Source organism: Onychomys torridus, chromosome 17 (assembly GCF_903995425.1).
Source record: "Onychomys torridus chromosome 17, mOncTor1.1, whole genome shotgun sequence".
Taxonomy (NCBI): Eukaryota; Metazoa; Chordata; class Mammalia; order Rodentia; family Cricetidae; genus Onychomys; species Onychomys torridus.
The window spans coordinates 16686955-16738129 of NC_050459.1; the positions used below are offsets into that span (position 1 = coordinate 16686955).

The 51175-nt window shown below is 43.4% G+C and overlaps 1 protein-coding gene across 3 annotated transcripts; it reads right to left on the minus strand.

The window, feature by feature from the left end:
• Nucleotides 1-463: 463 nt before the first annotated feature.
• Nek5 (NIMA related kinase 5) lies at nt 464-48736 on the minus strand. 3 transcript variants are annotated; one of them, XM_036209157.1, is made up of 20 exons: nt 48569-48736; nt 47192-47330; nt 43107-43191; nt 39324-39421; nt 37137-37220; nt 36990-37060; nt 35118-35204; nt 30824-30878; nt 28773-28973; nt 28614-28696; nt 24736-24802; nt 24028-24144; nt 22321-22407; nt 20075-20167; nt 17126-17194; nt 15213-15339; nt 10218-10343; nt 8187-8321; nt 3827-3932; nt 464-818 (listed from the first exon to the last, which is right to left on the minus strand). In XM_036209157.1, the coding sequence occupies exons 2-20, from the start codon at nt 47306-47308 to the stop codon at nt 665-667; spliced, it is 1962 nt and encodes a 653-aa protein (XP_036065050.1). In that variant the 5' UTR covers nt 47309-47330; nt 48569-48736; the 3' UTR covers nt 464-664. The 3 variants fall into 3 exon arrangements, with proteins under 3 accessions (XP_036065050.1, XP_036065049.1, XP_036065051.1); XM_036209156.1 differs by having other exon boundaries at nt 3827-3935; XM_036209158.1 differs by lacking the exon at nt 10218-10343 and having other exon boundaries at nt 3827-3935.
• Nucleotides 48737-51175: the final 2439 nt, after the last annotated feature.

Here is a 51175-nt window from a genome sequence, read left to right on the forward strand (position 1 = left end):
TTACAGGGTCATCATATAAGCAGAATTCGAATAAGTACCAGTGTTATTGGTGCTTTCAGAATAAATAAATGGGAGTGCATCTGTGTTCATGTCAGTGAATACAATTGAAAAGTTACATCTGTTACATGGCTGTGATAGGAACTTCTGAAATTTTCTACAAGAAAATTGGCCTCTGCAATTCACCTCACTTCTTCCGCTGTCCTTTCTCTTAACTCTCTGCTCACCCCAAAGTGTAAGATCACCCTGTGTTTTGGAACACAACAGTTCCAGGGTTCCATTGCTGTTTATTCCCTTGGACTCTATGTAAGTGTTACAAGTCACGTAGAAGGGAAGTGGAAGGGTTGATACAGTTTTACTACCATTGGAGAAAGGACCAGTGTAATAGCTGCCACACACAGCCAAAGCTGTTTTTTCTAATAAGTTTTATTCTGAAAACAAATGAGATATGAACTAAAAACAGCATTCATCAGAGTTGTCCCTCGAGAGCATCATCAGGGCAAAGTGTATAAAATCAGTAAGAGTGGATTTTTCTTTAAGGACATGAATCCCCGGCAATGAGAAAAGTATCCATGCTTGCACATTTTGACTGGCATTTGATGAACTGTAGCCTTAGCAATACAGATTAGATAGGCCAAAACCAGCTTCCAGACCTTTGCTGGAGTTTTTAGACTGGCAAGTTTATGCTTTCTTTCTCTCCTGGCTTTTCAGCATTCTTAGAGGATCTGGAAGCCTCTTCCCTTTCTTCTGTGGAAGTTGCAAGTTTTTCTAGGGATTCTATTATTTCACTTCTCAACTCATCTTCAGATTCTTCAAAGTTTCTGAAATAATAAGCATTCAAAATCAGTGTTATGAGATAAAAGCCATAATAGAAAAACTAGTTTTCTTTTTCATTCCCTGCTTCCACCTGAGCATTACACAATTTGGATGTTCATCAGATAAAAAATTATTATATCAGTTTGGCCTGGGGAGGGAAGAACATGGGACTGAATGTGTGTGCAGATGTAGGTGCAGGTGCATATATACATTCATGCAGAGGCCAGGGGAGGACATGGGGAGTCCTGCTCTGTCACTCTCCATTATTCCTTCAGTACTGTCCCTCTTTCAACTCAGAACTAGGCTCCAGCTAAGCCAACAATCCTATCTGCTCACAGCACAGGTTACAAGCACACAAAGCCACGCCTGTTTTAGGTGGGTGCTAGACTCCAAGCTCAGGTCCTCATGCTTATACCTACCTAGAAAAAAAAAGGTTACTGTATAACACGTTTACACTGGGCTAGGGATGTGGCTCAGTGGGTAGAGTGCTTGCCTAGCATGTGAAGTCTTAGGCTTGCTACACAGCACTGATTAAAGATGATGGCACATCCCTAGAAACCCAACACACAGGAAGTGGAGACAGAAGATACTCAAGTTCAAGATTGTCCTTGACTACATAGCCAATCTAGGATATCAGAGTCCCTGCCTCAAAAATAGAAACAAACTAACACACACACACACACACACACACACACACACACACACACACACACAAAACAAAAAAAAACAAAAAAAAACAAAAAAAAAAACACTGTTACATGAGGAGCCTGTGTGTAGTGTTTCTTGACTGGCAAAAGGTCATCTGAACCAGGCATAATGATGCACTCATGAGGCAGAGGCAGGTTGAGTTTGAGGCTAGCCTAGTCTATAGAGCATGCTCCAGGACAGCTAGGGCTACACAGAGACACCTTGTCTAGAAAAACAAAAACAAAAGAGGCCATGTGGAGTGACTGACCTACACTGTGTAGGTTTGTGTAAGTGCAAGCTATGAGGTTCACACAAAGATGAAATCACCTAACAGTACATTTCCAAGAGCCAGTCCTCTTATTAAGCAATGTGTGGCTATAATTAACCAAGGGAAGAGGCAGATGAAGACAGAGACATGATGGCTTGCCTTACTAATTCGTGGCAACAGATGACCTTGGAGAAAATAGGTCCCCATTCCTAAGAGTACCAGGCAGAATGGGCCATGATCAAATGGACTGAGAAAGCCATGGGAGACAACAGAGGTGACAAGGGACGAGAAGCTCGTGCTCAGTCCTCCAGGGAGCCCAGCCCTGGAAGACAGTTGAGCATGGTTGTTGTTGTTGTGGTGGTGGTGGTGGTGGTGGTGGTGGTGGTGGTGGTGGTGGTGGTGGTTTGTTTAGCGTGTTGAGATGCTTGAGAGAAAGCAGTACAGATGGGAATCCCTTGTCCAAAACACTGCTGCCCCTACACACTGCAGCTAATTTCTAAACCTATAATAGGAAGATGGAAAATTACGGGGTTCGGAAGTGATTAGGCCAGGAGAGCACAGCTCTAATGGAAAGGACATTGCTTTATAAAGGAGCCTGATGGAGTGTGTTTCCATTCCTCTCAATGAGAACAGAGCTAGACAGTAGTATCTTTGAACCCAGGACTTAGAATCTTTAAGTAAAAACTGTTGCTGTTATCAAATACCGAATTACAATAGGCCCTTAGCATTCGCCAATCTCTCTCTCTCTCTCTCTCTCTCTCTCTCTCTCTCTCTCTCTCTCTCTCTCACACACACACACACACACACACACACACACACACACCCCGCATATTGCAATGCTAGCAGGTATGGCAGCTCATGCCTATAATCCCAGCACTGGAGACACTGAGGCAGGAGGGTTGCAAGTTAAAGGTGAGCCTAAGCTGCACAGTAAGACCCCATTTCAAAAAACAAAATCAGAATCAAACCCAAGTTCTCATACATGTTAAGCAGGCATTCTTCTCCTGACCTATGTTCTCCCTGCCCCAAGTCCCTGTTTTAATTAAATAACTTAAAATACAGTCTTCACAATATAATCATATGAAGTTCTTCATGGCCTAATTCAGCTATTTCATGTGTTTGTAGTCTCTCGTAGTGGATGCTGAGTGACTGCATTTTATTTTGTTTTGAAAGAGGGTCTCATTGGGCTAGATGCTGTTTTCACATTTCAATTATGAACTTGTCTTCGTTTCTCCTGAGAAAATTCAGCACATTATAACTCCTGGATGTTTTATATTTACTTCTTCTGAGATGCTAGGAGTAATAACATCCTTTAATGGTACTCCTACTGCTGGTTTCTCAGCGCAGGGGTTTCCAGGCCACCCACATGCTGTGATTCCAACTCCAAATCTAAGCAAACTCAAGTCTGAGCTTACAAATTTCTTGTGAGGTTTTTTTTTTCCCCAAGCGTGGTAGTTTGAGTGAGAATGGCCCCCATAGGCTCACATACACATGAGCTTTGAGGGGGTTTTGGTTTTTGTTTTTTGAGACAGAGTTTCTCTGCATAACAGCCTGGCTGTCCTGGAACTCATTTTATAAACCAGGCTGGCCTTGAATCCAATAGTGATCTACCTGCTTCCTGAGTGCTGAGATTAAAGGCCTGTGCCACCACCACCCAGCATGTATATATATATATATTTAATATGATGCAATTAATCATTTTGTGAGGGATAGAGTTGAGACACAATGTCATGTAGCCTGTGCTGGCTTTGAATTTGCTTGTAGCTGAAGATGACATTGAATTCTTGATCCTCCTGCCTTCCTTCCTATAACTCTCAAGTGTTGGAATTAGAGATGTGTACACCAGTGTGAAGCAAGCCTATGATTCAACCCTAAGACAGAAAAAAAAAAATATTCTGCTAGACACAGAAACACATGCATCTCTGCACACCCATGCATGCCACAGACAAGGGGAGACAGGGACAGAGCCCAAAGAAGTCTATTTATATTATAAAACTTGGTCTCCTTGGGTAAGTCTCTATGGGCCTCTTCTATCTCACTTGCATATGACCTACTCACATATCACCATCCAATCGTGGTTCCAATTGTTCATCATCCACTACAGTGCCCACAGCTATTTCTGCCTCGTCCTGGTCTTCTTGAGGAAGCTGTGGTTTTACCATTACTACTGAAAGAAATGGTAAAAATTAAAGTCGACTCATCTATGCATTGATGAACAACATGTATCCATAACCCCACAGTGAATGTCATCCATGATAGCAAAACAAGGTACTAGCAGGGATGCCAACAGATGCATGTTGTGGTTTGGATGTGAAATGTCCCCCACCAGGCTCAAGTGTTTGAATACCAGCTTGTGGTGCTATGTAGGGAAGCTGTAGAACCTTTGGAAGTGGTTCCTAGATGGAGAAAGCGGGTTGCTGAGCCAAGAGCCTTGTGTTTTCCAGTCATGCCCTGCTTCCTGATTCACCTCTGCTTCCTGGTGCACTGAGGTGTGTGCAAGCAGCTGCCACATACTCCTGCCACCCCAGAGACAGCTTCTGCCACGCCTTCATGACAATGATGGATAGTGGCTCCTCAAATCACGAACCAAAACAAGTCATGTGTCCCTTAAGTTTCGTCTTGTTGAGTATTTAGTATCAGTGATGAGAAAAGCAATTAATGAAATACTCAGTTATTTGGCAATGTACTAAAAGTAGTGGGCAACACAAGAAGACATAAAAAAAAAAAATGAGTATCATGATGAGGATCAGAGATAAAGAGACAAAATTACCCCATTTGGAGGTTGCATGCATAGAAATTTGAAGAAAAGTAGGAGTATCAAAACTCAAGACTTGCCAAAACTGAACCATCCCTATTCTTCTCCATTTCTGGAAAACCAGTGTACACCTGTGCTTTATGCACATGGTGATGTGGCCTGCAGAGCAAACTGGAAGTACACACATACACACCTTCATCACTGCAGCCAGGTCTTTGTAGTCATTATCGCAAATACTAATCTCGATCTGGGCATGGCAACATCTGCCAGGAGGAATCACAGCACTTGGGAAGCAGAGGCAGGAGGGGAAATGAGTTCGAGGCCAGCCTGGGCTGGACAAGGTCTTTTCTGGTGTCTTAGCTACTTTTCTACTGCCCTGACCAAACACCAAGGTCAGGTGCCTGCTTGGATGGGGTAGGCCCCCTCCTTGCACTGCATTTGAATATGCTTTTATCATTTCTTTTTTAGGAGCAGAAATTCCTTAGGCTTTTTCCCTTCACCGATTGCAGGATGAGCTGAGAAGGGTTCCACCACTCCCTTTGTTCCATTTTTGAATCTAGCCTCTTTTTCCTGGCACAAGCCTCGGCTCCAACATTAAATGTATTTATTTACTTATGTTAAAAACCATCCCTGTATCTCTTTGACGCATCCAACTTGATCATGGTAGATAATCGATTTGATGTGTTCTTGAATGTAGTTTGTAAGTATTTTGTTGAGGATTTTTGCATCTAAGCTGATTAGAAAACTTGGCCAATAATTTTCTTTCTTTCTTGGGGTGTGTGTGTGTGTGTGTGTGTGTGTGTGTGTGTGTGTGTGTGTGTGTGTGTTATTGGTATCTGTCTGGTTTGGGTATCAAGGTGATCCTGGCTTCATAAAAAGAATTTTAAAGTGTTCCTTTTCTAGTTTATGAAATAATTTAAGGAATGTTGTTGTTGGTTCTTCTTTGGAGGTTTGACAGTCTTTGAAAAAATCTATCTGGGTTGAGTATTTTTTAGTTGGGAGAGTTTTATTACTACTTCCATCTTATCGGCTGTTATGTGTCTGTTTAAATTATTTACTTCAATTTGATTTAACTTTGGTAGGTCATATGTATTAAAGAATATATCCATCTTTTTCTTTCTTTCTCTCTTTCTTTTTTATAGATCTCCCAATTTGGTGGAGTATAGAATTTTATGGGACATGGTGATTCTCTGAAATTCCTCAGGGTCTGTTGTAATGCCTCCCCTTTATCTCTGCTTGGATTAACTTGGGTCTTCTTTTTCTGTTTTAGTTATCTGGGTAAAGTATATTGGTCAGTCTTGATCATCTTTTAAGGCAGCAGCTCTTTTCTAAGTTGATGTTTTGTGGACTTCGCTGTTGTTGCTGTTGTCGCTGTTGACTCATTTCAGCCCTGACTGTTAGTATCACTTCCCATCTCCTCCATTTGAGTGTTGTTTGTTCTTCTTTTCCAAGACCCTCGGGTTTAACATTATGTCATTAATGTTCAATCTCTGCAGGCTTTTTTGATGCAAGCATTTAGTGCTATAAACGTTGTACTTATGAATGCTTCATTGTATCCCATAGATTTGGGCATGTTGTGTTTCCTTTTCATTCAGTTCTAGGAAATGTTAAACTTCCTTCATGATCTCTCCATTGGCACAATTTTCATTCAGTAGTATGGTGTTTACTTTCCACGAGTCTGTGTACCTTCTGTTCTTTCTATTGCTATTCTATTTGACTTAACTTTGGTTAATACCCAGTATTGATACAAATAAAGCTGGGTATCAACCCAGCTTTGTTCCTTTGTGGTCAGATACTATGAAGGATGTTATGTCAATTTTCTTCTGTAAATTTGTTGAGATTTGCCTTGTGTCCTCATATGTGGTTGATTTTGCAGACAGTTTCATGGACTACTGAGAATAAATAAAATGTGTTCTGCAGTGTTTGGGTGGAGTGTCCTGTAGATAGATGTCTGTAAGATCTAGCTGATTTATGATGTCATTTAGCCCCACCATTACTCTAGTTTTTGTCTAGACTGATAAGAGTGCTGAAGCTTCCCAATATCACTGTGTCAGAGTCAATCTGTGTCTTTAGATTTAATAGCATTTGTGTTTATGAAAGTGGGTGTCTCTCTGGTGCACACATGCTAAGACTGTAATGTCCTCAGGTTTCCTTCCTTTAAGGAGTGTAAAATGTCCTCTATCTCTTCTGATTAGTTTGGGTTTTAAATTTGTTTTGTCAGGTATCTATCTCTGGTTGTTTCTTTATTTCTTATGTGTTCAGAAGAAAAGTCCATCAGGGCCCCAGCTGTGTGTGCTTGCCTGCTTGGTTGACAGGACTACATACCATTCTACAGAAATAAAACTTTTTGCCCTGCTGAAATACTTTGGATCATGTGGCCATTTTCTTGGAACCCTCAAACCCATTTCTAACACTCAGCCTGTACTTCTGAAGTGCTAGGGCCAAAGGCCTACAGCACCATGCCTGACCTATGCTTGATTTCCCCAGAATGAATTTAGTGTAAACATCCCAGGGAAAAGGTTAAACAATAATATAGATGTAAACATCCTAGGAAAAAGTTAAACTGTAACAGAGAAAATTATATTCTGATTCAGTGGAAAATAAATCACTTAGTAATGAATCTAAGTTTAAACAAAGATGAATTATACAATAGCCATTTTGAGTCAATAAGAAAATCTGTTAATAAAAATATAATATAGATAGTCAGGTGTGCTGGTGGATGCCTTTAATTCTAGCACTCAGGAGGCACAGGCACAGTGTGTGTGTGTGTGTGTGTGTGTGTGTGTGTGTGTGTGTGTGTGTGTGTATCATGTTTTATATTTATATATATAGTTTTATATATAATATATAATGTAGCTGTATTTAATAATGTGTGCATGTCATCCCAGCTACTCAAGAAACAGAAGAATAACTTGCACCTATAAGCTGGATGTTTTCTTGGACAACAAAAGATTCTGACGAGAAAGAGGGGATGGGTATTGCTTTAAAAATGAAGAACACTCAGGAGGCAGAGGCAAATGGGTCTCTGTGAGTTCAAGGCCAACCTGGTCTACATAGCAAAGAGTTCCAGGCCATCCAACCATCCAAAGCTACATAGTGACACAGTCTTTAACAAAACACAGTGGAAACAAAACAAAATGAACTGTTTTGGTTTGCATTCTTACTACCCATAGGAAAATGAAGTCAGCCCACTGTAACCTGTCAGAGCTCCGCAATATTAGATTATCATCCCAGGGTGCCAGTCCTTTTCATCAGTTGTCACCTTCAAATGCCACACAAAATTATGCTTCTGTCCTTGGAAGTTCATGTCACTTGTTTTTTTGTTTGTTTATTTTGTTTTGTTTCTTCGAGACAAGGACTCTCTGTGTAGCTTTGCGCCTTTCCTGGGACTTGCTTTGTAGACCAGGCTGGCCTCGAACTCACAGAGACCCGCCTGCCTCTGCCTCCCGAGTGCTGGGATTACAGGCGTGCACCACCACCACCCCATTCATGTCACTTGTTACACCACTTGGAAACAGCTCGATTAGAGCAAATCAGACAAGGCAAGACATGTTCCCACTTCTCTCTCAAGCCAGATGTATGGTTAGTACCTTTTTGCATTCATAAAGCATTGACATAATTCCTTAGGGATACCAGTAGCTTCATTACAAATGAACTACATACCAGGTTCCCCTCCGCTGGCAGACAATGGGCTACTGCAGGCATGTGCTGCTGTCAAAGCACTCAGGGTCCCTGGCACATCACACCACCACGGCTTCCCATTTTCTGGACCACCTTCCATCACAATAACTTGGCCATCTGAAAAGGATACTGCATTAGCAAAAATTAAGATGCTTCTTTGTTTCAGTTTTTATAAGACCACAGAATGTGAGTTAGAACCATGGATGTAATCACACTCCTCGTTTTATTAATAAAGAGACCAGTATAAAAAAACTTCACTGCCTTTTTGTCACAGGTTGATGAGAAGAGAGTCACATTTTACTTTGTGAACTTTGGTAAGTTTCCACGTGCTTATTTTTAAGTTGAGTTCACCCTCAGATGTCTTACTGAATTATAAATCAGCTCATGCACTTACAATAACTCATTTTAGTGATGCACACTTATCCCTTGGCACCCAAAGCAGAGTAATTACAGGACGTCCAATGGTATAAAAATCTGTGCATGTGGGCCGGAGAGATGGTTCAGCAGTTGAAAGCACTTGCTGCTCTTGCAGAAGATTCAAGTTTGCTTCCCACATGGTCTCTTTCAACTACCTGTAACTCCAGCTTCAGGGAGATGCTATGCCTATGGCCTCCACTGTTCAAACATGGATCTATCCACACACAGACACAAGGATATATAATTTAAAAAATACAAATAAAATATTTTAGGTATGTATATGACTAAAACCTATGTTCACCTTCCCACATACTTTTATAAGGGGTGAGGATGAGACAGTGCCTCATGTAGTTCATGCTAGCTTTGAACAGTCTATGTACTTGAGGATGATCTTGAACTCCTGATACTCCTGGTCTCCATCTCTACATGTTGGGATTACAACATGTACCACCATGCCTAATTACCAGCACACTTTATTCTTTAAGATTTAATTATTATTATTTTTAGTAGTTATGTATATATGTATGAGGTTATAGGTTTACGTGTCTGGTTGCAGTACTTGAAGAGGGTTTGGGTCTCCCCCAACTAGAGTTACATGGGGTTGTGAGCCTCCATATTTGGGTGCTGGGAGCTAAACTGCTGAGCCATCTCTCCAGCCTATTCCATAAGCTTTGAATCAACCTTAAATGATTTGTCCAGCACAGCACAATGCAAACACTGCATACATCATTGTTACACTGCACTACTTAGGGAACAATGACAAGAAAACATCTGTATGTGTTCAGCACAGATTACATCATTGTTACACTGCACTACTTAGGGAATGATGACAAGAAAACATCTGTATGTGTTCAGCACAGATTACATCATTGTTATACTGCACTACTTAGGGAATGATAAGAAAACATCTGTATGTGTTCAGCACAGATGGAAGCTTTTTTTCTGAATATTTTCCATTTGGGAGTAATTGAATCCAAGGACATGGATGGCTGTCCAGTCAACTTATAGCACAGTTTTAAATTTTAACCCATTCTCAGGGTTAAGTAATGACGAGGAACAAGAAAGTGAGCAATAAAAACCTTCCCCGTTTATTAAGATAGCTTCCAAGGGTTTGGGGAATGACTAGGTGAGTAATATCTGCTTGTTGCATAAACATGAACACCTGAGTTTTCTGGAGCTTGAACCCAGGACCTTGTGCATTCTAGACAAGCCCTTGACAGCAGAGTTGTATCCCTAATCCTAAGACCAATTTTATTGCTGAGGGGAAAAAAAATCATCGATGAAATGACAAGGCTATAATTAAGCTGGTGCAGGGAATTAAATAAGTAGACTCCCCTCTTGTTTCCCATCTCTCCCTTCAGGAAAGATAACAGGTGCAATTTTCTTCCTTGACTTTGTATGACCAGAGTCATTGACCACTAGGCTAACTAGCAGAGAAGTCTCAACTTGATACTTGTGAGGCCAAAACAACATCTGTGAAAAATGTTGGTGACTGGGAAGTGACAACTATTCCAATCAGTGTGTGCTGGCAGCACAGCTGTGCCAGGCCCTGGTTTCCCCTTGCTGCTGGTTGACAAGAACTGACCAAAGACTCACCATCAGGCATAGTGGGGCAGGGGGAGGTGATATCTGCTGTTGCCATTATCTGCAGCAGAGTTTGAGGTGCTCTGGCATCCCACTGCCTCCTGTTCTCTACAGCAATGACATCCTGAAAGAGACCCTCTGGGTGTAAGAAAATAACCCATTAGTTCCATCACAGCCAGAGTATAATAGTATCACCGGACAATTCTTAGGGGCTGTCCCAGTTTGCTTTCTATTATGACAAACGCCGTGACTAAAAGCAACTTTTGGAGGAACAGGTTTATCTCATCTTACAGCATACAGTTCATCATGAAGCAAGCAGGGCAGGAACTCCAGGCAGGAAATGAAGCAGAGGCCATGGGAGAGTGTTGCTTACCAGCTTGCCCTCAGGCTCACATTCAGCTCCCTTTCCTCTACCTCCCCAAACCCAGGGATGCCATAATGGGTGGGGTCTTCCTACATCAATCATCAGTCAAGAAAATGCCACACAGGCTGGCCTACAGGCCAACCTAATTGGGGCCATTCCTCAATTGAAACTCACTCTTCCTAGACGACTCCAGTTGACAGAAAAGTAAACAGCACAGGGACCCAAGAGTAGGATGTTCAAGCCACAGAACCCGTGCTTCTAACAGATCCAACATAGAAGGCTGAAACTGCAAACAGCTTTCAAAGGTGTTCCATTTTTATCATTCATGTTTGCTTATCCATTTAACTAAGGCCTAAGGAAATACATGAATGGGCAAATCACTGAGACATCTATGAGAATTCTCATGTGACTGTTTCTACCAATGCAATCTCTATTTCCTTTCAATCTCTCACTCTCCCCAATGTGCCTCCTTTCTTTGTCCCAGACTGGCTTGGAACTCAAGGCAATTTTATCTTTGTACCTCACCTCCCATGTGCTAGGACAGCAAGCAAGAGCCACCATGCCAAGATACATTTTTTATTTTATTATTTATTTGTGTACATGTGTGTGTGCAGGTGGCCAAAAAATGCATCTGATCCCCTGAAGTTGGAGTTTTGTTTAGAACCAACTAGTGTGGTTGCTGAGAACTATATTAAGGTCCTCTAAAAGAAAGCCAAAGGCTTTTAACTGCCAAGTCATCTCTCCAGCCCCAAATCCATTTTCTTTTTTAATTTTGTAATTTTTTTCATTTTTATATGTATGGGTATTTTCCTCCATGTTTTTCTGTGTACCTGGTGCCCACAGAGGTCAGAAACAGGATGGCAGTCAGACCCTGTGGAACTGGAGTTACAGACCATTGTGAACTGTCATGTAGTCTTCTATAATATTAGAGGGACCAGCCTTAATATTATACATCCCAGGGGCTCAGGAGAGAGAAGTACCAACGATGAGGACTGTTTTTGGGAAATAGAATCTCAGCACATCAAGCTCTATAGTCCACTTACTTTAATTCCTTTGGCATAACATCCTCTATACACAGCTTCAGTTCTGTTCTCCTGCCTAGCTCCTTTCTTGTCTGATATCTCTCTGTATTTATCTACTGCTCTAAGTTCTATCTTAATTCTCTCATCTTAATTCTGCTTCAGCTTGTTCTTACCCAGCTAGTACTTCCCCATCTGACTCTTCCTCATCTTCCATCTCATCCAAATGTAAGGGTCAAAACCCTCCTTTTCTCTCCCTGTTCTCTTTCTCTCTGTCCTCTTGTGCCTGGGGAGTCCCAGTATATATACACTTACAAGCAGTAATCCCTTGGCTTCCAGGGTCAAAGGTGGGGGGGTGATAAGAATCACATAGAGGGGCAATAACCATTAATTATCATTTGCAACCCCAAAGGGAAGTGACCGATGGGGAAATGAATTAACTAAAGGCTAAATTTGGGTAATATCTAAGGAGAGGGATCTTATGTGCTCAACTACAATCTTAAACGTCATTGATAGAAAAATGTTAAGAATCTATAAGTTGCACTCCGGAGGCAGAGGCAGGAGGATCTCTGTGAGTTCGAGGCCAGCCTGGGCTAACAGAGTGAGTTCCAGGAAAGGCGCCAAAACTACGCAGAGAAACCCTGTCTCGGGAAAAAAAAAAAAAAAAAAGAATCTATAAATTGCTAGGTCAATGGGAGAAAATAAAACTGCCTTCTTTCGTCCTATGGCTCATATCTGTCCAAACTATCTGCCGTTTTTTCTGTAGGGTGGGGGAAAGTGTGCTCAGTCTCTAGGCAACCTGTGTACAGCTAGATGCCTTTGGAGAGAATTAAAGGGAGATCTGGAACTAGAGGTAAGATTTGGGAAAGGAGGAAGTTAAGCTTAATTGGCACATCTGCCAGGCCTTCTCAAACGGGTAGCCTGGACGCTTAAGTCTGTTCTTAGAGAGTACAGAGGTGTCTCTGATAAGGTACTTTCCTCCATCTGGGGATGGACCTGGCCAGATGCTGCCAATGTTGATAATTACAGGGAGGCTTGAACTGGGGTTCTGGCTGAGCATAGCTGTCAGCACAGAAAGTTATCTACATATTCCTAGAAGTGGTTACATAAGGAGTTAGAGGTCTATAAAGTTAATAAGGCTGTAAGAAGGGAGGGTCCGAGCTAAACTGTGTAAAGCTATTACTTAACGTCCACCTGACGTAGGCGGTGTTTCCTTGTGGAATTTACCTTAAATCAGGAGACTTTCATGTGGACTGTTATTACTGTTAGTCCTTGAAAGTGGCTGAGGAAGATATCTGATTCCAGAGGAAGCCTTTCCTGAGGCTGTTCTGCAAATACCTTAAATGATCAGAGAGTGATCAGTCCATACTGTTAGCCCTTCTAGGGGGAAGTCAATTGGGAAAACTATGAAGGTACACATGATTTTCATAACAGAATACAGCTGATATATAACAAGCCAAGTAACACCAAAAGCTCCTCAGAATTTAGCTTCCTCTGGAGGAATTCCTTAATCCCTCCAGGTAGTGACTTTGCCATAACCAGCTGAGTTCTTATGATACATTCCAGCAATGTAGTGCCTGGAATTGAACCTGGGTTGTCTGTAAGAACGGCCAGAGCTCTTAATTGCTGAGCCATCTCTGTAATCCCAAATCCATCTTCTTAAGTTAAAAAACAGGCCTGTTGAGATGGCTAAGCAGGTAAAGGCACTTGCTGCCAAACCTGACAACCTGAGTTCAAGCCCCAGGACCCACTTGAGAACCAGTGCCTCCAACTTGTCCTCTGAACTCCATGTGGCACATATACAAAGGTAATTGAAAAATTAAGGAATTAAATTATACTATTCATGAAACTTAATACCATACTTTAAAAATATTTTTATTATTAATTTTTGGCCTTTTGATCCTGGATCTTGCTATGTGGCCTCAACTTCTGAACCTCCCACTTCAGCCTCCCAATTACTGGGATTATAGGTGTGAGCCACCATACTCAGCCAAGTTTTCCATTACTAATGCCATATCTATTTCTTTTATTCTGTGATGTTTTCGACATCTTAAAATATTTATTTATTTATTTACTTAGTGATTATTTTTTATTTTGGTTGGTTTTTGAGGTAGTGAACTTGCTGTGCAGTCCATACTGGCCTTAAATTCTTGATCTTTCAGCTTGGTCTCCTGAGTATTGAGATTACAAATGTGTACTGCCACCCCCAGTTTCTTTGTGTTTTGAACAATCAGCTTGTCCCTATTTAAAAAAATATGTATGTATACATACATGTATACATTCTTTTGCTTCATTTTATATATGATTTTTAAACATTTTTGTTTTGTTGTATCATTACTTAGGATCAGATTTCATGCTTTTCCTAATGCCATGCTTAGTTTTAATTGTCTATTTGATATAATGAAGAATCAAGTGTTAAAAAAGAGTCTCACGGAGGGGCTGTCCAGATCTGGGTGGCCTGTGGGCGTGTCTTTGGGAGACTTTCTTCGTCTCCTTAGTTAATGTGGGAGAACTCTGCACACGCTGTGGGCAGCACAGCTCTCTAGGTTGGCCCTTGACTACAGAAACAGGATGGAGAGAATGAACTGATTCGCAGGTCCATCGGCTTCTGAGTGTGGATGTGATGTGACGTCCAGCTGCTTCAGTCTCCGACTGCTCTGACGCTGACTTCTTCCCAAGCCCACATCAGCTGGCTCACAACCTCCTGTAATTCCAGTTCCAGGGGATCTGCCTCTGGCCTCCCCCAGCACCTTCATGCAAGTGTGCACATAAACCCATGTAGGCATACATGCATAAAGGCAATCAGTCAATCCCTTTTCTAATAAGGGAAGATCATTTATCAGGCACTTTGTACATATCATACATCACTCTTCTTGCTACAGCAGCCCTGTGTGGTTATTACTACTGCTATTCCCTATGCCTCAAAGAGGAAAAGGGGGTTCAGAACATGAAAGTAACCTGCAAAAGAAGAAATGCCCCATGACCAGAACCCCCAGTTCCAGCTAGGATTCAGACCACCTCTGGCTCCAGAACCCGGGTTTTTCATGGTTTCCTATGTCACCACGGTGCTCAGGGTGACAGAACCCTACCTCACAGCAGAAGGCATGGGGGCAGAGGAAAAGCTCAGAGGCGTCTCTGAGGAGGAGCTGCCCTGGGTGTGTAGAAGGAACTGTCACCTTGGCAATGGCCTTGTCCTGAAACAAAGGTCTCTGGGAAGGAGGAGACACATGCTGAGGTTGAGGTACTTGTCATACCTGCCCAGAGAGCTGTTCAGTGGGTACTGAGAAAGACCGCTAAGTGTGGCATTCCTAGACGTGCTGAAACTGCAGGAGTGGGTAGAACTGCCGTGTGTGTGTGTGTGTGTGTGTGTGTGTGTGTGTGTGTGTGTGTGTACATGTGTGTGTATGTGTCCGTGTGTGTGCATGCATGTATGTATATGTGTGTGCGTGAATGTGTGTGTATGTGTGCACGTGCCGTGCGAATGTATGTGTGTGTGTGTGTGGCAGGAAGGAATGCTGGATGAAGGGTGTGTGCAGGGAAGGAGCCAGGAGCCCATTGGAGAGAGTGGAGACGATTGTGAATGAAAAGTTCTCTTTCCCTTCACCACTTTCAAGCAACATGTACCTGCTTCGGGGCCACAGAGCTCTTCAAAGGCTCTGTCTGTGTAATTTTCACGCTCCTTTACAGCTCTGCACTCCTGAAACGGCATGCCATCTTCAAAGCCCAAGGTATCATTTGGTTTTTCCATTGCCTAAAGAAATTTCAGTTTTCCATGAGAAAGAAGCCATATTGGGAGTTAAATGTATGAATATGTGTATGTCCCCAAATATTGATTTTCAAGCTACATGGTGATATATAAATATAAAGGGAGATATAGATATACATATATGAACAAATCCATGTAGTTTTAAAGGTGAAACCATTTTGACTGAGACAGAAGCAGAAATGTTTCCATTTCTTCTTGCACATAGCAGCCGGCCTGATCATGGAAGAACTCAGTTTCACCCAGGCATTCTATCTTCCAAATCACACTACTCACCTCAGGGTTTCCTTATCCACACCCTGCCCTCAGTATCCAACATAATATGCTTTTTCTTCTTCTTCTTCTTTTTTAAGATTTATTTACTTTTGTTTTATGTGTATGCCTGTTTTATCTACATGTATGCCTGTATACCACTTCTGTGTCTGGTGCCCAAGATGGCCAGAAGAGGGTGTTGGATCCCCTGGAACTGGCATTACAGATGATTGCGGGATGTCCTGTGGGTGGAGAATCAAACACCCCAGGTCTTCTGGAAGAGCAACTATTGCTTTTAACTGCTGAGCTGAGCCATCTCTCTAGCTTCCTTACTTTTCTTCTTCTTCCTTTTTTTCTTTTTTTTTTTTTTTTTATACTGGCGTAAGGGACACCAGACAGCCCAGGAATTGAACCTGGGTCCTCTGGAACATCAGTCAGTGCTCTTAACTGTTGAGCAACCTCTCTCTCCTTATTTTCCTTCTTAAAATGGGCCTCACTGTGTTGTCCACAGTGTTCTAGAATTCCCAGACTCACACAATCATCCTACCTCAGCCTCCTCAGTAGTTAATACCATGGACACCCAACCACACCGAACTTTAAAACCAAGTTGATTAGGTCCAAACACTGTTCCTCATCTCCCATCACCAATACTAAAATGCTCATTTTGGGTCCAGGCAGCTAGTGGCAGAGAATTTTCCTTGCATAGCATGTAAGCTCTCATCTCTAGCAGCACACAAACAAAATGAGTGTCAGATATGATGTTCATATTTAACTTCTAGTAATCTAAAAGATGATTTCAGGAGAAATTAAACGGAAAAAAAAATCAGTTAATGTTGGAACTGACATTTGTTAGAAGTGCTGATGAAAGCTGAGATTATAAAAGGGACTAAAATCGAGTAATAAGATGAAACCTGGGTGTTTCTGTACATGTACACTTATTGCCACATCAAGGGGAGCCCAGATGCACAACTGAGATCTACCCACAGGCAGCTGCAAAGCTATGAGAACTAATTAAGACCTAAAACAAATGACACTTTCAGGTTACTTGCTCAGTGATTTTTAAGTCAGATATTAACTGTTGGCTATATACCATGCTTTTTTATTGGAAATAATAAAAAGTTAACATGATCAGGAAAATGACTTATTTATAAAAGAAACACAAATTAAAATGGAATAACCCATCCAAGGAAACAGTCTCATCTTTTTTTTTTTTTTCTGGTTTTTCGAGACAGGGTTTCTTTGTGTAGCTTTGCACCTGTCCTGGATCTCTCTCTGTAGCCCCAGGCTGGCCTCGAACTCACAGAGATCTGCCTGGCTCTGCCTCCCGAGTGCTGGGATTGAAGGTGTGCACCACCACCACCCGGCGGTCTCATCTTTTTTAATGAGGGGATAAAAAGCATCAGGTACCTTGTTTCTAAGTGTAATTAGGAAATTCTTATTACAGCCTGTGCAACAATTTCACGAACCTGAAGACTGACTCACTTTGTCATAGCTGACCATGGCAATGTACATAATGACATACCTCGTTCTCTTGGACGGTATCTTCTTCAGAAATACACTTATTTAGGCTAATTTCAAACTTTACCCCTCTCTAGAATAAGCAAGAAAAAAATTTTAGTTTAGCAGTTCATTTGCCTTCCAATTACAACCCCTGGGGTCAGTTCATGTTGACAGCACACATAAGATCATTAGTGTAGCACCACACAGTAGGGCTATTCCATAAGACAGTGGGACTCACCGAGCCAACCTAGACTGTAGGCATGAGCCCCAATCATCTTCCTAATATGCAAGCAAAAGACAAGAATGTTTGGATCTTAGTTTATAGATCTGCTTTGGAATTTAACTATCTTTTATGTTCTGAAGCCTAATTTGTTTAAAATCTTTTTTCTTTTTTTTTCTTTTTTATTAATTTTTTAATTTACTTTTTTTTCATTTATTTTTCATACTGACCATAGTTTCCCCCTTTTGTCTCTTCCCATTATCTCCCCACCCCAACTCCTATCTACCCTCCTCCCCATCCACGCCTCCTCCTGCATCAAGGCTGAGCAAGGTAATCCAGCATGGGGGATAGGTTCCCAAAAGCCAGCTTGAGTGCCAGGGACAGGTCCTGATCTTGCTATTAGGAGCCTTACAAACAGACCAAGCTACACAAGTGTCACACACATGGCAGAGGGCCTAGGTTGGTCCCATGCAGTCCCTAACTGTCGGTCCAGAGTGCATGAGCTCTCATGAGCTCAGGTCAGCTGTCTTTGTGAGTTCACTCATCATGACCTTGACACACCCCACCCACTCCCCGGCTCATACAATCCTTCTTCCCTCTCTTCAGGAGGACTCCTGGAGCTAGGCCCAGTGCTTGGCTGTGGATCTCTGCATCTGCTTCCATCAGTTACTGGATAGAGTCTCTCTGATGACAATTAGGGTGGTCATCAGCCTGATTACAGTGGATGGCCAGTTCAGGCACCCTTCCCACTATTGCCAAGAGTCTTAGGTGAGGTCATCCTTGTGGATTCCTGGGAGTTTCCCTAGCACAAGATTTCTCCCTAGCCCCGAAAGGGCACCCCCATCAAGACGTCTCTTTCATTGCTCTCCCACTCTGTCCTGCCCCTAACCCACCTCCCGTGCCCAGCCCACCCAACCTGCTCCCTCAAGTTCCCATCCCTGCCCCCAGTTTACCCAGCAGACCTCTTCTATTTCCCAACCCCAGGGGAATCCATGCATCCCTCCTTGGGCCCTCCTTGTTATCTAGCCTCCCTAGGGCTGTGGATTGTAGGTTGGTTATCCTATACTTTTCTCAAGCCTCTTTCAATATCCTGAAAGCTTAGAGAAAAACATGTATAACTGACATGTCACCTCATGTCAATTATACATTCATAGTATCTAAATTCACATTGCTATATATTTCTGTAACTTAATTTCTACATTGAATCTGATGCTTCATTTTAGCATAAAAACATTTTATTTGTCAAGAAAATTTAATCATAATTCACTAAAAAAATTAGGTGCAGTATTCATCCAATTAAAATAGTCTTATAACACTGGCATTTTAATGGACAAAAATTCTATAATATGACAAAATTCTCTTTACTCCAATGCAAATTAACCCAATCCAATTCAAGAAGATTATTTTCTTATGCAGTATTGGGGATCAAATTAGGGCGTTGTACATGTTAGGTGAGTACTTTACCACTGAGCCACACCTCAGCCATAGAATGTAATTTTGACAAGGGGTGTGTGTGTGTGTGTGTGTAAGGGTGGATCCTGGTGGAAGCCCAGAGGTTGGATGCTCTTCAGGCAGAGGTGGCCAGACTAAACTGTGGCACTGGATGTGGGACCTGGGCTAGATCTGGTGGGTTAACAGAGGGTTGTGGAGGGAAAGGTCAGGCTAGACCCTGGAGAAGGCTGCAAGGATCTGGCTGGTTGGAGAGGTAGAATTTTACCAATTCTTATTCAGCTATCCCTTCCCTCTGTGGCCCATACCCTTACACAATGAAGAACACATGGCTAAAAAGGACTCTGCTGATAAAAAGTATGCACCGTCCTGGAGTAGGCTAGGTAACACGTGAGTCTGCAAATTAATGACATGATTTCAAGCAAGTCTCAGATACATAAAATGGGGGAGTTAGTAAGAAGGCTCAGCAGATAAAAGCACTTGTCACCCAAGCTTGGTGACCTGGGATCCATGGTGGAAGGAAAGAATCAACTCCCAAAAGTCATCCTCTGAGCTCTACATATGTCCTGTAGTTCATGCACACCTGTACTAATCCACATACATATATCACACACATATACACATTCAACAACAATAATCAATTAAATTAGGTCCTGCTGGTGGTGGCATGCGCCTGTGATCTGAGTGTTCAGAGGCAGAGGCAGCAGGGTCAAGAGTTGAAGGCCATCTTCAGTTACATGAACTTCTATCTCAAATAAAACAAAAATTAAAGAAAATGGGGTACTAGGGTGGAGAATGAGCAAGAGGTGGGAGTAAAGCATGAAAACCCACTTGGCATTTGATTTCAGGCCTGGGCACTGGGTTTTAACATGTGAAGGTCCAAGGAAAACATTTCCCATGCAGTGGGAAGAGCAGGGTGAAGTCCCTAGAGTGGCAGTGTGACAGGGGATGATACACTATATGAACAACATAGGTGACACTTAACACCAGTAATGCTTCCTGTTGCATGACAGAAGCCGAATGAAAGGGGACACAAGGGGTGATGGCACTTGTATGTCATGCTCCCATCCAGAAGATGTAAACTAGTCCACTGTGACAGAAAACTCATGAGCAGCTGCCTAGAGGTGATGAGGGAAAGGAGGCCAGGAAAACAGGAAAGGAGAATGGACAAGAGTATCTGAGCTTTTGTAAGGTCACCACCAGACTAAGTGGCTTAGCAAGAGGTCAGACCTCTCCCTGACCCCCTGGGATAGGAGCACCCTCACTGGGAAGCTCACACCCCGCTAGCAACAGCATCTCTACCTGTATCGAGGCTTCTTCCTCAGCTGCGTCAGGGTGGGAGGGCAGGTGACTCCTCTTCACCAAATAGGTTTTATGACTGAGGTCTGCATTCTCCTTTAATACAGATTACACACAGCCAGTGAGATTGGCCCTGTAGGCTACTCACTGTCTGTCCCTCTCAGAGAGGATGAAGAGCTAGCCACAGACCCCCTCCAAGTCCTCTTTCTTCCTCCTTTACCTTGGGATTGACCAAATTCACCAAATGCTTCTTTCACACACTCTAGAAATGCCTGCTCGCTGGCCCTGGACAGCCTGAGTGTGATCCCCACTATCCAAAATAAAGAAAGGCAGGGAAAAGAATACCTGCTGCTCAGCTTTTCTGGACTCAGACTTCCCGATGCAGACCTGCACAGTACATAAGGCTGATGGCGGCCTAAGCCTCCCCGCCATGGACAAAGCTCTGCCCTGGAGAGAGGCACCCCTTACGTCCAGCACAGGCCACTTAGCTGAGACCATGTAAAATCTACCCCTCTTCTCGGTCCAGTCTGCCCTCACCCCATGCATCAACTCTTCCACAGAAGTCTTTCTCCTAGCCAGCCTTCTCCTCCTTGCTGCTCTGCACCTACAGGGCTTAACTATGGCAGTCTTGTTCCACTATCATTTCACATGCGTACTTTGACTAGAACCACATCTGCTAGGAAGTAGACATGTCAGAGACATACTCTCAGCTTCCCTTGTAACTGCTAAGTGACTTTGGATGAGCAATTGAATTTTCTGTGATAGGACATACATAAGGTGCACTGGAAAAGCTCGGCTCATGCTCTAACTTTTGCACAAATGCTCAGTGGTGGAGGGAGGCTTGAGGCGGCAGGTCTGCTGCAGCAGCATGGCAGATCTATTCAAGGAGGTGCTAGGTGGCCTCCACAGAGCCCAACGGACCTCAGAGAATGAGAATCCAGGGTGCTGCGGGGATTCATAGTGTTGGAATACCTATGTGTTTTTCACACAGCAGGTTAAATACAGGCCAGCTAAGTCACCTCCTGAGGAGATGGCCATCTGCTGCAATTCTAGAAACCTGAGAGATGGAAAGATGAGTTTCCATTTTCACCATTGTGGGGTTTTCAAGAGTGATGTTAACTGTGATCAGTACACAGTCTTGTAAACAAAGAAGTATGTCCTGAGAAATGTGAGCACCGTAGCACATACTTACATAGACTAAGGTGGCAAGGACATCAAACAACATAGTCTTGTGAGACCACCATGTTATATGTGGTTTATCATTAACCTCAAATATCATAACTCCAGATGTCTAGATCCCAACACAAGCGCACGAACATGACCATCCAAGACAACAGGCCTCTCCAGAGGCCATATGTCCTATGATAACTTAATAATAGTTATTAATATATTATTATATATTATTACTAATATAATACCCCCCAAAAGGGAGAAGTGGCACTGCCCATGACCACACAGACTTGGAGTCCCTGCTACAGTTGACTTTAATAACCTCCGGCCATTTTTACTCTCCTTACTGGCATGAGCCTATACTCATCTTGGACTTTCTTCCTCTAATCCAGCTCCGTCCTAAAGAAGCTGCTGCTCAGTAAACACTGGCTTTCTGATCCAGAGGAAAATAAAATGTATTTTTAAGAACAGTGATTCCTAATTAAGATCCTCATATCCCGTCATCTTCCTGTGTGACCTCTAGTAAACCATAATGCTAATCTTCCATTAGGTCTGACAGCTCTCCTACAAAGAAAGAACCTGAAGGATCACCTCTTTCTCATTTCCTATGAGGAGATTGTGTTCTCCTCATGTGTCCATGTTTCTGTGTGTGTGTGTGTGTGTATGTGAGTATGTATCTGTGTGTGTGTCCATATGTATGTGTCCCTGTGTGCATGTGTGTATATGTGAATGTACATGTGTGAGTGTACATGTGTATGGGCACATGCACACATACATGCATGTGTGTGTGCATATATATGTGTGTGTGTGTGTGTGTGCATATATATGTGTGTGTGTGTGTGTGTGTGTGTGTGTGTGTGTGTATACATAGCCCACTCCCATCCACTCGGCCGCTTGGTGTTTGGAAACACCGTTCAGCCTTCCCAGTCTTTTGTGACTCTGCCTACCCACAGAGCCTCTCTCCACCAGGAACCCAAAGCTGCCAGCCTAGCTTTAGATATTAAATGGCTTTTACTATCTGGTCTTTTTGTCACCGCTAAATTGATAGAACAATGTTCACTCTGACAGAGCAGCTGCACCTTCAGCTCTCTCCCCATCCTCTCTTTAATTTCCTTCATGTCGCTGTGGTACTGTTGGCGGATTTCCTCTAGCTGTCTCCAATATTCCTGAAAAGCAAAACCAATTTAAAACTTGAAAACAATCTCTACATAGCCTACAGTTTTTTGAAGTACATAGTATAAGTAGTCATCACAAAAGCAGTTGCTTCTACATGTAATGATATTTTTGCATTAATTGAACATGTTGCCCCTCAAAAGATGCACAGAAGCTGGGGTGCACACCTTTAGTCCTAACTATTTGGAAGGGTGAGATGGGAGGATCACTTGAGTTCAAGAGTTCAAGACTAGCCTGGGCAACAAAGACTTCACTCATCACCATCACCACCACCATCACCACCACCACCACCACCACCACCACCACCATCATCATCACCATGATCATCATCATCGCCGTCATCACCACTACATACACCCAAGTCTTATCACCCAATACATTAAATTGTGACCTTATTTGGAAATAGAGTCTTTACAGATGTATTAGTTAAAATGAAGTCATGCTGGGGTAGAGTGGGCCCCTCAATCAATATGAGTAAATGCCTTTTGAAAAAGTGAGCACAGCCCAATCCCATCCACTAGGGACTTGGCTGCTTTGTGTGGACTCAGGGTCCCTCTAGTTCTAACACCTTTCAGCCCTTCCTTCTGCCATCTCCAGTCCTTTGTGACTCTGCCTCCCACAGAACCTCCCTCTACCAGGAACCCAAAGCTGCCAGACTAGGCTGGGACTCAGGTAGGTGACCTTCACCCTCCTTCATATCCTCCATTAAAGTCTCTCCAGACTTACCATTAGTCCTGCAGCAGCCTGCCCACAGGAACCCTTCCTCCCAGAGCACCAACATCATCTTCACACTCGTCCTCTTGTGCAAACCCAGGGTCTCTCTGTTCTTCCCCACAGCCTCTCAACCTGTCCTTCTAGGCCATCTCCATTCCTCTGTGACTCCCTGCTGAACTGCACAACAGCTCTCTACAGAGACCCCAAAGCCTCTGCACCTGCCTAGGACTCAGATCAGCCAACAGTAACCAAAGAACTGAACATCCACCCAATAAAGACCAGACCAGAAGGCCAGGCAGCGGTGGTGGTGGTGGCGCACGCCTGTAATCCCAGCACCCGGGAGGCAGAAGCAGGTGGATCTCAGTGAGTTCAAGGCCAGCCTAGTCTACAAAGCGAGTTCTAGGACAGCCTCCAAAGCTATAGAGAAACCCTGACTCAAAAAACCAAAACAAACAAACAAACAACAACAAAAAAAACATAATCATCACTCCAGATGCATAGATACCAGCGTGTGTGTGTGTGTGTGCGCGCACACCACACACACACACACTCACACTCACACACTCACAAAACCAACACGATATGCCAACTCTGGAAGCCAGCATCCTTACTGTGTACAGACTTCTAGGCTCGAGCACATGACTACCCACACTGGTTCTGGCCTTCGGCCTCCAAAAGCACAAGACAGTGTTGCTGCTGTTTTAAGCTACCTGTTTTGTTGTATTTCACTACAATAGTCCTAAAAGATGTAATAAAAATCTCCTTATCAAACGCTTTATAAATTCAGCTCTCGGTGTCCACAGGGATGCTGGGAGCAATGCTGACATATGTCAAGAAAAGCTGCAGGGTGAAGGACCATGACACACACACACTGGTGGACAGAACTGGGAATTTTAAACCTGGTCCTTCATTCTGTTCTTCCTGTACCGAAGCTCCTGGAGTTGAGTCTTCTCCCTGTGGCTTTGTAGCTTTTCTCTCCCGTTGGGATGTGGCTCAGTAGAAGGTGGACGAAGACCCTGTTTATGAAAGGAAATAATTCATAAGGCACCCTTGCATATTCTGGCTTAATTGGGACTACTTACTTGAGACAAGAAGTATATCAGCAAGCAATCTGCATGGGAGACTGCTTGGTGAGTAGCAGAGTTTTCTTAAGGGAAATAGTAAATGCTGTAAGCAGCATTTTAAAATTGATCCATTGGTGATGTTGCTAAGTTACTTTTGTACTGTGACTTGGGTCCATTTGCTGAGCTGGTCAGTTGCAGCTCTTCTGAGGTTTAGCAGCCCCAGGCTGTGATAGTGAGAATAAGAACTTGAACTGGTGAACAATTCAAAAAAGATATAAGCCAGGCCTGGTAGTCCATGCCTGTACTCTCCACCCAGGAGGCTGAGGCAGGAGGATCAGCAAGATCATGAAGTCAGCTTGCTATAAATAATGAGTTCCAGGTCAGTCCTGGGCTATATAGTGAGATTCTGTCTATAAATAAAATGTGAAAGTAAATGGTGGGCGGCCTTGGTTTTACAGCAGAATGAATTTGGACCCATTGATATCTGAGGACAAACTGTGAGGATACCCTGAGCACCGCCCCCCCAGTTGGAGTCTTACTCACCAATTGTCTTTCCACTTTTAACTTATATTGCTGAGCTTCAAATCTCCTCTGAAGATACGCAGCAGACCTGAGAAAATAAGAATGTTCCACTTGAACATAATCTCTTTGTCTGTCTGTCTGTCTGTTTCTGTGTGTATGTGTCTCTTTCTTTCTCCCTTCCTTCCTTTCTTCCTTCCTTCCTTCCTTCCTTCCTTCCTTCCTTCCTTCCTTCCTTCCTTCCTTCCCTCTCTTGTGGTGCTGGAGATTGGCGTGTGCTCTGATGCTTAGCTCGAGTTCTCCAGCCCCTGAGTAGACATCTCATCTGATGTCTAATCATCTCAGGCACCAATTTGATGGGTGGATTTTCTCCTCAGTGATAGAACTCATAATTCGTCTGCAGTCTGAAGCTCAAAGTTACAAAATGCAACATCAGGAAAGAAAAGCTTTGGAATCAAGAGAAAAAATTAAATAAAATGCTTTTTAAAAGGAAAGAAAATGAGTATATGAGGAGACCTGGAGCAAACACTTTGTGATAAAGGTGAAGATTAGAAGCTGGGTGATGGTGGTACATGCCTTTAATCCCATCACTTAGGAGGCAGAGGCAGGAGGATCTCTGTGAGTTTGATGCTAGCCTGGTCTATAGAGCAATTTCCAGAGCAGTGAACAGAACAGAGAGAAACCATGTCTTGAAAAACAAAACAACAACAACAAAAAACCACACACACACAAAATAAAAAAAAAGAAGAAGAAGAAGAAATAGGTGAATATTTGAGTTTTGCAACTGCAAACCAAAAAATGGCCTAGAATTCTCCAAAAGCAAAGAAGGTTCTTTGTGAACAGACTCAGTGGGTAAGGGTGCTTGCCACCAAGCCTGATAACCTGAGTTCAACACCAGGGACCCATGTGGTGGAAAGAGCACCAACCCTTGCAGACTGTCTTCTGACCTCCATGCACACACACTAGGTAGGATTAATTTTAAAATGAAGTGGGGAGCCTCAGTTAGGGGTGCTGTAAAGGTTAGACAGAAAGACTCTCTAATCTAACAAGTTTCCTTTCTCCAGGGCGGGATTTGGTCTTTCTGACCTCAGATATAGAGAGAGGAGGGAAACAAAGCCAGACCTGGCTTCTCTCCAGCTTTGTGGGATGACTAATCCACAGCTCATGGCTCCCCGTTACATGGCTGCCTGTCTGCTGCGGGCATACACAGAGGTTCCAGAGAGCAGGGCGTGCTCTTTCTCTTTTCCCTCTTAATGAATGAGGAGATGATGCTACACTGCTGTGGGAACACTTGAAGTGCTTAGGTCTGGTCAAATCACTGTCAGGCTTATGCCTGCATCCCCCCCCCCCCCCGCCCCGCCCCCCCCCACACTCCTTTAACTCCCTCCATTGTGTAAGGCAGGGTCCCTGGGTAGCCCTGATGGACCTCACATTCACAATCTTCTTGCCTCAGTCTCCCAGGGGAAGGGATTACAGGGCTTCACCACCATGACTAGCTATAGTTACCTTTTTTAGGATGCTCAAAGCCCTGGATTAGAATCCTTTAAAACCAAAATGAAAGTTTTAAAAAATTTTTCCAGACCATTAATATTGACAGAAGTTCAACAACTGAAGCTGTGTCTCTCGGAAAGTCAGTTGACTTTGATATTTTACACCAGTCAGAGAGGTAATGACAAGGTATCACAACATATTTTTAATAGAAAAATAAAACTGTTTCTAGTATTATGTTATATATTTCTAGTAATAACTACATTTTAATTTTATTTACTTTACATTTTTTTAGAAAGAGTATCATGTATTCCAGGTTAGCTTCAAACTCTCTATGTAGCCACAGATGGAACTCCTGATTCTGCCTCTACCTGCTGAGTGTGGGATGATAGGCATCTGTTTTCTTCTGAGCTGGGAACTAAACCCAGCTTGATCTCTTTAGGCAAGCACTCTACCAACTGAGCTATATCCCCAGCCCTGAACAACTACTTTTGTACAAAGGAAGAATTAATGGTAACATTGTACCAAAACAATTACTCATAATAATGACAAAGTAGTTAAATATAGTTAAAGGAGAATGGATTGTCAGGTCACAAGCATGCTGTTTAGCTTTTTGTCAACTTAACACAAACTGGGTCATTTCGAAAAAGGGAACCTTGGTTGAGAAAAATGCCTCCATCAGAATGGCCTGTGGGGATGCCTGTTGGGGCATTTTCTTGACTGATGATTGATGTGGCCCATTCCTGGACAGGTGGTCCTGGAATGTGTCAGAAAGCAGGCAGAGCAAGCCAGGGGGAGCAAACCAGTAAGCAGCACCCCTCCATGTACTTTGCTTCAGCTCCTGCCTGCAGGGTCCTGCCCTGACTTCTCTCAGTGATGGACTGTGATAGGAACTTGGAAGCCAAATAAACTCTTTCCTCCCCAAGTTGCTTTTGGCCATGGTGTTTATAAGAGCCATAAAAACACTCTTCCTGACTCACTGATGTTTGAAAAGTAAGCATGTTTTCTAATATGTTTGCCTTGGCCTTCATTAAAGTTTAGTCTTTTCCCCCCCATATTACAAATTTAGACATTGTGCTTTTCCTGCCTCCTCTAAGCATTTTCAATCTAGATGGATACAATGTCAAAATAAACACAACAAAGATGCTCATTAATTCTCTTTATGACCTGCTTCATTTTCAGTTTCTTGTTTGCATTTCCCCATCATAGACTCCTTTGAGAGATTTTCCACTCTCTAGGAGTCCAGACATGTGGCTACAGCTAAATCATGCTGGTTTTACTGTCTCTTCCATAATATTCACCCCCATATACACCCTGAGCACCCTAGACCTTCAGCTGATTCTTGACACCCTGACAGCTTTATTCTCCTTACTTATTACCCCTATAAAACACCACCTGCATTCTCTGAGTTACATCTAGGTTCTCACATGGTTTTTTTTTATTATGTCTAAGCTCCGAACTTCAGCTCCAATGGGCTTTGTAAGGTAAGTCTTAATGGGCAGTCCACTTTTTCTGTTATAGAATAGACATCAGCTCATGAGTGTACAATAACTCATGACCTATCTATGAATATTCTACTCTATCCTCCTCCTGACCACCATCACTTCAGGTCAATAAAAATTAAGCTTTGATTTAGCCTCTTCAAGCATCTCTACTAGCATGGCATGTTTTGTGAAGGTTTCCTGACTAATGAGAAGACAGGGGCTGAGTTCCCCAGGTCACTTCAGAGATAGACACACAACTTCTTGGGGACACCCACTTCTATCCATGTGACTAGATGATTTCAAGCCTGTTGATACACTTATATTTTCTAACTACCCATATTCTTCACAGTTATTGGAATTTCTCCCATGAATATCAGCAAGATGTCAAAACCCATGGTGTGATACATACATAATAAATGCTTTTTTTTTTAAACATCACACAGTTAGTGTGCTGGAATTGCAATAAAGCTTCAGATCATCACATTTCACAGTGGTGTGAAACTCAGTCATACATATGAATCAAATAAGGATATAGATACTCCTCTTTCTGCTTCTTCAATGCTAAAGATTGAACCAAGGTATCGTGCATGGTAGTCAAGTGCTACACCACTGAGCAACACCACTAACCCCAACGACTATGGACTTTTTTAGACAGGGTAGTACAAGATAACTTTGGGCTTTTCTTTTTCAGGGTCAGACATAGCTTAGGTAGGTCTAGCACTTGTGATCTTTTTGCCTCAGTTTCCCAAGTGGTGGGATCACAGGTGTGATGATGCCCTGCTAAGAATTGAATTTGGGGTGTATTATTTTATTTATCTGATGCTGGGATGGAACTTGGGGTCCTGTGCAAGCTAGATAAGTAGTGTTCCAACAAGCTACACTCCCAGCTACCACAGATGCTCTTTGGTTACATGGTCACATGATCCTTACCATGGACTACCTCCCCAGTGAGTTGTGAGGCGAATAGCAGCATTCTGCACATGAGCATGGGGCTGAATTTTTCTTGAATGGACCTGAAATCAAATATGTGTGTCAATGACTTAGCATCCAAAATCTCCACCAAAATGTAGAGTCACCCCCCAAACCTACCTCAGGAGACATGTATCGGGCAATAAGAGTTTCTAAAAAAGGCCTTTTCAAAAGAGAATTAATAGATGGTCGATCCTGAGGAGACACTTTAAAGAGCTGAGGTATCAAGGACTGTAGGTCAAGAGAAAAGTGGGGTGATATAGGAGCAACACGTGCTTGACAAATCTTCAGAACCAGATGGTGTAAGTTGTTACTCTCAAACTGAAAGGACAAGGATAATTATACCACATTAGAGACAAGCTGAGCACTGGTAATTAAAGTAACAAATACACCAAGAAACAAAAGCTGGCCAGGTGGTGACACATGCCTTTAACCCCAGCACTTGGGAGGCAGAGGCAGGCAGATCTCTGAGTTCAAGGCCAGCCAGAGCTGTTACATAAAGAAACTTTGTCTTGGGAAGCCAAAACAGACCAACAAAAAACAAAAGCTGTCTATCATCTATCTATCTATCTATCTATCTATCTATCTATCTATCTATCATCTACCTACATATCTTATATCTACCTATCTACCTACCTTCTGTCTGTCTGTCTGTCTGTCTGTCTGTCTATCATTGTGTGTGGCATTGGCAGAGGGTCTTAAGCATGCCAGGCACTTGCTCTACCCTTGAGCTGCATCCTCAGCCTGTGAATATTTCTAAGCTCCAGTCGGAAGCACTGTGCTCTGCCCTATCTTGTTATCACCTATCTGTCATAGTAGAAACTTAAGGCAGTTACTCCAAGAGATGCTGTGCTTCATAAAACAAGATTTAGGGGTTGGGGATTTAGCTCAGCGGTAGAGCACTTGCCTAGCAAGCGCAAGGCCCTGGGTTCGGTCCTCAGCTCGGGGGGAAAAAAAAAAGATTTATACTTTTAATATTTTTTATTTTGCTTTTGTTTTTGGAGCTACTAATTGAATGGGTATGTGATATACCTATGAACTACACCCCTAGTCCCTAATTTTAATATTAGCTTAAAAAGTTTCCTTTATTTTTAAATTTTTATTACCAAATAGCATTAACTCACACTTAAAAACTGAAAGAAATAGGAAATTATAGATAGGAAAATATGTATAATTTCACAACTCAGAGGTATAATTCTGTATAATCTTTTCAAGAATGTTTATTTTACAGAGATAATCATGCTAACAGGACATTTTAGTTTTTGCTTTTTGAAATACTATAACATAAATATTTATTCATAAACTCATCCACGACGAAGTCTCCCATTGTATGAAAGAAGTATTTATTTATGCGTAATAACATTGAACATGATGGTGGGGCAATGAAGTGCAGATTTTGTTCAGACACCAGAGTGAGAACTTTCACATTAACAACAACAGTAGTAATGAAGGCAGCTGCGTAGACAAGAGTTGGCAAGCGAGCTGTCCTTGGGAAGTCCTGCCTACGGTCTTGGCCTCAGTCTGAAGTCTCTAGGACCCGAGATTTGCAGAGAAATTCCACTCCTGCCTAAATGTTAGGAGTGGTTCTCTTTATCCAAGACATTTATGCAAATAATATGGTTTATTTTGAGCATATGGTTTGCTTCTGGGAGCCTTGGAAGTTTTGCGATTGCCAGGCAATGGTGCCTATGTGTCCAACTTCCAATAAAGAATGGAGACAAAGCTGGGCAGTGGTGGCGCACGCCTTTAATCCCAGCACTCGGGAGGCAGGGCCAGGCGGATCTCTGTGAGTTCGAAGCCAGCCTGGGCTACCAAGTGAGTTCCAGGAAAGGCACAAAGCTACACAGAGAAACCCTGTCTTGGGGGGAAAAAAAGAATGAAGACAAGGTAGCTATGTAGACCAGGCTGGCCTCTCAGTCCTCCTGCCTCCACCTCCTGGGTTTATTTTGTTGTTGGCTTTCACTTTTTAAAGAAGAGTTCTCTCTCTCTTGCTCATGCTCATCTTGAATCCCTGAGTTGACTGGACCTTAGGCACATGCTGCTATGCCTGGCTATCCATGTGCTTTTTAAACAATATAATAAAACCAAACATTAGTCTTTTTCCCTCAGAAGTTCATTTCCAATACATGCATTCAGTAACTCAAGATTCACATGATGATCAACATACTTACAGGATGCTTGAGTGTGCAGAGCTCATATAAGACACACCCGAGAGACCAAATATCCCTGGAGAAGAGAAGGGTTTACATGACCAGACAACGGCAACAATTATTGGTAGACGTTTTTGCCTCTTACATTGCTTTATGTTGGGATAGCTTCATTTTACTAGGTTAGCATGTTTTCACAAGGGCTTTCAGATATATTACCAATTCTAAGATAAAAATTAAGAATTGTTTGAAGTTCTTCAGAATCCTGGCAGACCACAGGTAAACACACATTACTACAATATGGTAGGTGAATATTTACTCTATGTACCCAAAGAAACTGTGTGTACAGTGGAACTGGGGCACATTAAAGGAGCAAGGCAAGACTGCAGAATGCATTGGTTTTGATAGAAAAGATGGAAAATAGTTGGTTGAGGAAAATAAACTCTGCTCAAAGCTCTTAACAGAAAGAGTTACAGAACGTGATAGCATAGTCTCAATGAACATTTGAAAAACATGCTTGCAATATAGGATTGAATTTTGCTCTTTCCATGCTGATTTTAAAAATACTCAATGTGGTATTAAGGATTAAACCCAGGGCATTGAGCATAAGGCAGACACTCTCCCACCTATCCCCCCCCATCTCTGTTAGTAACTATAAGTATATGCTTGGTTTGAGTCATTTCCAAGAATAAAAAAGGATAATTAACCCCAAAAGCCAAGAGAAAGTCTGAGACATCAAGGAGATTGTCAAAGAGCCCTAAAAGGATCCAGTAGAGAAAAGTAGAGGGGGCGGAGGTGTGGCTCAGTGGCAGACCACGCTGCGGTCCAGGAAAGAGGGAACCACTTTTCGGAGACATGATGCAGATGAGGTCGGCTGGAATCACTGTTGGTGTCAGTGATATGTTCAGAGATCCCTCGTCTAAGTTCACTTTCCTGTAAATAAGCAAAATCACTGAGGGATGGGGCAGCTACTAGACTTGCCCTCAGTCCTGGCATTCCTGAGCAAAAGGATTTTCAGCCAAATAGCCAGCTAGCCCACCCTTGTTCCGGCACCAGCCATCTCAAACACCCCACAAATGGCCTGAGAAGACCTCACAACAATCTTGCCTAGGCTCCTTGTTTGTTTGTTTGTTTTTTGAGACAGCGTTTCTCTGTAGCTTTGGAGCTTGTCCTGGACTGTAGCCCAGGCTGGCCTCGAACTCACAGAGATCCACCTGGCTCTGCCTCCCGAGTGCTGGGATTACAGGTGTGCGCCACCACCGCCCGGCTTGCCTAGGCTCCTAAAGACACGGTCTGGGCTATTGAAATAGTTTATGCTAAGTTGTTTTGCTTTATGTCAAAACACTAATGAACTCTAAATTATCCTACTGGAGCCATACTGGATAGGCAACTTGTGCTTAGTGCAAACACGCCTTTTCCGGCTATGTAAGCAGGCTGGTCAAATTCCGATCTAGTCAGCTGAGAGCCATCTCCTGGGCTGCTTCCTGGGTACTGCAATATCACAATAAAAGGCTTTTCTTGTTTACTTTTGTCCTCATTTGTTTCTATTAATGTTAATAATATTTATTATAAGAATTTATTATTATATGAATGTAATCATATTCACACATACTCATTCCTCCCAGGTCTACTGCTGGGCGAAGAGTCAGTTTCCTTTTAGGTATGACACCTCCCTACCCCCCTGTAGGCCACCCTCAAGTGAGGTCACCCGTCCAGGAGTATATGGAAAGCACAAACTGGGTTCTGGACTACTTTCCGTAGCACACGCTGAGCCGGTAACAGGATGAAAGCCACAGCAGAGACACTGTAGAGGGAAGGACAGGAGAAGCTGTGGGGACAACTGGGCAGTTGGTGGCCGCCCAGCCGAACTGGAGAAACACAAAGCAGCCAAGTGCTGGGCAACTGGAGAAGAGGTGGCTGGCCAGGTCAAGAGAGTGAGTGGCCAGGGCATGGGGGCATGGCAGTGGACGTAGAGATGGCAGAGAACTGAGGCTGAAGAAGGGTATAAAGTGCAGGAGAGGGGTTGGGGATTTAGCTCAGTGGTAGAGCACTTGCCTAGCAAGCGAAAGGCCCTGGGTTCGGTCCTCAGCTGGGGGGGGGGGGGGGCAGGAGAATAACAATCAAAGATTCTGGTTGCTGGAAGAGATCTGGAGAGCCATCAAGCCTTCGGGGGCAAAGGTGCCAGAGATGCCATGCTCCTGTAAGAACTGTGACAATGGCTACTGTTGAGGACTGAACAATCTCACGTCTGACAGCTGCAGGGCCAGCTGCCACCAGGGGCTAGGGATCCTCAACTGAGGCCAACACAAGAGCTGAAACACTCATAGCGATAAGAGATTTGTCCTATTCAGAGTTACTCTTGCCATGATGAAACACCATAACCAAAAACAACTTGGAGAGGAAACAGCCACATAAGTATAACAGCTTATACTTCCACATCATAGTTCATCACTGAAGGAAGTCAGGACAGGAACTCAAGCAGGGTGGGAACATGGAGGCTAGAGATGATGCAGAGGCCATGCAGGGGTGCTGCTTACTGACTTGTTCCTCATGGATTGCTCAGCCTGCTTTCTTATAGAACCCAGGACCACCAGCCCAAGGGATGGCACCACCCACACTGGGCTGGGCCCTCCCTCTTCAGTCACTAGGACCCAACACCCATGGCCTGCAGAAGACCTGTGACACTAGAGAGAACCATCTGCTGCTGTGCCCATCTGCTTGCTGCTGGGGCATGCCTGTGATCCCTGCACTCAGGCAGTAGAGGCAGGGAGATCAGAAGTTCAAGATCTTCCTTGGCTACATGGCAAGTTCAAGGCCAGCCCAGGATATATACCTTGTCTCAGACAACAACCAAAGACCACAAAATGATGCTGCTGACCCAGGGCTCTTTGCCTGGCAGAGCCAAGTTCTTCTTTCAACTACCTACCTTCTATCCAGCATTACCTACCTGCATTATAACTGAAGCCAAATTCCCTGGAGCCAGGAAATGTCTCAAATAAGTAAACAAACAAACAAATAGCTAGGGAGGTATTTTAGTTGGTAAAGTGCCCAAAGCACCAGCATGAACACCTGAGTTTGGGCCCCCAGAACCCTTGGTACAGGGGCTGGAGAGATGGCTCAGAGGTTAAGAGCACTGACTGTTCTTCCTGAGGTCCTGAGTTCAATTCCCAGCAACCACAAGGTGGCTCACAACCATCTGTAATGAGATCTGGCGCCCTCTTGTGGCCTGTAGTCATACATGCTGTATACATAATAAATAAAGAAATCTTTAAAAAAAAAAAAAAAAAGCTTGGTACGTCACTGTGCATCTGTAACCCCAGCACTGGACAGAGACAGGCAGATCTCTGGAGCTCGCTATCCAGCCAGCCAATTAGTAATTTCCACCCATGTTCAGTGAGAGACACTGTCTCAAAACATAAAGAAAAGAGAAAAATAGAGAAAGGTACCTGACATCGACCTCTGGTCTAAACACACACACACACACACACACACACACACACACACACACACACACACACAAACACGTATGCACACACACAAGGCAGGAAGGGAGAGGAAGAGAGATGGGGGAGGGGATCTTTAAATCACATTTAAGTTAAAATTTTTTTATTCATGTATTTTTTTTATTCATTTTGTTTTCTGTCTGAATGCACACGTGTGTACCACATGTGTGCCTGGTGTCTGGTGACTGAGGAGATCAGAAGAGGGCATTGGATACCCTGGAACTGGAGCTATATATGGTTGTGAGGCATCATATGGGCGCTGGGGACAGAACCCAGCTCCACTGGAAGAGCAGCTAGTGCTCTTCACCACAGAGCCGTCGCTCCAGCCCCAGGCTTAAAAGCCTGGTTGCAGGTTGTGGCTCCGTGATAGAGCACAAAAGCAAGCCTGGTTCAGGCTCCAGCACCAAATGAAAGTACCAAATTAAAGCAAATAATTCATTAAAGCAAGCCTTTGTTGTTGTTGTTGTTGTTCAGTACAGGGTTTCTCTGTGTAGCTTTGTGCCTTTCCTGGATCTCACTCTGTAGACCAGGCTGGCCTCAGATTCTGAGATCTGTCTGCTTCTGCCTCCTGAGTGCTGGGACTAAATGTGTGCAGCACCACCACCTGGCTTCTTTGTCTTTTTAAATGAAGAGAAACTGCTTTGTCTTAAGTAAGGCCATATGCTTCCAGGAATATTAGTCACTGGAATTCTCATTAAACACATGAGAAAAAGGCAAATGCACACATGCCAGCAGAAAACAGATTAGAAATCAGACTCTGCACCTCAGTGTCTCCCACCAGGTTGCACTGACACTCGCCAACCAAGACAACTCACGTTTTGTTGTTGTATGGTCTGTTCTGACAGATCTCTGGGGACAGGTAGTAAGGTGTCCCAGCACACGTCTGAGCAAGTTCCATGGAACTAGGAAATGAGAGTAAATAAAGAAATAAGCTTTATTAGTAGATTGGGAGAGGCTGAAGACATGAAGGAAAATTGTAAACACGAACAACCAAACTGTATTGGTGCACATATTGGAAGAAAGCAAGACATTTCATATGAACAACAGACTAACAAAGACAGAAGGTTTTTAACCTCACAGTTCAACCCCCAACCATGTGTGACGGTGCACATCTTTAATCCCAACACTTGGGAGGCAGAGGCAGGCAGATCTCTGTAAGTTGGAAGCCAGTCCTGTCAATATAGTGAGTTCTAGGACAGCCAGAGATACATGGAGAGGTTCTTGTCTCAAGAAACAAAACAAAATCAACCCCCAATTTTATACATACATATAAAAACATACACACATCCATACTTACATGGAGGCAGGCAGATAAGGAGTTCAAGGCCAGCCTCAGCTACATAACAAGTTAAAAGCTAGCCCAGACTACATGAGACCCTTCACACACAAAAAGGTACATGTGGGCTAGAAAGGTGATTAAGAGCACTTGTTCTTCCAGAGGACCCAGGTTCAGTTCTCAGCCCTCCCACTGCGGCGCATAACCATCCCCAACTCCAGTTCCAGGAGATCTAATGCACTCATCTGACTTTCACAGGCATGAGACATGCTTAGGGTGTACATACTTACACACGCAAGCAAAACACTCGTGCAAATAAAAGAATCTAAAAATATGCTAAAATGTATACACACATGTCTAGATTTTTTTAATTTAAACATATCCTATGGCTAGGTATGTCAATAAGTGATTGCCCTAAGTCATAGCACTGCAAAATAGTAATAAGAATACCAATAATAATAATAATAATAATAATAATAACAATAATAGCAGCAGTAGTAGTAATTACATATATGTTACAACTTAACAACTCCATAAGGACAGAATTTTTAATTAAAAATCTCTTAGGTATAATAAGATTACTGTTTTTCCAGCTATCAATGTGATACAATTGTGTGTTCTAAAATTTGGAAAATACAAAAAGGAATCAGGCTGGGGTGTAGCTCGCTGGTAGAGCACTTGCCTACCATGTGAACGCCCCTGGGTTTAAACCCCAACACCATCAAGAAAAAAAAGGCAATGAATAAAAACTTAAGTCACCTGGAGTCTGAGTATCCTTAAAACCTGGTATCAAACTGAGATACTTTTCCTTCCCATCTGCTTCCACATGTATGTTTTGTATGACTGTCACCATGCTGGTTTTATAAATCACAATTCCACTTTGCTCACGTCACACAGCAAAATAGTTCCTGTGATACCAAGAAGTCCAGAAAATCAAGTGAGGGTTTTTTTTATAGTATAATATATTCAGGAATATGGTTTTGCTGTGCTTTAGACCATCCTCACCACTATTTGATTAGTTATCATTTATCTTGAGAATTTTTTCTAGATTTTTACTTTCATTGTTTGTGTGTGCGCACACATGTGTGTACATGTGTGGGAGTGACCACAGAGGCCAGAAAGGAATGCCAGACGCCCTGGAGCTGGAGTTAGAGGAGACACCCAGAAGTGGGTGCTGGGAACCAAACTCAGGTTCTCTGCAAGAAGAGCAAGTACTCTTAAGCTCTGACTCATCTCCAGAGCCCCACAGCTTCAGAATTTTAACCACAGTCATGCAATTCAACGTATTCATTCACAGTCCCTGAAAATTGTGGGGATAATGAAACTTTTATTATCTTAATTCACAATGCCTCAAAACGAACACTTTGTCAATTTTAAACAGAAAGAAAGATAGAATTTTACAAGTACTTACTTATTCAGTGCCCTTGCTGTTCCAAAGTCCCCAAGCTTTGCCACCTTTCCATTCTTGCTAAGAAAGATGTTCTAAAAGTGAAGAAAAATCATGTTCAAAAAGAGAATAGGAGTCACTGTGTCTTAGGTCGTCTGTCTAAGCTGTTACCTGAGACTTTATGTCCCTGTGCAAGATCTTCCTGTCGTGAATATGCTTCAGTCCTAGAGAAATCTGCACAAACCAGCCCAGGATCTGCAGAAGGGAAAAGAACCAAGCTACTGAACAGTCTGCTGCTCCCTGACACAGCTTCATGGTCACGTGAAAAAAAAAAAAAAAAAGAGGAATAATAATAGAAATGGAGCCGGAGGTTATAACACGTTAATTCCATCTTATAGCCCAGAAAGGTGCTTCAGATATCATTAGCATTGAAGTGAAATCCATCTGTAGAAAGAGAAGAATAAAAGCCAGGAAGAGATGGTGGCCACGTATGGCTGGCTGGCTATATATATACCTATCCATCCATCCATCCATCCAGCCAGCCATCCAGCCAGCCAGCCAGCCAGCCATCTCCTTTTTTGAGACAGGGTCTTATTGTGTAGTCCTGAATGGCCTGGAGTTCCATGTGTAAACCAGGTTGGCCTCTCACTCACAGAAATCTGCCTGCTTCTACCACCCTGACCAGTTGTGGGTTTTTGTTTGTTTTTTGTTGTTGTTGCTGCTGTTGTTTTCTTGTTTAACATGGGGTTTCCCAGGACAAGCACAATGCATGTCTTCTGTCTCTGTGGTCCCTGTTGACATTGGTGCCACCAGATTTTTCTTTACAATGGATAGAAGGTGCCCAGGACAAACAGAAAGGAAAAAGTAGAAAACAATAATAAACTCTAGTGAGTTTATTAGAAATTGTACAAGAGACAGCCGGGCAGTGATGCATACCTTTAATTCCAGCACTCAGGAGGCAGAGGCAGGCAGATCTCTGTGAGTTCGAGGCCAGCCTGGTCTACAGAGCAAGATCCAGGACAGGCACCAAAACTACACAGAGAAACCCCATCTCGAAAAAAAAAAGAAAGAAAGGAAGGAAGGAAGGAAGGAAGGAAGGAAGGAAGGAAGAAAGAAAGAAAGAAAGAAAGAAAGAAAGAAAGAAAGAAAGAAAGAAAAATGTACAAGAATGACTATTTAACTTTTAGAGGTAACCTTGGAGTTGGAGGTACAGCTGAGCTGGTAGAATACTGCCTTGTATATATCAGACTTTGTATTCTTCCCTAGCACTGAAAAAAATGGAAGGAAAAACCGCTCATTTTCTTTTCTTTTTGTGGCTCTGAATTCTAGTTTATTTCTTAGTCATAAGTATTTTATTCATTTATTTGTTTATTCATTATTTATTTTTCTGATACAGGGTGTTTTCATATAGCCTGAGCTGCCCTTATACTCACTGTGTAGCACAGGCTAACCTCGAACTTACAGCAGTCTTCCTGCCTCAGCCTCCTGATACTGGGATTTCAGGCCTTTGCCACCAGATCCAGTTCAATGTTGTATTTTTTATCAGAAGGCAGGGAGCCACTTTAATAAAATGTGTTCTATGTTTTTAGAAATTCATTTAAAGTACTCTAAAACCCACAGGTTCTTTGTCTGCCAATGACATAGTAAGAAGAAAATAATATAAGATGGCCCATATTCTAGGCATTAGGATTCAGTTGACATCTTGGAATTTTCCCAACAAAAGAAAATGTAATCAAAATTTTGTCACATAAAAGCATTCTTATAAAATATAGCAAAATAATCCCTAGATAAAAAAGAAGTTTCTGTAAATATAAACTTAACATATAATGCAGGAACAGGAAGAATGCTTGATTAAACTTACAGAAGTTAAAGATACGGATTCTTTAATCATCCATATATTCAAAGTCTTCAATTTTCTAGGAAGATATCACACAGCTCTCTCAAATTGTACTACAGAGTTATAGTAATAAAAACAGCCTGGAATCGGCACAAAAACAGACACATTGATCAATGAAATAGAATTGAAGATCCAGATGTAAGTGCACACACCTATGGACACCTGATTTTCTTATAAAGAAGCCAGAAACACACACTGAAAAAAGACAGTGACATCAACAAATGGTGCTGTCCAAACTGAATGGCTACATGTAGAGGAATGCACATGGATCCATACTTACCACCCTGCACAAAACTTAACTCCAAATGAATCAAAGACCTCTATGTAAGGCCGGACACCCTGAATCTGATAGAAGCAAAAGTGGGAACAGGCTTGAACTCATTGGCACAGGAAAGGACTGTCTGAATAGGATGTAGACCATTATAAATGTAACACCCCATGAACATTAGAAGTAGACTTACCTGGTCTTCACTGAATAACTCTCCCCTCTGCCTCTGGATCCTTTGCATGAGATCCCCTCCATCACAGTACTCCATTACAATAAACAGCCTGCTGTTCTCTGCAAGAAAACAACATCCTTTGGGGCCGAGAGCTTTTAGATGTCATTTTTCCTTTCAAACTCTAGAATGTGAAGAATACACCAGGAAAACGCAGTGCCCAAGAGTGGGTGTGGCTGGAGGATGGACTGGGTTCTCATCCCACTACACCACTTACGTTTCTTGTTTGCTTGTTCGGCCCCGGTGATAAAGGGTTAATTCTGTGTAGCCCAGGGAGTTAACATCAGTTGTCCACCTGACAGGGTCTAGACTCTCCTAGGAGACAAATGTCTGGGCATTTCTGTGAGAGTTTCTGGATTGGATTAATGAAGGAGAGGAGACCTGTCCTCAGTGTAGATGACACCATCCCCAAGGCCTGGAGCCCTTAACGGAGTGAAAGGGAAGGAGTGAGCACAGAATAACTGAAGCCGTCAGCTCTACGGCCACTTGTTTCATGGCGACAGAAAACAAGCACACCAGTGTGGAGATCTGTGTCTATTTTGTTCCACATTTAGAGCTTGGCTCTGGAACATGCTCAGCACCTAAGGGTTAATATTCACTGAGGGAAGTCATTTTGCCTTAGGAAAACATCGCTAAATTCCCCTTATTTCTCTTACACCGCTTCAAATTCATACAATCCCATCTTTCATACTAGCCAGCTAATTTTGAGTAAATCAAAAGGATTAGCCAGGTGGGCCTGACCTGGGCACACGACTTATGTCAATCTGAGCCTGGGGGTTGGAGACAGAAGCCGTTAGTGATTCCCAGATCCACTTCCTGGCCATGTGACAGAGCACAGAGTTTCACTTCTAATGGAGAGTGCTCCCCACTTTGTTAACAGCCAGTGAGAAAGTGGAAACAGACATTGGACTGCTGTGGATATCGCTCTGTGTAAATAAAGTTCTGATTGGCCAGTGGCCAGGCAGGAAGTATAGGCGGGACAAGAGAGAAGAGAATTCTGGGAAGTAGAAGGCTGGAGAGAGACACCGCCAGCTGCCGCCATGAGAAGCAACATGTAAAGACACTGGTAAGCCACAAACCATGTGGCAAAGTATAGATTGGCAGAAATGGGTTAATTTAAGATAGAAAAAGTAGATAACAAGAAGCCTGCCACAGCCATACAGTTTGTAAACAATGTAAGTTTCTGTGTGCTTTCTTGGTTGGGTCTGAGCGACTGTGGGACTGGCGGGTAAGAGAGATTTGTCCTGACTGGGCCAGGCAGGAAAACTCTAACAACAATTGGACCACCGTGGCTCTTGCAGTGGGTGATGAGCTGTCTTAGGGCCAGCAAAGCCTGTAAGTACAGGGTCTCACAGTCAGGTGCCTCCAGGCTCTGAGGCTCTTGGCTAAGCCCTTGTTTTAAGCATCAACAAGCTGCCAAGCAATGTACAGGAGCAAAGAAGGTCATTTACACTGTGAAGTGGCCTTAGCTGTGTAACTGTATCCTTTAGAAATGTCTTCAGAAATCCACCTTACATAGAATAAATGTATAATCCAGTCTATTAAAACGGCCCAGTCCATTCACTCATTCAGCATCTGTATATTGAGCATCTACTACCTGCCACATGTAGAGGACCAAAGTGAATATAAAAGTCCCTAAACTTATTCATGTGTACACGTGTGTGTGTGTGTGTGTGTGTGTGTGTGTGTGTGTGTGTGTGTGTGTTGCTAGGGATCAAACTCAGAACCTCATCCATGCTATACAATTGTTCTACCATCGAGCTACATTCTCAACCCTTAAGTTTTCTATCTGAGGGAAAAAAAATTAAACAAATTTATACTAATGTACATTCACAGATCATCACACACATTAGTAGAAAAGTGCCCTGGGGAATCACCGAAGGGACAGTGGTGAGAAGAATTCAGGTGGACAAAGGATCTCACCAATAACTGACAAGAAGAGAAAGATGAGAATAGTGGATAGAGATGTGGGGCACTTTATTCCCTCCGTGGCTTTAATTTTTATTCGGAGTTCATGGGTGTAGCTCAGAGGTAGAGCATGCACACCTGCTCAGTCCAGCTCAGTGCGCTGCCCTGGAAAAGCCTCACCAGAGTCCCGAGAGTCCCTCCAACTATCACTCATTGAAAAGGGTCATACAAACAGAGCTGCTTTTAACTTGACTAACATCATACGGGTTTTGAGATCGAGATCACTATTGTACGACGGGTTAGCCAGGAACTCACTTTGTAGACCAGGCTGGTCTTGAACTTACAACAGTCCTTTGGCCTCTGCTTCTCCAGTGCTGGGATTACAGGACTATGAGACCATGCCTGGCCTCATAACTGCCTTGATTGCTGTGGTTTCTAAACGGCAGAGAGCATGGGGCACACCATGAAAAGTCCAAGACATCGAGGGTGTGTCTACAGACTTGCTTGCTGCTGTCTACACACCCAGAGATACTCCAGGTTAGACCTTCTTCTCTTAGTACCTGCAGCCCATGACTTACAACAACCCAGTGAGAGAGGTTGGGATGGGATGTCCCTAGCCCGTGATGAACTGTGGGTATCCATGGTCCTGGTACACCCTCATCAACACTAATATGTTGTATACTTGCTGACTGCCGGTCTCTTCCCATTATAATGCAAACTTCCTGGGCAGGGTTTTTGTGCATTTTGTTCCTGCTTCATGCCCAGTAACTAGAATGATGATTCAGCAGAATCTGCTCATTGATGGGCTCTGAGCAGTGTACTCTTAGCTTCCAGACAAAACCAAAATACACAATCTGAGGGGTGGGGGGACTGGATAGATGGCTCAGTTCAGAGCACTTGCTACACGAACATGAAAACCGGACTTCAGGTCCCCTGTAAACGTAAACGTAAACCCTAGGTGGGCATAGAGACCAGCCTGCAATTCCAATCCTGGGCTGCTGAGACTAACTTTACTGAGTTCAACTGAGAGATCCTGTCTCAATGCAAGAGAGAAAGTGATTGACACAGACTCCCAACGCCAACCTGGGGCCCCTGTGTGCGCACACATATGTACACACATCACACACGCGTACACACAAGGAAAATGCAAACTTCAGAATGAAGCTCCTCAAAGTTCTGCTCTCCTTTGGCAGGTTGCCGCCTCTCTGTAAGAGGATTGATTATACAGCCCCACCTACGGTCACAGAACACAAGGGACCAACTATAACCCATGGCTCACATCCGGTTGAGCATGACAGTGTGCCTGTTGGGCTTTGTGTCCCCTCTTTCTGGTAGCTTACAAAGCAGCATGCTCTGTTTCTGCGATCCAGGACTGCAGACGTCACACTCCACTGGCAGCCAGCATGGAATGGGAACGAGAAATGGATGGGTATTACTGCAGGCCACTGTGATTTGAGCATTACCAAATTTGAGCATTACTTCAAATCTGGCACACCAACCACTGTCTATTTGGTAGAATAAGAATTAAGGAGATGTATAAAAACTTACGCAAGGGAAGCCATCTATAAAAAGTCACTAGAAGGGCTCAGCAAGGTGGAACACACCTGTAACCTCAGCACTGGGGAGGAGGACGAAGAGGATCTGGAGGTTGAGGTTATGTTCAACTACACAGTGAATTGAGCCCAGCCTGGGCTACAGAAGACTCACAAAGGACAAACCTCATCAGATAGGAAATAAAGACAACTTTGAAAATTTAATAAATACACGATTCTTGGGAACGTATCTTTTCTAGAGCCCTTTAGTTTATTGGGATACTTTAATGATGGGAAAAAATCTAACCTTGAAAGGAACTGAAGAAGGTTACAATGTTGGGATGCTTCATCTGAGCCAGAAGAATCACTTCTTTCTGTGAAGCATCTTTTTCCTGGAAGGGCATCAAAGTGATATTTTGAGACAGCGTGTCTTGCAGAGGTAACTGGCTTATAGAGGCATGCTTCCTGCTCACTGCCATCTGAAATCCCCCAAGATGCCACTGGCTTTAATGTCACTTCTAAAACTTATCTCTCAAAGGCAGGGCCACTATGGAGTGAGCAGAGTACCTTCTATCTAACTATCGGCTTGTCAGTGACAATTATAATAAAGAAAATCAATAATGCTAGGGAAATATTACTGCACAGCAAATTCAAAATTGGTTACACTTGATACACGACTATGTTCCCAGCTACCCAGGCAGCTGAGATCATCCTAGACAACATAGCAAGGTCCTGTTTCAAGAAGTAAATGCAAATTATATTATAAATAAATTAGTAACTAGATTTTTACTCAATATCTTTACTTTATTCCTCAATATAAGGAAATCTTTTCTAAAACATAACATTCCAAGAGCAGTTATTGCTGAAAAGAAAATGACCATATGTTACAAAACAGACCAGCAAGATTCCATATTCTGCATTTCTCCATTTTAGGAAATAGGCCATACATGCCTGTAATGTTAGCACCCAGTAGTCTGAGGCAGGAGGATCCCAAATTTGAAGACACCCAGTCTCAAAACAAAAACAAAAACCAGTTTCTTGGGGCAGACAAGAGGGCTTAGCAGGTAAAGGCACTTGCTGCCAAACCTGGGGACCTAAGATCAATCCCTGGAACCCACATGGTGGAAGCAAGAAAGAACTGACGCCCACAGTTATCCTCTGACCTCCATGTGTGTGCGTGCACATACACACACCAAGGAAATACATAAATATCAAGAGAAAAACATCTTTTATGATTTAACTTTAGTTTTGTAATTTATTATTCTATTTGTCATCCAAGAATAATAATACTTTTCTACTGTTTTTTTTGGGGGGGGGGGAGCTGAGGATCGAACCCAGAGCCCTGCGCTTGCTAGGCAAGCACTTTACCACTGAGCTAAATCCCCAACCCCTTTTCTACTGTTTTGTGCCTATGTACATACCTGATTCTGATTCTCTCTCTCTCTCTCTCTCTCTCTCTCTCTCTCTCTCTCTCTCTCTCTCTCTCCCTCCCTCCCTCCCTCCCTCTCTCTCTCTCTCTCTCTCTCTCTCTCTCTCTCTCCTCTCTCTCTCTCTCTCTCTCTCTCAGGTGTGCCTCTCCAGGTAATTCCAGCTGACCTGGAACTGAGGGTTCTCTTTCCTTAACCTCCTGAGTGCTGGACTACCTTCCTCCTCTTCCTCCCTTCCATTTTTCTGCTGCCTCAGCTTGAACAAGGTAAGCACACCCTCCACCACGCAAACAGCCCAGACGATATCTTTTGATTGACGTTCTCAGCCCCTGCTTCTAACCTAAGATCCAATGCCATGTGCCTCATTCTAAACAGCATGATCAGAACAGGAATTTCAGATTTTAAAATGCTTTTACCCCTCTCCTGCCAGCTTGGTAAGTTTGACTACTTTTAAAAATGTAGCTACCAGGGTGGCAGAGGTGGATGGAAGGAGAGGGGCAAAGAGAGAGGAGAGAGAGAATGAGAACATGAAATTAGGTGGGTGGGGAGACGGGGAGGATCTTGGAGGGAAAATAGGATAAAAATGTATTTTTATACGACAAAAAAAAAAAAAAAAGAATTTTCTGGGGGCTGGAGAGGTGGGTCAGCAGTTAAGAGCACAGGCTGCTCTTCCAGAGATCCTGAGTTCAATTCCCAGCAACTATAGGGTAGCTCACAACCATCTGTAATGAGATCTGGTGCCCTATTCTGGTGTGTGGGCATGCATGCAGATAGAGTATCCATATACATAAATAAATAAATCATTTTAAAAAAAAAGAATTTTCCTCATCCTACGGTCTAGTGCATGCTAAGAAAGTGCTCTGCCAGGCAGCAGTGGCGCACACCTTTAAACCCAGCTCTACCATTGAGATACATCCTAGCGTTGTTTTTGCTTTTTGTTTTTATTTCTTTATTTTTATTTTATTTAGGGGGTGGAGCAAGCAAGAGAAGCAAGAAAGCAGGGAGCAAGAGAGGGTGCTTCTGCAGGAGTGGGTTTTCAAGGGAAAAGTGGAGGGAGTCTGTGCTAGGGTGAGCTAGCTGGTAAATCCTGATTGGCCGTATTAGCCAAATAATGAATTTCAATTGTTGGACCTTGGTGTTTTGTCTCAGGAATGAGTCAGTGGCCAAATAAGGGAATGGACCTTGGAGGCTAGCTTTAGGAAGGTCATGGTTTTTAGCAAGGGAGAGGGAAAGGGTCAAGGGCAAAACATGTCTGCAGTGTTCGCCATGCTCGGGCCTGTTGCAGCCCCTTCACAGATCCCTTATAGAAGGCTGTGAGCCACCATGTGGGTGCTGGGAATTGAACTCAGGACCTCTGGAAGAGCAGCCAGCGCTCTTAACCACTGAGCCATCTCTCCAGCCTCTGCTTGTTAATTCTGAGACAGAGTCTCAGCAGGCTGTGTGGCCTGGCCTTGAACTTTCTGGCAGCCCAGACAGGCTGTGGATGTGCTATCTTCCTTCCTCAGTCCCTGGAGTAGCTGGAATTACAAGTGTATGCCATCGGGTCAAGTTCTATGTTCTTATGAAGTCAACCTAGCTATCTTTCCTTTATACCTTACAGGGGGGAGTTTGGGGCCCAGCTGGGGCACTGGTAAAATGAGCCATATGAATACTGACTTGTGGGGATGCCAGCTAAGGACCAAGTGACCCAATGCATTAACAAAAGGAAGGAAGCCAAGCCACAGATGGAGAGTCAGGATTTATCTGGAGGCGGATCCCTGAAGCCTACGCATGTACACACCCTGAAATAAATTAAAAATAAATTTTTTGAGACAGGATCTCTCTACATAGCCCTAGCTGCCCTTGTATTTACTATGTAGACCAGGCTAGCCTTCAGCTCACAGAAATCCACCTGCCTCTGCCTCTGGACTGCTTGGATTAACTGTGCACCATTATGTCCAACCTAAATAAATATTTTTTTAAAGGAAAGGAGTGGTAACTGGGCATGATGGTGCACACCTGTAACCCCAGCACTAGGGAGGCAGAGGCAGGAGGATTCTAATTCTGAGACTAGCGTGTCTACATATCTAATCTAGACCCTGCCTCAAAAAAAAAAAAAGAATAGAAAAGAGAGAGAGAGGGAGAGGGAAAAGGAGGGAGAGATGGAGGGAGGAGGGGCAAGAAGGGGGAGGAGGGGGAGGAGGGGGAGGGAAAGGAGGGAGGAAGGGAAAGACAATATAATCCTAATCCCCTACTACTCCCTAAAGCTGAGATTACAAGCATACACTGCCTTGCCTGGCTAGTCATATGGTTTATTGTTTGCATGATATTATTCACTAACATTTGACTGTCTTCTTCTCCATGGGGTGGTGCACATCTTTAATCCCAGCAAGGAGGCAGAGGCAGGCAGATCCCTAAGTTTGAGGCCAGCCTAGTCTAGTTCCAGGACAGCTAGGGACTACACAGGAAAACCCTGTATCAAAATAAAATAAAATAAAATGCAAAAAAAAAAGCACAGAGGTGGGTCAGCCAGGGATTCAGCCATCATAGCACGTGTCTGGTGTGATGACAAGTCCTTTGCTCAATGGGATGTGGGGGGGGGACGACACACCAAGAAAATGGATGCAATATGTGTTCTTGGATTGGATTTTGAAGGGATGGAAGCAGAGTCCACTGAACCTGAAAACACATAACTGTGAAAAAGGTGTTTGTTTCCATACTTGATTGACAATATGGGGCTGGAGGGATGGCTCAGCACTTACTGCTGGCGAAGAAGGCCCAGGTTCAGTTCTTAACACCCAGATCAGGTGACTCACAACTGCCTGCAAATCAAGTTCAGGGGCACCCAATGCCCTCTGACCTCTGCAGACACTTGCACTCACATAAACTGATGCAAGCATACATATATATACACATAGTAAATAAATATTTTAAAGCTAAATATACCACTTAAAATTATCAAAAATTTGAACTCCTTAACTTTTACCTTTGTAAAATTGATCTCTTTTATGACGCAGTGATTGCTTTCTGTTTTATATTTTGCCAAGTATACTTTCCCAAAGGTGCCTTCCCCGATGATCTTAATCAGGTCAAATTTATCCATTGTTTCAGGGGCCAGAGGTTTCCTAAAATGAAGTCACAAACCTTTACTGTACACTTCTAATGACAACTAATGAGCAGACGGTGGATCAAATGCAAAGGAACTGTTTGCTAAAATTTTCCACCCAGCTTTCCAGAGTCATGAAATTTCCTTATGGCCACAGGTACTGTGTCGAAAAGGATTTGGTTGGTAGATTCCGAGGTCACTCTGGATTGCAGCTCAGCTGTGTGACCTTAGACGAGTCACCACTTCATAAACCTTTCTTCTCTAGCTTCTAAAATGGAAAATGACCCGTGTTTGAAGGAAAGACACCTTGCTGCAGATGCTTGGTGCCTCTAAAAAGCTGGAAGTCCAAGGGCGGGGCAAGCACCCTTCACGTCTTAGTGGAAGGTACTGCCCTCTACAGGAAAGCCTGGGAATTTATTCTGTCCGTGTTTGGTGGGTCTAGAGATGTGGAGGCATTATGGGTAGTTAAAATGAAGTGAGGGCCTGGGGTACTAGTTTTGCCATTCAAAGGTCGTTGGTCCCACACAATAAGGGACGACCGCAGAGTCTCTGCATACACTTATGTAAGTAGCAAACCCCATTCATAGTTATCTGCCTCTAGAACCAAACTATCACACGTCTAAGTATCCTTCCACGGAAGTAACTAGTGTGCCAATATGAAAAAACACCCGGTCTACGTGCTAGGGAGCTGCAGTTAGTGAGAGGTCCAGAGTTCTAGCAACCGTGGTCAGGTGACTGTCCCGGCCCCTGGCTGCAGGTGTTTACAGGTGGAAATATATACTTTGTTGTAGGTTGCTTTCCTTTTCCTCTTTTATGCCACAGTTAGGGCATAATGGAGCTTTTTATTTTGCTGTACTGGGAATCGAACCCAGGACCACATACATGCTAGGTAAGCATTCAACCACTGAGCTTTTATACCTAATCTTTTTGGGGGACTATTATTAACTGATCTAAGTACAGATAGGCCTTGAGTTTGCCATCCTCTTGCTTCAGGCACAGACTTCTAAAACTCTGGGTGGTCTACTGGGCAGGTTGTTTTCAAATTTCCAGTCAGGTGGATACTAGGGAAGCTGTGACCAGCATGTGGGAAGAGGGGGGATGGAGTCCAGGACTTTGTAGCTTGTAAGTTGCCATGGAAACTGACGCAGCCTGTGGAGCAGGCTCCGCAGCCACTGCCCTGTCTCCTCCCGCCTGGACTCCCATCTCTCTCCCTTGCCTTAGAGCTCCTGAAGAACAAACCCGGTGGGCTCAGCCTACCTGCTCAGTGGGCAGTGAGTCTTTAAGTGTCCGGGTGGATCTGGCCCCTGGCAGCGAAGCCTCCAGGACGCTGGAACAGCAGGGCCACCTCCGGGAAAGTGGGCGGAGCGCTGGGCGGGCCGAGGAGACCCATGGGCACTCCTTCCAGTGGCCCGAGGTGGGAACCCGTACACAAAACAAGCAACCAGAAAACGTCTCCACACTCCTGTGCTGTGAGAAGTAAGTCAGAGGAGGAAATCGAGAAGACCGAGTTGACCTCAAAGCGGAAAAAGCACACTTTTATTTAGAGAGATTGGCAACCTGTGCTGTGGTATCCGAGGGTGCAGAAGGCAGTGCGAGGTCGGAGACTTGGTTTTTGTTGCGCAGAGTAGGGAGCAGGGAGAAACCGCTTTGGGGGCAAACTTTTCCAGAACTGTGGGGTGGGCGATCAGTCAGGTTGCCTCATTGCAGCCTTCGGGTTCTAGGGTGTGTGATGGGGTTGGCCGCTTTCCAGACTTCTATGGGCAGCATTTTTTTTTTTTTTTTTAAGCTTTAGACCTGTTTTTCGGCTGGCTTTTTGCGCGTGGGGATGGGAGAGTTTCTTTGGTGTAGTTGGGATAGATAGATAGATAGATAGATAGATAGATAGATAGATAGGGAGGGAGAGAGAGAGAGAGAGAGAGAGAGAGAGAGAGAGAGAGAGAGAGAGAGAGATTGATTCTCTGCTGCCTGCCTCCTGAGATTTCTGATGAGGAAGCAATGCTGAGAGGAAATGTTGGTTTGGCTGTTGGGGGAGGTGGTGATGATGGTGCCTAGGGTCCCATACATACTAAGCAGTGTTTAACTGTAATATATACTCCCAGGAGGAAGCATGTTTCTCATGCAAGGTCTCAAATACTGCTGAGTGGTGTATTAAAAGAATCCTAGGTCCACGAACAAAACCAGGTGCTGCCCAGGGGTCTGCAAATGCCCTTCTCAACCTAGTGCCATGTCATATAGGAACATCAAGGTGTAGACCTGTGGAAAAACATACCTCTTTCAAATTGGTAAATACTAACACAAGGAAGACAGCCATATCCAGTGGGATCTAAGACCCATCACCGTTTTCTATCCCACCATTGTCCATGTCCTCCCCCCAAAAAAGTTCACTTCTCTAAAAAACATACATTACTCCTTTATCTACTTCCTGGGTCGGAATTTTATAGTAACATCTTTTTTATCTTAGTATTTTAAGATTTATTTATTTATTATGTATACAGAAGAGGGCGCCAGATCTCATTACAGATGGTTGTGAGCCACCATGTGGTTGCTGGGAATTGAACTCAGGGCCTCTGGAAGAGCAGTGGGTGCTCTTAACCTCTGAGCCATCTCTCCAGCCTACAACATAATCTTTTTAATACTTGAAGTTCTTATTGGTCACCGCAGTTCTGAAAGAAACATGTAGATGTAAATTAGCATTTCCTGCCCATAGGACCTAAAGTGTTGTGGGGTTTTTGTTAGTTTGTTTTTTGTAACAGGGTCTTACTATGCACCCCTGGCTGGCCTGGAACTCAAAGGTCCAGATGCCTGCCTCCACCTCCCTGCTGAAACTAAAGAGGTGTGCCACACCCAATTCTCTTTCTTTTTAAAAGCTATCAGGGCTGGCAAATAAACAAATAGGCATAAAATAAGCAAATAAGCAAATACATGAAAGTTTGGTTTAAAGTGGAAATCATCTGATTTTCAAGAGGATTTATAATTCAATTCTTCAGTGGTTGACTAGATATTATTACGCACGTAATTTCAAGTTTGCTTTGTCTGATGGATTGTAATGTTTATGCCTAGTGACTAGAACAGATAAGGAGATGTGGAGGATGGTATATACGGAAGTTGAGTGTCTTAGAAATATTCTTGTAACTATTCACACCTTCTTGAACACAAAAGATCACCAGAAAAGTGGCGGGCTAATGTTCAAGGGACTGACCTAGGAAAGGCAAAGCCACCAACAGAAGCCACACATAAGCTCTGCACTCTAGCTGCTAATCTGTTCTTCCAGCATCGAGGGTTAACAGTTTAGACACTGCTTTGTATGTATACTGGTCTCAACAACTAAACAGATGGCTGCAATCTGTGTTTCTCACCATCAGAGAAAACAGAAATAGAAAAAGAGCAAAAGAAGCCTGAATTAACCTTATGGGACTGGATTAGTAAGTAACTTCAGTGTAAGGCTGGGCTTGACTTAACATACACAGAGATGGGGGTGCAGAGACCACAGGTATGTAGACAGGACCCAGATATGCCAGGAGCAACCAGAACACTCAGCACCCAGATATTGGCTTTAAAACAATGAGAGGAACCGTGGCTTCTTGCGGGAGGGGGGGGGAACCTGTTGATTCTGGGCTGGAACAGAGAAGGTACAGGTTGATGCTACTTTATCTAATTTAATTTAGTGATTTAAAAGGACAAGAATATCACAAAGTGCACAGAAACCAACGACTTAGTGTAACATTACACTCATTGCTCTGACAGAGGTAGACCGTGAATTCTCTCAGCCTCAGTGACAATGAGAGGAACAGGGACAGGAAGTTAGTACCTGCGATGAGAAGCCCAGCAGATACTGAGTTAACTACTGATCGAGGCAAGCAGCAT

Bases quoted from the DNA above. Each gene is read 5' to 3' on its own strand.
- Nek5 (XM_036209156.1), bottom strand. From the start codon at position 47,308: ATGGATAAATTTGACCTGATTAAGATCATCGGGGAAGGCACCTTTGGG. The intron at 24,145-24,735 runs GTGAGTAAGACT...TTTCATAAACAG, and splicing joins TAAAAGTGGAAAGACAATTG to GGTCTTCGTCCACCTTCTAC. The intron at 22,408-24,027 runs GTTTAAAATTCC...TTTGCTTTTCAG, and splicing joins AGAACAGAATGAAGGACCAG to GAATATTGGAGACAGCTAGA.